The following is a 60,970-nucleotide window of genomic DNA, read 5'->3' as shown; positions in this document are numbered from 1 at the left end:
TCCTGTACAACACGGAGGTCGACGAGCCTCGTGAGGAGCACGACGAGGCTGGCTGCCGCAGCCATTATTCCCTCCTGTACAACACGGAGGTCGACGAGCCTCGCTCAGCGGGTCCTTCTGCCCCAGTGGTTTCTCGCTCCTCCCTGCTAGCAGTTAGAGCACTGCTCCAGGAGCTGCCCGCCATCATCTCCGCGGCTGCGACCCGCAGGTGGCTAGCCGTTCCAGAACCGGCTCCCCTGAGGCGGATGAATTGGCGGGAATTTTTGGGGCAACACAGACGCGCTGTCCAGACCCCGTCTGGCCGCACTTCCCCGCTGCCATGAGCTGCTGGTCCGCCGCCTTCTCCGAGCCTGCCAGGCTCGAGGCGCCAATTTCCACATATGCGCCCATTACCAAGGTCGAGGGCTTCTCCGACCAGGGCTGGCCATCCGTTCCTCCACTGGAGCCGGACTTGGCCTCGCTGTGTGGCGTCAAGAACCACCTCACTGGACCGCGAGCAGTTCCCACTAAGCATGACCAGCTGCTGAGGCGGCTCGCCGATCGCGCACACCAGTGCGCCTTCTAGACCAGCGCTGCAGGAAATAACATCGCCTTCTCGCCTTTGGCGTTTCCAAAATGGTGGAGGAGCTTGACTCTCCTGTCGAGTCAAAAACCATCATTACTAAAACTGCTGATGCCATCCTCAATCTGTGTGCTGCTGTACTCACCGGTTCTGCTCGCATTGCTGCCTGGCAGACCCTTATCCAGCGGGCCTTGTGGCTCATGGCCCTGCCCTCCATTCCTGAACACCTGCACAGAGAGATGCTGGAAGGCCACATCACCTCTGACGTTCTGTTTGGTCCCCATCTTACGAGCATCATCTAGAGGGCTCAGCAGCTGAACTTTCAGCCACGGTGCGAGACCTGGTCCACTCTCGGTCAGCCTGCACTCCGGCCGTTCCCCCAGAGGATGGGACGAACGGCGCGGAAACTCCATGCGCCCAGCTGCACGGCCCGCCCCACGGAGCCGGCCTCCCGCTGAGGCGGGACCAGGGAGTTGGCGGCCAACGGTTCCGAACGAGCCAGCAGACACAGCCTTGGCAGTCACAGGAACCTTGCCGAAAACAACCACGAAAACGACTCGTTGGGGGGAATATGTGTGCTTATGGCTGCAATGTTAACTCTGTGAATAATTTTGGTTTTGAAATAAAAACCCAAAAAACGTCACATCGAGAGCACAATCCTACAGTCCTCTGCAGAACCTTCTGCCGAATCCTCACACATGATGTTCCCCGTACCAAGCACTGCAGCACATCTGCATGTTCACACAGTCGGACTCGGTCATGTTACACGGGTAGCTGTAAGGGTGCGCTCCATTTGCGCACCGCCCCCAGCCTACGGCCAGGCCCGACTCATCCCGCTTCCCCCACAACTTTGGGTGGGACGGGATGTCATGGCGCTGTCGCGACCACGCGCAAAGCGCGCACATTGCGCAGCTCCATCCGCTGGCACTTTGACGTTCCCGTGCACGGGCCCGGCTCCCACTCGTCCTTCATGGACTCCACGCTCTGCGGTGCGGATCAGCCTCTTCCAGCTGTTTCACACTTGCTCTTTCGAGCACAGCCCTCCATGGGTCGTTCCCAGTTCTCTGGTACGAGCGACGGCGGTAAGGGCGCGAAACCAATCCTCAGACGTTGCTCACGTGACCTCGAGCACACGTCCGCTGTCGGAACGCGCGCACGAATGCCTCCCTTTCGGCTACTCGCTAGCCCAGCGCACTTTCTCCAAATGTCCGGAGACCGCGCTGCAGCCACTGCGCACGGCGGAAACGAGGGTTTTATTTTATCGGGACGATCTGCTCCGATGCGCCCGGTCCGAGGACGGGGCGTCAGTGCAAACCAGGAGGTTAACAGAGCATCTGTCAACCCTGGGGTTTTCTATAAACTGGGGGAAGAACTCTGTTCTTCCATCCCAGTCGATTATGTTTCTCGGGGGGGAGCTGAACGCCTCTCTAATGAGAGCACGTTCGTCGCCGGTGAGGGCGGCAGATCTCACCACGGTGATCTCCCGCGTGCAACCCCGCGAGATCGTGAGAGCCCTGTTAGTCATGAGACTTCTGGGCATGGTGGCTGCAGCCCACTCGGTGGTGCTGCTGGGGTTGTTGCACTCGAGGCGCCTGCAAAGTTGGTTCATCTGCCTCCGGGTACACCCGATACGTCAGAAGAGACGTATGTTGAGGGTTCCCCCCTCAGTGGGCGGGGACCTCGCTCACTGGGGGAATCCCTGCATCCCCTCACACGGGATTCCCATCGGACGTCCTGCGTCATACGTATCTGTGTTTACGGATGCGTCACTGTCTGGGGTGGAGGGCACGTGCTTGTTACGCGCCAGATCGCTGGCCCTCCCACACGCACGAGCACATAAATGTGTTGGAGCTTATGACAATGAGGAATGTGTTCATGCACTTCGCTGCCCTTCTCGATGGCCGTCATCTCGAAGTTCACACAGACAACCAGGTGGCGGCAGCCTGCATAAATCGCCAAGGGGGAGTTCGATCCCTCCCACTATTGCGCATAGCCACAGATTTACTGTGTTGGGCACATGTCCACCTGCTGTGCCACCTACATTCCGGGGATCCTGAATGTAGCGGCAGACATCCTGTCGAGAGGGGGTCCCCGCGACTCCGACTGGCGTCTGCATCCCGCGCTGATATCACAGATTTGGATAAGGTTCGGGGAACCGTGTGGATCTGTTCACGGCTCGCGAAAACGCTCAGTGTCGCATGTGGTTTTCCCTGAGTCTCCGGGACCAAACCTCGCTCGGAGCGGACGCCTTCTCACACCAGCCCGGGCTTCGAACGCTCCTTTATGCGTTTCCACCAGTCCCTCTGATTCCCCGTCTCCTGGACCGAGTTCGGTCAGAACAGCTCTCGGTAATTCTGGTGGCTCCCAGACGCTTGTCCGCGTCATGGCTTCCGGACCAGCAAGCGCTACTGTCCGGCTCCCCGTGGAGACTCCCGCGAAGGGAGGACGCCCCTCCCCGGGCGGATGGGATAATCAGACATCCTCCGGAAATAAGCCATCGGCTGTGGGTCTGGCCGATGAGCGGTTTAGATTAGGGGTTTCTGGGCTGCCGCATGATGTGGTCATCACGATTCAGAGTGCGCGGGCGCCCTCTACCATTGCATCTTACGCTGCTAAATGGGCAGCTTTCCAGAACTGGGGCACAGAGCGGAATGTTCAAGCGCTCTCCTGCCAGCTGGCGGATGTCCTATCGTTTCTGCAGATACGGACGGACAGGGGCCTCGTATTTAGCACTATTAAAACATATGCTGCAGCTATCTCATCCTGTCACCAGGGTTTTGGTGATAGATCTGTTTTCAATCATCCCCTCACAAAACGTTTTCTAAAAGGTGTCAGAAGGAACAGACCTGTGTCCCGTCCGCTAATTCCCCAGTGGGATCTAACGGTGGTTCTGCGTGGCTTATCTGAAGCCCCATTTGAGCCCTTGGACCAGGTCTCACTCAAGTTCCTGTCACTTACAACTGCCTTGCTGCTGGCACTGGCATCAGTCACGAGAGTGAGCGACCAAACCGCCCTCTCAGTGGCTCCCGCATGCCTCAGGATCCGGAAAGATGGCGGGTCTGCTGTTTTATGCCCCAACCCAGCCTTTGTGCCCAAAAAACATTAATACTTCCTTCAAATCCAGGTCAATTTCATTGGCTGGACTTTTTCCTCCTCCCCATAATTCTGAGGAGAAGGCGGCTTCCCATCTTCTCTGCCCAGTGTGCGCGCTCGCACGATATGTGTCACGCACTTCAGGGATTCGCCGCTCACAAATCATGTTTGTGCACTACAGGGAGTCTTCCCTTGGGCAAGCGCTGTTGGCCCAGCGCCTTTGACTCTGGCTATGTGACGCCATTTCACTCGCTTACACATCATTGGGGCTGGATCCTCCTGAGACACTCAGGGCTCACTCAGCCAGAGGGATTTCCTCTTCTGTGGCGCCCCACAGTGGTGGGTCAATGGAAGTCATTTGTCAGGCTGCTTCATGGGCTTCACCCTGTTCCTTTACTCGTTCTTATTTACGAGATGTGTCTTCAGGATCCATCACTCGTTCAGTGCTTGGACCTCAGCAGGCTGAGTGAACGCATTATGGCACCTCATTGTCCCTGCTTGAATGAATTTCATCCTCTTGTGGATGATATTTTTTAGTGGTGGCCCCACTCTTCTCTCTGGCTGCCTCAGCCTTTTAAGCCCTGGGCTGAGGCTGAGCGACCCCCCACTAAAAGGAGACATGTTGGGTGTGTCCATTGGTTGAGCTAACCAGTGTGGCGTAAACCCATCCAGCTGCGCTTTATTCCAATAGCAGCTCGCTTAAGGGCTAAGACTAGACGAAATAGAACTTTGGTTACGTATTGTAACCCCAGATTCTATGAGTCTAGTCGCAGCCCTTAAGCCACTTGGCCACACTGGTTCTGTTAGGACTAAGAGCCATCGGAGGCGAACATTGGAGTCGCTCCACTTATATAACCCACAAGGGGTGCCCACGTGGTGGGCGTACATTTAAGCTCTTCATGATTGGCTGATGCTGAGATCACCCTTCCAATAGCAGCTCGCTTAAGGGCTGCGACTAGACTCAGAATCTGGGGTTACAATACGTAACCAACGTTTTTATGTCTGCAGAGAGACAAAAACTAGCCTCACTTCACTCAGAGATTGTTCTTTAAAACTCGTATTACATCCGCTGTGCTGACACACTTTAACCACTTAGTCGCGCTGCTCTTTAGCTGATACGGGATTTATTTACTGGATGCTAACATCACATCACGGAGTAACACACACAGGCGCTCTGCTGATACAATCAGTGGAAGGTTATCATCTGGTGTAAAAAGGCGTTCATCACAATTCCCAGATCACGCTTTATTCCACGAAAATCATCCAAATCCACATTAATCTGGGTGCTAACTTTACTAGCATGTTGTGCTAGCGTTAGCAGGTCGGATGCTAATGCTACCACGCTGCTAATGCCCGTAAATGAACGTCTACAGTAAAGTTAGCCGACATTTTAGAGTGATATTAAGCTTACCGCTCTGCTGCTGTGTCGAGCTGGGTCCAGCCAGCCGCGGGGCCTTTCTGCTGGGCTAAACTAGTTCGTGTCGCACCGCCACGGCTCAACAAAAGGGTCCGTGTACATGATGGCCAACCATTTTCCTTTGGAAAAAAAAGAATAAAAAAGTGAAACGAGCCGTTCTATTTTGTCTAGTCTTAGCCCTTAAGCGAGCTGCTATTGGAAGAGTGATCTCAGCATCAGCCAATCATGAAGAGCTTAAATGTACGCCCACCACATGGGCACCCCTTGTGGATTATATAAGAGGAACGACCCCACTGCTCGCCTTCGTTTTCTCTTCACGCCAAGCTTAAGAGCTTCCTTTAGGAGCAATTATACAAGAAAAATCTACTCACCGACCATGTCCAGTGACGCCAGGACCTGCCCGGCCTGCCAGACGTGCTCCATCTCCAGCAGCGACCTGCGCGCCAAGTGTAAGGTCTGTCTCGGGGCTCACCACGCTGGCCTGGCCTTGACCCCCAGGCCTCGTGCCCATTTTGTACCGCTCTGCCCGTGGCTGAAAAGGTCCGCTGGGTCGAGTACTTCACCCCCACCACCGACGAGGAAATTCCGGTGGCTGGCACGTACTCGCTGGACAAGGCGCTACAGTTCTTCAACGTCGGCCAGGAGCCGACTGGCTCCTACCGACTGGACGATGTCATCGACAGCGAGGAGTACGACGAAGCTGGCTGCCATAGCCCTTCTTCCCTCCTGTACAGCATGGAGGTCGACCACAAGGCTGGCTGCCTTAGCCCTTTTCCCCTCCGGTACAACACGGAGGTTGACCACGAGGCTGGCTGCCATAGCCCTTCTTCCCTCCTGTGCAACACGGAGGTCGACCACGAGGCCGGCTGCCATGGCCCTTTTTCCCTCCTGTACAACACGGAGGTCGACGAGCCTCGTGAGGAGCACGACGAGGCTGGCTGCCGTAGCCCCTTTTCCCTCCTGTACAACACAGAGGTCGACGAGCCTCGCTCAGCGGGTCCTTCTGCCCCAGTGGCTTCCCGCTCCTCCCTGCCAGCAGTTAGAGCACTGCTCCAGGAGCTGCCCGCCATCATCTCCGCGGCTGCGGCCCGCAAGGGGCTAACCATTCCAGAACTGGCTCCGACTGAGGCAGATGAATTGGCAGGAATTTTCGCGGCAACACAGACGCGTTGTCCAGACCCCGTCTGGCCGCGCTTCCCCACTGCCATGAGCTACTGCTCCGCCGCCTTCTCCGAGCCTGCCAGGCTCAAGGCGCCAATTTCCACATATGTGCCCATTACGAAGGTCGAGGGCTTCTCCGACCTGGGCTGGCCATCCGTTTCCTCACTGGAGCCGGACTTGGCCTCGCTGTGTGGCGTCAAGAACCACCTCGCTGGACCGCAAGCCGTTCCCGCTTCTAAGCATGACCAGCTGCTGAAGCGGCTCGCCGATCACGCACACCAGTGCGCCTTCCAGACCGGTGCTGCAGGAATGTTACGACCCCAACCTGGTCTAGGAGCCAGGGAGGTCTAACACAGAAATGTGAGAAATAAAAGGAAACGTTCTGACACAAAGTCACAATTAAAGAAACCCCTTTTATTAACTAAAAGCGTCCCAACGGGAGAAAAACCTGTTTAATTAAAAAGGGGAGTTTAACTTAAGCTGCAGGAGACAAAACTGAGGACTAGGTAACTTAATAGAGATTAAATGAGAACTAAAACTCACTGGTTCCAAAAGTGAAATCAGGAACGACAGAAACTTGCCCGGAGGCCTTACCAAAAAGTCCACTGGTGACTAACTCACCCACACAACCGTCAGCTCTGTTAAGAGCAAAAGGAAAACGAACATCAGCCTGAAAGTTTTCCCAAGCAGGTGGAACTTAACCATCCGGGGGCAACTATGAGTTCCCAAAAGTTCTCAATCACAAGTCTCTCCTTTTAATCCTCTCCTCTCCAGTCCTCCCTCAGTCTCTCGCTCCTCTCAGTCTCTCAAGCAGTCTCTCTCTGCGTTCTCTCTCTGTGCGTTCTCCTCTCGCTTCTCCTCTCTCCGTCTCCGCTCGCTGTGCCTCTCTCTTCTCTGTGCATCTGTGCCTCCTCTTCTCTGAGCAGCGCTGATCTTTATCCGCTCCAGCTGGGTGATTTCTGATGAGCGTCAGCTGCGTGAGTGAAGCCAGGGAGCCGGGTGCTCTCCATGGTCCTGGAAACGGTGCAGAGTAGAAACTGAGTGCCGGGGAACTCAGGGTTCATAACACCCCCATGCCTAAAAGAAAGAAAAATGGGGTAGTAAAAACATAACAATAACACTGTTTTTCTCTAAATGTGTCTCTCTCTTTTTTTTTTTACATCATTTAACCTGGAGCATCAAACACCCATTACAGAGACTGAGTCCCCGCTATCTACCTAACCAAACACTAGCTAAAACTAAGCCTGGCTCTTCATGTGGATTTGGGCGGGCAGATTAAGCACTGTGCAAAAGACACAAAAAAACATAACCAGCAAAGAGAGAAATTTCTCTTTCTGGAGTGCTCCCGAGAAGGTGCGGTGCACCAACACTAACCCAAGTGCCACAACACTACCAAAACAACAAACAGATTATCTCCTAAAGAGGAAATAATCTCTTCACACTAGCCAGGGGCTCTCAGCCGTCTGAACACGGATCTTGGGTGCTGAAGGATCGTGATAAACAATCAGCAATGACATTCTCGGTTCCTTTCCGGTGGCGGCTTCATGTTTTTGCAGCCATCACAGGACGCTTGAGCACCAACATCCAATACAAACGGGACCTTTGGAGACAGTAAAATGTTAGTGTAGCTACCACAGCAGCAACTTTCTTATAAAAACAATGAGTTGCGAGGTTCGTGGTGAAGCTGGTCGGTTCCAGATGAGTAACAGGATTTTCCAAAGCCAACAGGTCATCCCAGGAGGAAGTGTGAGTAACTATGTTATCCAGATAAATGCTGCACAAAGGAAGTTCTGGTGCCACTAGATGGGTTTGGGTAACCTCATCCAGAACTGGAGTGATGGCAGCGGCTGCGCACACCGCGGCCTCACCGGGTGGTTGTGCAGTAGTCTGAGGAGACAGATATCTTTCTAACATGTTAACATTACAAACACAATTTTTCCTGCGACGGTCAGGGATGTTTTTAGCTACTGGTTTACACCAATTTCTCAGCAACACATCATTCTTAATAACATAACCAGTAGTTCCATTTACTTTCCCTCCAACATTCTCAAAGCAAATGGTCAGAGAGTCATCAGACCGTTGCTCCACCTCCAAAGAAGCAGGACTTAAGGGGAAAATGTTTGGCGACACATCTTTATTCGTGACCGGAAGAGTAGAAGATGGTGATTTACCGAGACTAGAAACGTCACACTGCGAACCATCAAACAAACTGGAGACATCCAAGATCTCATGTGCTCTTTTAGCTTGAGATCGTGTACACACACAAGTGGGCAGCACTCCTGCGGGAGCCTCCTCACACTCTCCAGGTGAAATGCTCTCCTTTACCACTGGGGGAGGAATGACCGCACCTCCAGCCAAGTCGTTCCCTAATAAAAGAGCCACACCTTCCACAGGCAAGGAAGGGCAGACTGCTACTTCACATGACCCAGTAAAAAGTCCACTCCGTAAGTAAATCCTGTGGAGGGGACGAGAAACAGGCACAGAATTTACTCCAGCCAACAACACGGAAGAGCCGGTAGAGCTCAGGTCATCAAATGGCAACACATTTTGTAAAATCAAAGTCTGAGAAGCCCCAGTATCTCTCAAAATCTGAACAGGAGTCAGTGTTTCACAACTGTCTGTAAGAGATACGTGTCCTTCTGACATAAAAGGACCAAAACCAAGATCACTGTAACTTTCTCTAGACTTAGAGACAAAACCCACGGGCTGCATAGCAGACCCTCTTTTTTTATTCTTTCGCTTGAGGACTACACAGTCTCTCGCGACATGCCCTACCAGGTGGCAATAATAACAGCGAGGTTTTTGCGGACGAGGAGGAGAAGGAGGAGATTTAAAAGGTTTACCTGACACAGGGCGAGCAGATTCGCCCCGGCAACCATCACTATTAACACAGTGTGTTAACACAAACTCATCCGCCAGGAGGGCGGCTGAGAAGAGAGAAGAGACTTTTCTTTCGTTTAAATATATTGCTAGCCTCTCTGGCAAACATTTCTTAAATTCCTCCATGAGAATTAGCTCTTTAAGATCCTGTAGGGTTTTAACCTTGGAAGCAAGGATCCATTTGTCGAACATCAGAGCTTTTTCTCTAGAGAACTCGACATAAGTTTGCGTGGAGAGTTTTTCATTCTGTGACCGGAACTTCTGACGGTAGGCTTCAGGAACCAACTCATAAGCGACAAGAACAGCAGCTTTTACTTTATCATAATCCATGCTGTCTGATAGGGAAAGAGAAGCAATTACCTCTTGAGCTTTTCCGGTTAACTTACACTGCAGCAAAGTGGACCACACCTCCCGAGGCCAGTCCAGAGCAGCAGCAAGACGCTCAAATGTAGCGAAGTAGCTGTCAACCTCGCTCTCCCGGAAAGTCGGCACCAGAACGAGGCACTTGCTAATGTCAAACTCGTTTCTCCCTTTGTCCATCGTTCTCTCGTGCTCAGAGTCTTTAAAAGAACCATCTCCTTTCGCTTGGTATTCCAACTCCATGCGCCTCAGCTTTGTCCTGGTTTCAGCCTCGATCTCACAGCGGCGGATCTCAAATTCGATTTGCTGCAATCGGGCTGTCTCCTCGGCCTGTCGGGCCTCTTCCTCAGCCGCATATTTCATGTGGGCTAGCCTGAGACGAAGACGGGCTTTCTCCATACCAGCAGCAGAGGAAGTGGAGGAAGAAAAACTCCCTCCAGTGAGCGGCGTCTGCGGCGGAAGAGCGTCCATATCTGGGACAGAAAGGCGCTCGGGTGCAGCACCCGCAGAAGCAGCAGCAGCTTTCACAGTCTTTACATCCCCAGAATCCTCAAAGTCCTGTGTCAGGGGTAAATCAGAAGTGTCACTTAAAGGAGGCTGTAACAAACCTTCCTTTTCCAACGCGGCCATCACAGAGTCTTTTAAGTCCCTTTTCAGCATGGTCTGGATGCCTTGGAGACCGAGGTGTACAGCTATCTCCACCAGTTCCGTCTTATTGCAGCTCTCGACCCGGTCCCGTGAAGGGGCAGCCAGAAACTCCTTCAAATTAAACATACTCACATTAACACACAACCAGAAACAAAACACGGGTTTCTCAAGGTAACTCTAATTAGAACGAAATAAATCCCGGACGACGAGTCACCAATAAAACAAACAAAACAAAATAATCTTGGATGAGGAGTTACTGTCTACAGTAACAGAATAAATCCCGGACGAGGAGTTACTGTCTACAGCAACAGAATAATATCCCGGACGAGGAGTTACTGTCTACAGCAACAGAATAAATCCCGGACGAGCCCCCAATATGTTACGACCCCAACCTGGTCTAGGAGCCAGGGAGGTCTAACAGAAATGTGAGAATAAAAGGAAACATTCTGACACAAAGTTACAATTAAAGAAACCCCTTTTATTAACTAAAAGCGTCCCAACGGGAGAAAACCCTGTTTAATTAAAAAGGGGAGTTTAAATTAAGCTGCAGGAGACAAAACTGAGGACTAAATAACTTAATAGAGAGATTAAATGAGAACTAAAACTCACTGGTTCCAAAAGTGAAATCAGGAACGACAGAAACTTGCCTGGAGGCCTTACCAAAAAGTCCACTGGTGACTAACACACCCACACAACCGTCAGCTCTGTTAAGAGCAAAAGGAAAACGAACATCAGCCTGAAAGTTTTCCCAAGCAGGTGGAACTTAACCATCCGGGGGCAACTATGAGTTCCCAAAAGTTCTCAATCACAAGTCTCTCCTTTTAATCCTCTCCTCTCCAGTCCTCTGTCAGTCTCTCGCTCCTCTCAGTCTCTCAAGCAGTCTCTCTCTCTGCGTTCTCTCTCTGTGCGTTCTCCTCTCGCTTCTCCTCTCTCCGTCTCCGCTCGCTGTGCCTCTCTCTTCTCTGTGCGTCTGTGCCTCCTCTTCTCTGAGCAGCGCTGATCTTTATCCGCTCCAGCTGGGTGATTTCTGATGAGCGTCAGCTGCGTGAGTGAAGCCAGGGAGCCGGGCGCTCTCCATGGTCCTGGAAACGGTGCAGGAAATGGTGCAGAGTAAAAACTGAGTGCCGGGGAACTCAGGGTTCGTAACAAGAAAATAACATCGCCTTCTCGCCTTTGGCATTTCCAAAATGGTGGAGGAGCTTGACGCTCCTGTCGAGTCAAAAACCATCATTACTAAAACTGCTGATGCCATCCTCAATCTGTGCGTTGCTGTACTCACCGGATCTGCTCGCATTGCTGCCTGGCAGACCCTTATCCAGCGGGCCTTGTGGCTCAAGGCCCTGCCCTCCATTCCTGAACACCTGCACAGGGAGATGCTGGAAGGCCCCATCACCTCTGACGTTCTGTTTGGTACCCATCTTACGAGCGTCATCGAGAGGGCTCAGACAGCGGCTGAACTTTTAGCCACAGTGCAAGACCTGGTCCACTCTTGGTCAGCCTTGCACTCCGGCCGTTCCCCCAGAAGATGGGACGAACGGCGCAGAAACTCCAGGCACCCAGCTGCACGGCCCGCCCCGCGGAGCCGGCCTCCCGCTGAGGTGGGACCAGGGAGTTGGTGGCCAACGGTTCCGAATGAGCCAGAAGACACAGCCTTGGCAGTCTCAGTCACAGGAACCTCGCCGAAAACAATCACGAAAACGACTCGTTGGGGGGAATGTGTGTGCTTATGGCTGTAATGTTAATTATGAATAATGTTGGTTTTGAAATAAAACCCAATAAACGTCACATCGAGAGCACAATCCTACAGTCCTCTGCGGAACCCTCTGCCGAATCCTCACACATGATGTTCCCCACACCAAGCACTGCAGCACATCTGCATGTTCACACAGTCGGACTCGGTCATGTTACACAGCTAGCTGTAAGGGTGCGCTCCATTTGTGCACCGCCCCCGGCCTACGGCCAGGCCCGACTCATCCCGCTTCCCCCACAACGTTGGGTGGGACGGGGTGTCATGGCGCTGTCGCGACCACGCGCAAAGCGCGCACATTGCGTGGCTCCATCTGCTGGCACTTTGTCGTTCCCGTGCACGGGCCCGGCTCCCACTCGTCCTTGGACTCCATGCTCTGCGGTGCGGATCAGCCTCTTCCAGCTGTTTCACACTCGCCCTTTCAAGCACAGCCCTCCATGGGTCGCTCCCAGTTCTCTGGTATGAGCGACGGCGGTAAGGGCGCGAACCCAATCCTCAGACGTTGCTCACGTGACCTCGAGCACACGTCCGCTGTAGGAACGCGCACACAAATGCCTCCCTTTCGGCTACTCGCCAGCCCAGCGCACTTTCTCCAAATGTCTGGAGACCGCGCTGCAGCCACTGCGCACGGCGGGAACGAGGGTTTTATTTTACCTGGACGATCTGCTCAGATGCGCCCGGTCCAAGGACGTGGCGTCAGAGCAAACCAGGAAGTTAACAGCATCTGTCAACCCTGGGGTTTTCTATAAACTGGGGGAAGAACTCCATCCTTCCATCCCAGTCGATTGTGTTTCTCGGGGTGGAGCTGAACGCCTCCCTAATGAGAGCACGTTCGTCACCGGTGAGAGCGGCAGATCTCACCACGGTGATCTCCCGCGTGCAACCCTGCAAGATCGTGAGAGCCCTGTTAGTCATGAGACTTCTGGGCATGATGGCTGCAGCCCACTTGGTGGTGCTGCTAGGGTTGTTGCACTCGAGGCACCTGCAACGTTGGTTCATCCGCCTCCGGGTACACCCGATACGTCAGAAGAGACGTATGTTGAGGGTTCCCCCTCAGTGGGCGGGGACCTTGCTCACTGGGGGAATCCCTGCATCCTCTCACACGGGATTCCCATCGGACGTCCTGCGTCACACGTATCTGTGTTTACGGATCCGTCACTGTCTGGGGTGGAGGGCACGTGCTTGTCCCATACGGCGGCAGATAGCTGGCCCTCCCACACGCACGAGCACATAAATGTGTTGGAGCTTATGACAGTGAGGAATGTGTTCAGACACTTTGCTGCCCTTCTCGATGGCCGTCATGCCGAAGTTCACACAGACAGCCAGGTGGCAGCAGCCTACATAAATCGCCAAGGGGGAGTTCGATCCCTCCCACTATTGCGCGTAGCCACAGATTTACTGTGTTGGGCACATGTCCACCTGCTGTGCCACCTACATTCCAAGGATCCTGAATGTAGCAGCAGACATCCTGTTGAGAGGGGGTCCCCGCGACTCCGACTGGCGTCTGCATCCCGCACTGATATCACAGATCTGGATAAGGTTCGGGGAACCGTCTGTGGATCTGTTCACGGCTTGCGAAAATGATATATATATATATAGCAGCATAACTACAGAGATAACTCTGGATAACCTAGCCTTTTTAGATGGAGGTATGTTTGAGGCAGGGCAAGGGACAGCCGTCTTTACCATCTGTACACTCCACCTCCCTCTACTCCTCCACTTGTCCAGATCCAAGCTAACATCAGATTTTAACCATAAGCCCTATCAAATAAAAATGTTTTGAGCCTATTCTTAAAAGTAGACAAGGTGTCTGCCTCACGGACTAAGACTGGGAGCTGGTTCCACAGGAGAGGAGCCTGATAACTAAAAGATCTGCCTCCCATCCTAATTTTAGATATTCTGGGAACCACCAGTAAACCTGCAGTCTGGGAGCGAAGTGCTCGGTTAGGAACGTGTGGAACAATCAGATCACTGATGTATGAAGAAGAAGAAGAAGAAAATATCATTTCTACAGCGCCTCTCAAGATAAAAATGTCAGAGTCCAAGCCCCCAGGCCGGGCTCTCCCAGCTGACCGGCTTCCGTCTTGGACCACATTACCCAGCATGCCCCTCGCGGGGATTCCCTCCACGTTCCACCTGCGTCAATCCATGTCTATATATGGAAGACGCTACACCGGCTCTTCACTCAGTCATCGTTCCACCGTGATCCATGATCAGAGTATTTCCAAAGCTACTACAGCTAAACCTCCACCTTTCCTCCTCAGACCTCATCTGTCAGCCTTTCCAGCACCGCTTTCAGCCCACCGTCTGTATAATAAACGCTCTTACTCCCGAACCTAGTCTTCGAGTCTGACAGGATGACTGAGTCTATTAATCCAGCGGAGTTCGAGCAGGTGAAGAGAAAGATGGAGCAACTGGTGAACGAGAACGTTCAGCTCCACGCCCAGGTCGACCGGCTTAACACCAGACTGAACTCCCAGACCGATCTCTCCATGCAGTTGTCTACTGCCGTCACGGCACTCCAGCAGCAGGTTCATGCTCTCCACCTGCAAGCCCTCACTCCACCGACGGGAGAGCCACACTTCAGTCTCCCGGAGAAGTGGAACGGAGAGACGGGGAGTCCAGACGGTCTGCTCGCTACCCTCGAGATGCAGTTCGAGTGCCACCCAGGACGCTTTTCCACTGCGCGTTCTCGAGTGGCACAGCTCACCTCCCTGCTCACCGGACGCGCTACAGAGTGGGCCGCTGCGCTCTATAATTCTAAATCACCGGACTGCAATGACTACGCTGCATTCGTGGCTGCCCTCAGAAAGACGTTTGTTCCACCCAGCAGCGAAATGGGGGCAGAGGCACGACTCCTAAAACTCCGCCAGAAGGAGCGCTCTGTGTGCGCTTATGCATCGGAGTTCCGCACCATCTCCGCCAAGCTGCGGTGGGATGACTCTGCCCTTCGAGCCGTCTTCTTGGAGGGACTGACAACCTACATCCGGGATGAAATGGCGGGAAAGGAGCTGCCCCAGAACCTGGATGAAGTGGTGGATCTGGCGTTGCGCATGGATCAGCGGGTTCTGGTTCGGCCCAAGCCCTTCACTCGCCCATCCAGGGCGCCTGGACCTCTTCCTCGTTCCCCCACGCCTGCTCCCGGACCCGCTTCTACTGATGAGCCCATGCAATTAGGCCACCTTCCTCCAGAGGTGAGACAGCGATGGTGGCGCGAGGGTCTCTATGCCTATTGTGGCTCCTCCCACCACAGACGCCTGAACTGTCCATTACGTTTGGGAAACGAAGGAACCCACTGAGTATCAGGGTCGCTCAGCCTGGGTCACCTTCAGCCCCCACCTCTTCAAATCGACTCCTTCTTTATGTTACCCTCCTTCATGGTGAGGCCTCACTCCAGATGCACGCGCTGGTGGACTCGGGGGCCGCTGACAATTTTATGGACATGGATCTGGCTAAGCGCCTACGGATCCCCATGACCCTCTTGGAGAGAGTTGTGCCAGTGACCTCGGTGGACGGTAGGCCCCTCCAACCCTATCCGGTCCAAAACCGAACCCAGCCACTCCAGATGATTGTCCAAGGCCACAGAGAGACCATCCAGTTCCTGATCATATGTGCTCCCTCCTCTCCTCTAATCCTGGGATTTCCCTGGCTCCGTCTCCATGACCCCCGGATTTCCTGGTCCCAGGGCCGCCTTTTGGAATGGGGGGCCCAGTGCCAGGCCCACCTCTCTCCTCCTCCATCCATGCCAGACTGCCCGGCCGGTGACCCTGGCCCTACACCGCCCAATCTGCCACTGCCCTACCGGGACCTGGCTGCGGTGTTCGACAAGCGGCGCGCCACCACACTGCCGCCTCACTGCCCGTACGACATGGAAATCAAGCTGCAACCAGGAACCAGTCCACCCCGGGGGCGCCGTTTTTCTCTCTCTCCCGCCGAGTCCAGAGCCATGGAGGAATATATTGACCAGGCCCTCCGGCAGGGTTTCATCCGACCCTCGTCGTCCCCAGGTGCCGCAGGCTTCTTCTTTGTGAGGAAAAAGGAGGGTGATCTCCGCCCCTGTATAGATTACAGAGGACTGAACAAGATCACAGTCAGAGATCGTCATCCTCTGCCGCTCTTCACGTCCGCCCTGGATGCCATCTCCCAGGCGCGGATTTTCACCAAGCTGGACCTCCGGAGCGCAGATGAGTGGAAGACGGCGTTCATCACCCCTACCGGTCACTGGGAGTACCAGGTCATGCCCTTCGGACTGTGCAATAGCCCCGCCGTTTTCCAACGCTTCATCAATGATGTCCTCTGTGACATGTTGGGACGGTGGGTGTTTGCCTACCTGGATGACATTCTGATCTACTCCAAGTCAGAGGCCGAACACTACCACCATGTTCGCGCTGTCCTGACCCGGCTCCTGGACAACAACCTGTTCTGTAAGCCCGAGAAGTGCTCCTTCCACCAGCGGTCCGTTTCATTCCTGGGCTACCTGATTTCGGATCAAGGTCTAACTATGGACCCTCAGAAAGTCCAGGCGGTGAAGGACTGGCCCCTACCAACCAGCCTGAAGCAACTGCAGAGTTTTCTGGGTTTCTGCAACTTTTACCGTCGATTTATCAAAGACTTTAGCACCATTGTGGCGTCTCTCACCTCTATCACCCAACCGAGCCCTCCTGGTCAACCGTTCCGGCTCACCCCAGATGCCGTTCGGGCCTTCCACTACCTAGTCGCTCGTTTCACATCGGCTCCTATCCTGCGCCATCCGGATCAGGCAGTCCCTTTTGTGGTCGAGGTCGACGCTTCGGATGTCGGCGCCGGCGCCATCCTGTCCCAAGGCGGCCCAGATGACAGGCTACATCCCTGCGCCTACTTCTCCAGGAAGTTTTCCACCACCCAGCAGAAGTACGGCGTAGGGGATCGCGAGCTGCTAGCCATAAAATGGGCGTTGGAGGAATGGAGGCAGTGGCTTCTGGGCACCACTCAGCCATTCACCATCTGGACTGACCACCAGAACCTAACCCACATCCGGTCCTCCAAGCAGCTAAATCCTCGCCAGTCTCGCTGGGCCCTCTTCTTCGAACCCTACGAGTTCCATCTCGCCTATCGCCCCGGGACTAAAAACCAGAAGGCGGACGCCCTCTCCCGCCAGTTCACACATTCAGCGCCCACGTCCGAGCCGGCGCCCATCCTCCCGGAGCACCGTTTCGTGGCCCACCTTGGGTGGCCGTTGGAGGAGGCCATCCAAAACGTCCTCCGGGATGACCCAGCGCCGCCAGAGACCCCTGCCAGTCGGCTCTACGTCCCGGCGGCCTGTCACAGTGAGGCGTTGGCCTGGGCCCACTCATCACGCCTGTCTGGTCACGCGGGCTTTTCTCAGACTCTCAAGTTCTTGAAACGGGCTCTCTGGTAGCCACGTATGGAGAGGGACGTTAAGGAATTCACGAGCGCCTGTGACGTCTGCGCCCGCTCTAAGGCATCCACCCAGGCTCCGGTTGGCACCCTCAGACCTCTTCCGGTGCCCAGCCGCCCCTGGTCCCATGTGGGGCTGGACTTTGTCACAGGTCTCCCGCCGGTCAATGACCTCGACACCATCCTAACGGTCACTGACCGGTTTTCCAAAGCTGTTCACTTCATCGCCCTCCCGGGCCTTCCCTCGGCCCGACGCACTGCAGAACTGTTTCTGGAGAATGTGGTGCGTCTCCACGGGTTCCCGGTCGACGTGGTCTCAGATCGTGGTCCCCAGTTCACGGCCCGTTTCTGGAAAGCCTTCTGCCATCTAGTGGGAGCTTCTGTCAGCCTGTCTTCGGGCTACCACCCACAGACCAACGGTCAATCGGAGCGGGCGTACCAACAGTTGGGCCGGTACCTCCGCTGCTTTGTCTCGGCCCAGCCCTCGCAGTGGCCTAAGTACCTCCTCTGGGCGGAGCTGTCTCACAATCTCCACACCTCCTCGGCCACTCAGATGTCCCCTTTCGAGGTCTGCTATGGCTACCAGCCCCCAGTCTTCGCCCACCAGGAACCCGAAGTCGCGGTGCCAGCCGCTCAATCCCTGGTGAGGCGCTGCAAGAACGCATGGATCAAGGCGCAGGCCTCCATTACCCGGGCCAACGCCCGTTACTCACACCATCACCTCCGCAGGCACCGCCCGGGTTCCTCCTATGCTCCAGGGGACAAGGTCTGGGTGTCCACAGCAGGCCTCCGGGTCCGCGCCGGTTCCAGGAAGCTCGCTCCCCGGTTCCTCGGGCCCTACCCCGTGCAGGAGGTCATCAACCCGGTCACGTACCGGCTGCGGCTGCCTACAAGCCTTCGCGTCCATCCTACCTTCCACACCTCCCGGCTCAAGCCTTACGTGGAATCCCCCCTCCTGCCACCTCAGGCTCCAGCACCTCCGCCGGCCCGCTTGCTCGACGGTGAGCCCATCTACACAGTCCGGCGCATTCTGGACGCTCGCCGCCGGGGTCGGGGCTGGCAGTACCTCGTAGATTGGGCGGACTACGGCCCCGAGGAACGCTCCTGGGAGCCGGCCCGCTCCATCTTGGACCCTGCCCTCATCTCGGACTTCTGGGCCCACCGAGGTGGCCCGGGGACTTCTGGAGCCGTCCCTGGACCGGGGGGTCCTGTCAGAGTCCAAGCCCCCAGGCCGGGCTCTCCCAGCTGACCGGCTTCCGTCTTGGACCACATTACCCAGCATGCCCCTCGCGGGGATTCCCTCCACGTTCCACCTGCGTCAATCCATGTCTATATATGGAAGACGCTACACCGGCTCTTCACTCAGTCATCGTTCCACCGTGATCCATGATCAGAGTATTTCCAAAGCTACTACAGCTAAACCTCCACCTTTCCTCCTCAGACCTCATCCGTCAGCCTTTCCAGCACCGCTTTCAGCCCACCGTCTGTATAATAAACGCTCTTACTCCCGAACCCAGTCTTCGAGTCTGACAAAAAATCACGAGGCGCTACACAAAAACAAAAAATATAAAAAATTGTAAAAATATAAAAAAGCACTTAGCAAATGTTTAAAAACACACCCAAAATGAGCAAGAATACACAATTACGGTTTAAAAGAAAAAATATTAAGAAAGAGAGAGAGTGAATAGGAAAGAGGGAAATCAATGGATCCTGAGGAAGGTGGAATAGGTGGGGAGAGCAGAATAAAGAGAGAGTGGTGAAGAAGGTCATACAAAAGCCAGCTTGAACAAGTGAGTCTTCAGCTGCTTTTTAAAGGAGACCACTGAGTCCACTGATCTCAGGCTCAGGGGGAGAGAGTTCCAGAGTCTGGGGGCCACAGCAGCAAATGATCTGTCACCTTTGGTCTTTAGCCTGGTGCGCTGCACAACCAGTAGGCTTTGATCACTGGACCTCAGGGACCTGCTGGGGGTGTAGGGACTAAGAAGATCACCAATGTAAGATGGTGTTTGTCCATGTAAGGCCCTATAGACCAGAACAAGGATCTTGAAATGAACCCTGGAGTTGACTGGCAACCAGTGAAGCTGGAGGAGAAACGGCATAGGCGTCATTTTAACCGGGGACGCCGGGAACATGTCCCCGGCAAAATTTGTGATTGGCAGCTGTGTCCCCCCACTTTAAAAAAAGCCTGCTGATGAGGATTTTTGTTTTACCAGCTCAGATCTTATACCAGGGGCCGGCAACCTGTTCCCATCAAAGAGCCATTATTACCCATTTCCCACAGTAAAGAAAACACTGGGAGCCACAGCGTTGTGGGCGGGGCCTACCCTCAGACAGCAGAGCGCTGCTCACAACCAGGTGACAGCAGACGGTACCGGTCGCTCGCATGGGCGTCGCACCCGTGGGGGATTCAACACCCACACTTTTCCTTCTGTTTTGCTCACCTCCACACCAGTCTGGTTTCTTTACGTCGCACTCACTCTGTTTGCCTCATCTCCTTCTTCACCTCCCGCTTCTGACAGCCGATGTCGGGTTTCCAGGAGAGCAGGAGAGGGAGGGACGGAAGAGCTCGACTGAATTCATAATTTTACATCTTGACATTAGCTGAACAAAGTCTGAGTTTGATAAAGTGAAGAACAACCATTTGCAGAGGTTTATAACTGGCGTGGCGCCAGGTTTTCATTTTTGGGTGGGCCACGGTAATTCTGGACGGACCTTAATAAGCAGTGCCTTAGTGAAGCAGGCAGGACGCGCTAGAAAATTTTGTTTAAATAGACGTCATAAATGTGTTCCTCCATCATTTTAATTTATAAAATATGAAGTAAAAACTCCCAATTTAATTTTCATTCATTTGTCATTAATATGAAGTCTACACCCGTGCGTTAAGTGGACCATCTTCCAGTAAAAGCAAAGTATCCAGCCCATCTCTCCAAATGCGTAAAATGTGCATCAGCCGCTAGTTAGGCGCGTCGCGCGCACCGTCAGCTACGTCAGCCCAGACAAGAGCAGAGCAAATAGAGAAAGAATAGAGGATAATTGTGTCTGGATGTGGATGGAGATCACATTTTACAGCAGCCTGATCATCATTTAAATACGTAAACCATCACCTGGCTTCTAGTCCACACTATCAGCATTATTTTAATTGGTGTGTGTGTGTGTGTGTGTGTGTGTGTGTGTGTGTGTGTGTGTGTGTGTGTGTGTGTGTGTGTGTGTGTGTGTGTGTGTGTGTGTGTGTGTGTGTGTTTTCCACTTCAAACACCGGTCTAACCAACCAGACCAGCGTGTCCAGTAACATATTAATGTTACAATTGAACCGTTTCACTTCATGTAAGCTAGGAACATTTCACCTGCCGTGGCCCGACCGCTTCTGCTCCACATAAACTTTGTGCGTAATCAAATGTCTCTACAGGTGCTTGCTGAGCTGAAGAGGCGATTCTGCCTCAGACTGGATGCGTAATGCGTCTCCATATTAGAGACGGGAACAAGCGCTGTTCAGCCAAAGTTTCATAATTTCATAAAAAGAACATTTTTCCAAGTGACACATCCCTCAGAGAGACCGGGTTTCCAGACCGCTTCAGTGGGAGGGAATCTTATTGCATGCACCGTGGTTCTGCACTGCGCTGCGAACCCCTGAGATCTTCAGCCCACTGCCCACCGTGGGCGCTCCGAGCCCCGCTGAACACAGTGTCCAGTATAAAGCTCTGATGTTCTGATGGGAATCAAGTTACCTCCGCGATGTGCGTTAACGATTAAAATGTCAGCTCATCCATGCGCATCAGTGAGCGTTGGGGTAATTCTTTCAAAACAACCAACATCTTTGAGTTTATCCGTCAATATGTGGCAAGGTGGAGAAACGAGGGCCCGGGCGGGATTCGATCCCCATATGAGAGTCATATGCACTAACCAGTCAGCCAAAGGGACTTCCCCTTGGCCAAGTAGCCAGGGCGCATTATCTATCGGGACACTGTGACAGGACACTCACACTGCCACACCTGATTATGAAACTTTGGCTGAATAGCGCTTGTTCCTGCCTCCAATGTGGTGACGCATCCAGGAACCAGTCTGAGGAGAAGCCCAGAATCTGACATCCTCCAGCTCAGGAAGCGCATATGATTACGCACAAGCGTGACACGTCAACCCGGTCTCACAGTAAGACTGGGTTGGAACTGTTCAGGTTTACGCAGACAATCTTTACATTTAGAATTGGCATACAGATGTAAAATTAATGCAGTAAAATACAAAGCTTTTTATTTAAATATCCATTCATTATTTTACAAACACAGAGAGCCGCATCAGATGGATGGAAGAGTCGCATGCGGCTCCAGAGCCGCCGACCCCTGTGCTAGCCTACTTTATTGTCCCCAGCAATTTTTAAACCCCACTCAAGTGTATGGTTATTGTCCCCAGCAATTCTGAAAACAAACTGACGCCCTTGAGAAACGGGGTGATGTGGGTGTATTTGGAGGACTTGGTCAGAAGCCGAGCACAGGCATTCTGAACCACCCGTAGACAGTTCAGGGAGCTTCTGCTCAGACACGTGAAAAGAGAGTTGCAGTAGTCTAAGCGTGAGGAGATGAAGTTGTGGATAACTGTCTCAAGTTCAGAGCGAGACAGAATGGGACGCAGCTTAGCAATGTTCCTGAGATGGAAGAAGGAAGAGCGAACAAGAGAACTGACATGAGAATCCAGGGTGAGAGCTGGATCAAAGGTCACGCCAGGATTCCTGATGGAAGGTTTGGTGTGGGAAGCAAACTGACCAAGAGAGTCTCTGACTTTGGGAACCAGCTTGTCTGGGGCACAGATGAGGATCTCAGTCTTATCTTCATTCAGCTGTAGAAAGCTCCCAGCCATCCAGGTTTTGATAGAGTCTAATGGGCCATTCCCATCTGTACCGGGTCGGCCCGGGCCGGGTAGCGTAGGTTGTTTACATATCTGGGTGGCCTGGTATTTTTCCGGGCCAACCAAGGCTCATTCTCAGCCCTCTTCTCGAGGGGGTCTGCTTCAGGCCGACCAGGGCCAACACACCCACTGCTGACAGCAAATTCACACCTTCCATTAGAGCAAGCCTCTGATTGGTGGGTAGAATCAGCCCACATGGGCTTAAGGCAAGGATGTGTGGAATCAACCGGGCCAGGCTGGGGCCGACCGGGGCTACCCGGCCCGGGCCGACCCGGTACAGATGGGAATGGCCCATAAGCATGTGTGTAACAGCTGCAGCTTAGACATCTCATGGGGCTTGAAGGAGATGTACAGTTGGATGTCATTTGCATAAAGATGGTAGGAGATTCCTTTGAAGGAGCTCAGGATGTGCTGAAGAGGAAGCAGATAGAGGAGGAAGAGTAGAGGCCCCAGCACAGAACCTTGTGGGACACCATGGGTAAGAGAGGTGGTGGAGGACCTAAACTTGGAGATGGCCACAGAAAAGGAGCGCTCAGAGAGATAAGAGGAGAACCACTCCAGAGCAGATCCTGATAGGCCTACCCAGTCTCTCAGCCTATCTAGTAGCAGGTGATGGTCAACAGTGTCAAAGGCTGCAGTCAGGTCCAACAGGACCAGAACAGAACAGTCCCCTGCATCACTGTGAGTCAGAAGGTCATTAGAGACCCTAAGAAGAGCTGTTTCAGTAGAATGAGCTCTACAAAAACCTGACTGGAAGCTATCATAGATGTTATGTTCATCAAGAGCAGCTGTGAGTTGTTTAGCCACAACCTTTTCCAAGATCTTGGAGATGAACGGAAGTTTAGAGATGGGTCTGAAGCTGCTATGGAGAGAGGGGTCGAGACTCGATTTTATAAGAAGCGGATGGATTACAGGGTTCTTAAAGCAAGCAGGGACCTGACCAGAAACCAGAGAAGCATTAATTATGGAGAGCACGATGGGACCGATGGACTGAATAGCACTTTTAAACAAAGATGAGGGTAAGATGTCGAGGGGGCAAGCAGAGGTCTTCATAGAGTTAACTAGTTTGGTTAACTCAGGCAAAGAAACAGGAGCAAAGCTATCTAGGATGATGGGCCTGGTTGGAGTCGGGAGAGGTGGCGGTAAGGCTGAAGGAGAGATGCTAGATCTAACCTTATTGACTTTGTCCACATAGAAAGACAGAAAATTCTCACAGTCTGCAACAGAGTGGATGGAGGCTGTAGGAGAGGCAGGAGAGACGATGCTGCTGATGGTGTTAAACAGCACCTTGGGGTTCCCTTTGCTCTGGGACACCAGGTTGGAGAAATAGGAAACCCTAGTGTCTCTGACTGCAGAGTTAAAGGATGTCAGAAGATCCTTTAGGTGCAGCAGATGGACGTGGAGATGGGTTTTCTTCCGCAAGCGCTCAATTTTTCTGCATTGGCGCTTCAGGCTGCGAAGGCTGTCATTAAACCAGGGAGTAGGGTTCACTGCAGGAACTGATCTGATTCTGACAGGACAGATGTTGTCCAGAATGGAGAGGCAGTGCTCGTTAAACTGAGAAGTTAAGGAATCTGGGTCATTATCAGAAGAACAGGGTGGATCAAAAGCAGCAGAAAAAGTGCTAGCTGTGCTCTCATTAAGAAAACGAGAACTAACCATACGGCAAGCAGGAGGTGGGGACGCAGAAGCTGACAAGTTAAAGAAAATGCAATGGTGGTCTGAAATATAAACGTCCTCAGGACAAACACTGTCAGCATTTAGACTCAGGGTAAAAACAAGGTCTAGAGTGTTGGAGTGTCTAGATGATGGAGCTTGATTATTAAGAGCTTTATATGTGAGAAGAAAGATCTTAAAATCTATTCTGAATTTAACAGGTAGCCAATGTAGGGAAGCTAAGACAGGAGAGAAATGATCTCTCTTTTTAATTCTCATCAGAATTCTAGCTGCAGCATTTTGGACAAGCTGAAGACTTTTAACTACATTCTGTGGACTTCCTGAGAGTAATGAATTACAGTAATCCAGTCTTGATGTAATAAATGCATGAACTAGTTTTTCACCATCACTCCTGGAAAGGATACTTCTAATCTTAGCAATATTCCGAAGGTTGAAAAAGGAAATCCTACAAACCTGATTAACCTGGGATTTGAATGACATGTCCTGGTCAAAAATAACACCAATGTTCCTTACTTTGTTCTCGGAGACTAATTTAATGCCATTCAGGTCAGGTGATTCACTAAGCAATTTCCTTTTCTGGATTTCTGGTCCAAAGATGAGAACTTCCGTCTTGTCTTGATTTAAAAGCAAAAAGTTTAGAGTCATCCAATTTTTTATGTCCTCAAGACAAGCCTGTAATCTAACTAACTGATTAGGTTCATCAGGGTTAATGGATAAATATAACTGAGTATCGTCAGGATAACAGTGAAAGTTTATCCCATGATGTCTAATGATTTTACCAATTGGGAGCATATATATATATATATATATATATATATATATATATATATATATATATATATATATATATATATATATATATATATATATATATATATATATATATATATATATATATATATATATATATATATATATATAGTAAAAAGAATTGGTCCAAGCACTGAACCCTGTGGTACTCCACAAGTAACCCTGGAGTATGAAGATTTGTCATGTACATTTACAAAATGAAATCTGTCAGACAGGTAGGACTTAAACCAGCCTAGCGCTGTTCCTTTGAACCCTACGACATGTTCAAGCCTTTCTACAAGAACATTGTGATTAACTGTGTCAAAGGCAGCACTGAGATCTAACAAGACTAGAACAGACACAAGATTCTTATCTGAGGCCATGAGAATATCATTTGTAACTCTCACTAACGCAGTTTCAGTGCTGTGAGACTCTCTAAAACCAGACTGAAATTCCTCAAACAGAGCATTAGTGTTTAAATGCTGACATACTTGGATGGCCACTATTTTCTCCAGGACTTTGGATAAAAATGGAAGGTTAGCTATTGGTCTATAATTCATTGGGTCATCTGGATCCAGAGAAGGCTTCTTAAGTGAAGGTTTGATTACAGCAACCTTAAAATCTTGTGGTACATATCCATTTACTAAGGATAGATTAATTGTATCTAGAATGGGGGCAGTAACCAAAGGAAATGCATCTTTAAATAATTTGGTTGGGATTGGATCCAAAATGCAAGTGGAAGGTTTAGATGAAGCTAATATTTTTGATAAATCTGAAAGCTCAACTGGATCTAAACGGTTCAGACACAGATAATGTCCAACAACTTTGCACAGCCATTGAAGAGGAGTGGACCAACATTCCACAGGCCACAACTGACAATCTGATAAACTCTATGCGAAGAAGATGTGTTGCACTGCATGAGGCAAATGGTGGTCACACCAGAAACTGACCGGTTCTGAGTCCCTAGATCCCTAATAAAGCAAAAAAAAAAAAAAAAAAAAACCTGCACATTACAGGGTGGCCTTTTATTGAGGGCAGTATAAGGTACACCTGTGCACTACTCATGTCAGATCAGCATCTTGATGTGGCACACCTGTGAGGTGGGATGAATTATCTCAGCCAAGCACAGGTGCTCACTATCACACATTTAGACTGATTTGTGAACAATGTTTGAGAGAAATGGTAATATTGTGTATCTGGAATGGATTTTAGATCTTGAAGTCCATCTCATTAAAAATTGGAGCAGAAACAAAGGTGTTGCGTTTACATTTTTGTTAAGTGTATATATTCTCCTGCCGAAAGTCTAAGGAAAAAATTTGAAGTTTGAAGTTAATAAATGCATTTTTTGTATGACAGAAAGCGAAACTATTGAACACCTTTTCTTTTTATGTTCAGCCACAATTGGCTTTTGGAAAGATGTTTATCAATTGTTAAATACTGGGATAAATGATGTATGGCTTAACAAATCTAAAGTGTTAATATACATGGATGCACTACCAAAAACGATATCCAAAATGGTGAACATTATTATCATCATAGGTAAATACCATGTACATTAGAATAAGTGGAAAAACAGCAAGCCTAACATTAACCATTTTAAAAATGAAATTAAACAATTTAAAACATCTCTAAAAGTATTATCAGAAAATAACCAATATGTAACCGAGCTGTACAAAACAATGTCGGAGTTACTCACTCTTTAAATGACAATCAATGTATCAAACATGCTTGAAATATGCTGAGCTATTAACCCCTGTAAACTTATTTTATTATTTAAATTTTCTTTTTTTTAGTTAAAATACTATTATTTTCTATCAGTTTATTTCATGTATTGTCATGCTGTAATTGTTGCCAGTTCTGAATGATATTTTTTTTCCTCAAATGAGTTCATTTATACATTTAAATTTTCAGTTGTGCCTTCTCTCATGCAGCCCCAAAACTCCATGCGTTTTGATCCCTCTGTCAGCAGATTCTAGTCGGCCCTTAAAACACACTTTTTCAGTATTGCCTTCCCTCTGTGACACCTTACATGAAAATCCAGCACCGGGTTTATTTTTCTTAATTTAGTTTTTATGATTCAGTAGCTCACTTAACACCTCGCACCATGTTGTAGCTTTTTTTGGTTTTATTTGTGCCATTTCAAATGGTTTTTATCATTCTTCGCATTATTTTTATTTTTGATGGTGCTGTTAACTGTTCTCTATTCTACTGTTTTTAGTAGGAATTTTTATCCTTGATTATTTATGCTATGTTTTTATGTATTTTACCTTATTTTCATGCTTTCATTGTGTTTTGTCGATTTGTTCAAGCATTTGGCTCTTTTATGTACAGCACTTTGGTTAGCTGCCATGCTATTTTGAAATGGTGCTTTATAAATAAATTGGTATGGTATGGTGTGGTGTGGTATTTTTGAACCTAAATGTATGTAAAATGTAAATGAAAAATAAAGCATTAAAAAATACTTCTACCCGGAACCGATGTGAACAATGAGTTCTTTCTTACCGAACAAGCGACATGTTGCACTTACTTCCGGTGCTGGTTTCAGCTTCCTTATTGTTTATGTAAGCTATTTCAAGGGTTAAATCGTGACAAAGATGGAGAAACGTGGTAGAACAAGAAGCTAAAGTGCGCCATGATTAAGTCAAGTGGCTCCTGTAGTGTAATATGTTCAAAAAGATGACTGAATTCGGTCCAGATTCCGGGGGGCGCGTTAAGGTAACGTTCCGCTGTAAATCCGTATTTTTGCCAAACCGTAAACCTGTCATGTGGATTGACTTATAAATATCATTAGAGCAAGTCAAATGTACTTCATCTTCCTGGTATTTTCTCCCGGGTTTGTTGTGTTTAAAAGCGTTGTGTTGCTGCAGGGAGTGACCATAGTGAAACCCATTGTGTTTGGGAATGTTGCCCGCTACTTTGGGAAGAAGAGAGAGGAAGATGGACATACCCATCAGTGGTCTGTTTATGTGAAGCCTTACAGAAATGAGGTAAGACGAGCTGTAAGTAAAGCGCGTGCTTCTCTGCAAAATAACATTTATTCCTTTTGTATAATAAAACACAAATATGTCTCCCAGGACATGTCTGCCTACGTGAAGAAAATCCAGTTCAAGCTACATGAAAGCTACGTCAACCCACTAAGAGGTGAGGAGACCTTCAGGTAGAAAATGTTCGTTTACAATTATCACCTTTTCTGATTCTTAATTTTTTTTTTATCTTTCCCCCTTTTCCAAGTCGTAACAAAGCCTCCGTATGAGATTACAGAGACAGGCTGGGGAGAGTTTGAGATCATCGTCAAGATATTTTTTATGGATCCTAATGAAAGACCTGTACGTTTTGCCTCAAATAGACACATTTCTAGTGTCACATGGAATGATAAAGTATTACCGGAAAACATTTTTTTGTATCTCAAATTGTATTGATTTGTGTTCAAGGTAACTTTGTATCATCTCCTGAAGCTGTTTCAGTCAGATTCCAGCGCCATGCCCAAGAAAACTGTTGTCTCTGAGTTTTACGATGAAATGGTAGGGATTATTTTATTCTTTGCTTTCATGGTGCTGCTTTTTTTATCAAATAAGTCATTTATGTGGAGTTCATTAATTGTTTAAAATATTTAAAAGAAAAAAATGTTTTATATTTTTTAGATATTTCAGGATCCTACCGCCATGATGCAACAGCTGTTGACCACATCAAGACAACTCACTCTTGGACCCTATAAGCATGAGACAGAGTGTATGCATTAACGTATTGAACTGTGAAAGTCATGTGGTTTTTGTTGCAAGTTCTATGATGGTGGGGGGAAAACAACACATGTTTACTGAAATAATTGTGGACTTTGTTTCCTTGATTTTGATGTTTGTTTTTATCACTGCAGTCAGTGAGCTGGAGCAGAGGACAAAGGAAAAACTGGAAGCGGCAAAGAAAAGAACCAGCCAAGAGATCACGGAGCTAAAAGACAAACTGAAAGCCAGCAGAGAAAACATTAACCACCTGAAGGCTGAGATCCGGAAGCTGGAGGAGGATGGCGATCACAAAGACCACTAAGATGCTGAAAAGTTGATTGATTTGCATCTTTAGTGCCTCCGCTTTCTTCGTTGAATCCAAAATGGTACTTTAGGTTTGGCTCTTGGGTAGCAACTGTTTAACATTTTTAAGTTTTTGTTTATTTTTTAAGGTGTGATTTGGGCTTAGTTTATCCATTTGTTATGAAACAAAGACAAACACAAGCAATCTAAAAGCTGTCATATTGAAGTGTTAATATGAGGTCCTCTGTCAGCACTGGAAATTTGTGGAAACGGTGTGTCCTTTTTAAAGAAAAGGCCTGTGTTATAAACGTTTGTGAATTATTTGTCGTTTTCATTCTGATGTGTTCATTTTTATACAAAATAAACATTTTACAGTATTGGTTCATGTTTGTGTAAGTTAGGAATGTAATGAAATGCTTTATTTTGAATTTACCAGCTAGATATGTGCTTAATGTTGAACAAAGATTAATTATATTGTTTATCAGAAATCAAGGAGAATATTCCTTTATTGTCCCTAAGTGGGGGAGATTTTGATGTAACGAGGTATATCAAGCTGAAATTGGGTTTTCAGGATGGAAACTAAATTGTCAAAATCCTGGGAGGTTCTTAATGTACCATCAAGTCATATCTATCTATCTCTATATATATCTATCTCTCTCTCTCTCTCTCTCTCTATATATATATATATATATATATATATATATACACACACACACACACACACAATTGTTTCAAGCTTCATATAGTAATTCTGTGAAAATATTAAGTTTCGAGTCCTGGTTGAAATGGAAGTAAATTACACTGTATTTTAGTTTCAGAATAACATTTCTTGTTTGTTTAACTGCATTTGCACTGAACGTTCTTTTAGGCCTTTCAGATGAATTAAAGTTATATGGGTCTTAATCTCGTTCATCCGAGTTAAACTTTTATGTGGGAAGTTTTAATATTTCCGAAGGTCCCTGAACGCATCCAACCGGAACTTTAATGCGTTTTCCTTTCCAAAGTTCCGCGTGTTCGTGGTTAATATTCCTACTTTAGTTAGCCATATAAACATGTTACCATTGGGTAAACTGGAATGGAAATTGCGCTGTTTAAACCTCTACAATGTTTTGTTGGTAGGTATAAATGTGACCGAGCCAGAGTGCAACTGACTTTAGTGACTTTCCTTGGATGTAATTCGCCCCAGGTGTGTTTCTTCAGGTGGAAGAACACAAGGTAAGAAGCTAAGTTAGTGTATGAGTATAACGCTGTTAAACATGTGGGTTGGTTGGAAATGTTGATCCAACAAAAACGGGTGTTTAAAATATTAATGTCACAGCTGCCGCCTTCTGTCCTGGGATCAGCGTTCACGAGCCCTTCCTCCTGCAGCTCTACGTCAGTATGGGCTGCCATTTGTAAAGTCAAGAGTCGTAATTTAAAAGCAGTATTGGGTTTAGTAATCCAAAGGGGGGGGGGAAATGGGAGTAAGTTTTTCAAAATCTGATTTTCACCATGTTATTCATATATAAATTCATACATTATAAATAAAAACATACATTTCACAAAATAAAAATTATGGTCAGAACTAAATATTTAGTTTGTAAAATAAATATTTAATTTACTTACTAAATATTCAATTTGGAGCAAAATATTTAGTTTACTAACTAAATATTTGGCTTAAAACGAAATAATTGTTTTCCTAAACTCATTTGCGCCAAGTAAAATATTAATTTTCCTAAATAAATTTTTTAAACATTTATTTAGAAAATCCAATATTTAAGTTTCGCCCCATTATGAATGTTCAATGTGCCCTGGGGTCTCATTTATCAAACATTGTGTAGCCAAGCAGGTTTGTGATCTATCAAACATGGAGTACGCACAGCTGCACGCAATCTCCGCTTTATAAATCGGAGACTAACTAGAATGTTTCTCAGCTGCATTTTAGTCACATCCCGCCCTCACCACACCCACTTACTGCCTAAGTAGTCAATGCAAATTGCCTTGTGGATCTCATGCATATACATAAGCCTGCTGTTGCAGCACTCCGTCAATGACAGTGGTGTCCGTAGATCAAGGCAGATCAAGGAAGCGGAATTTCACAGAAGCAGAAATGGAGGTACTTGTGGGTGAGGTGGAGAAATGAAAGGAAGTGCATTTGCAAAACAAATAAGAGAAAACGGAGTGGCACAGCGTTGCTGAAGCCGTCAATGTTGTGAATTCTTCAGAGATCTGTGGCGGATGTAAAAAAAAATTGTCCATTTGGGATTCGATCCCCAGACTCCCAGGTGAAAGTCACGCATGCTAACCAGTCAGCCAAACGGAGATCTCCCCTGTACAAGTAGCCAGGGCGTATGATTAGTCGGGTCACAGTGACTGGACACACACACTGTCACAGACGCATTACATTCTGTCTCAATCTGTCCCCCTGCTGATATTCTGCATTCCGTATTCTGCGCTTCAGGCTGTGTGTGTGTGCGCGCGTGTGTGTGTATGCCCGTGTGTGGGGGGGGCTTGTTCTGTGTGAAAACGAAGCAGTACAAGTGATAATGCTGCAGGATTTCATAATTTTATCCTTCTCAGCAGCAGCACTGCAGGTGCTCTCAGGGTTTCCCTTACATAGGCGTAGCCGTGGCGGGCCGCCACGGCTGAAATCCCACCACCACACCTACAAAATCCCAAGTTGTTTTTTTTTTTGCGCTGTTTCCCGAAGAAGCAGCGGGAACTACTATGTTGTCGTTTGTGATCACAGCCGGCGGGCAGCAATGAGCAGGCAGGGCAAGGTGAAGTTACAGCATAAGTTACTGAGTATAAAATTAGAAAGGTAGCAGTGGATATAATGCTTTTTGGTTTACATGTTTCAATAGCATTAAGATAAATGAGTGTTGACGATCTTGACAGGGTTTCCTCCAGTGCTTATTAGGCCAGGTTCTCCTCCCCCCACAAGGCTAAGCATCACTTATTCATGTAAAATTTATTTATTTTATCATGTCTGACTTTAACCGCATCTAATACTGTATTACGGCGTGAGCGCAACAGCGACAACTTAAGATCGATGTGTGAGCAGCCTGAGAGTTCGGGTGTTTTCATCTGAACCCTTAAAACCTCCAGCAGGCTACGCTGCACTATTGACGTGTTAGCACGCGGCGCTAACAACTTAGCGACGTGACATGTCTCGGAGAAAGCGTAAAAACACATTGGACGCTTCTGAAGCGGGAAAATAACACTTCTTCTTAAGCAGAGCACGACGTCACCTCGGCTCGTTCACGGCCGAGCCGGACTGAGCTCGATAACATTGACCCAGCACAGCCACTGGGTCGTTGGAGCTGCCCCGTGACTGCCTGATGGAAAACCAGCGGGTTTCATCAGACTCATAGTTTCTTGTTTTTGCTGGGCACCCCCTGTATTTTACCGCTCCCTCCTGCAGTCTTCCCCTATTAAAATTTAAAATGATTCTGTAAATTCCGTGTATCAACAGAAAAAATCGCTGCCTCTGCCAGCTGCAGTAAATGTAGTTTCCAAATAATAAATAAGAGGTGCATTCATCTGTGCATCTCCTTTGATCCGCATAAGTGATATTTTCAGCACCAGAACAGTGAAGCAAAGAAAGATTCCTGAGTTTGTTAGTAATTTTATTTATTAGGTGCATCTAACCTGTTCTATTTTTCTCTGAAATGAGATCAAATCAGTGCTTCTATGGGTTGTCTCCACTCTGCACTGGAAAATTTTACTTTATTTAGAGACTTGTCATAATTTCTCAAAAAAGGGCCCAAAGAAAAAAGGCTTAGGGCCTAAAGGGTTAAACGAAAAGAAGACTGAGTCTATTGTTTTTGACCCCGCAACCACCATGACTTTTACTCTGTTTGTGACCTTTTAACCTTCAACCCCAAACAGTGCATGACAAGTTTCGGGGTAAAGCTAGATGCTGAACTCTCAATAGCCTCACAGATTAACTCCGTAGTGAGGTCTTGCTTTTACCAGCTTCGTCGCCTTACTTGCCTCAGACCAATCTTTAAGTGGAGGCATTTGGAGTCAGTCATCCATGCTTTCATTACCTCTTGCCTGAACTATGTGAATGCCCTCCTAGTTGGTCTTCCGGTCTCCGGTCAATGCTCGACGTAGCCATTGTACCCCTGTCCTGGAACATCTTCACTGGCTCCCTGTCATTTTCCGAATACAGTTTGTTATTGACTTTTGTCTTTAAAGCACTTAATGACTTGGCACCTCCCTATCTTTCTGACCTGCTCACTCCCTATGTACCCACAGGCATGTTGAGGTCGGCTGACCTCCTGCTGCTTTGCACTCCCCGGATGTGTTACAAATGACGGGGTAAACGAGCATTTGTACATGCTGCCCCAAAGCTGTGGAAATCTCTACCTATTACAGTTCGACAGGCTCCATCCTTGGCGGGTTTTAAATCTCGTTTAAAGACCCACTTTTACAATTTGGCTTTTAGACCGTGACTTGTTTTAGTATTTTATTGTGTTCTTAGTATTCCTCATTTTTTTATTTGCTTTCATTGATTGGTATTTATTTTTATCTTCTGTTTTTGTTGCTGTGATTGGCCGTGTTTTGGTCCAGCCTGTGCAGCACCTTGGGCAGCTCCCATGCTGCGTTTTAAATGTCGTCGTCTTCCTCCACTTATCCGGGTCGCGGGGGCAGCATCCCAACTAGGGAGCTCCAGACCGTCCTCTCCCCGGCCACCTCCACCAGCTCCTCCGGCAGGACCCCAAGGCGTTCCCGGACCAGATTGGAGATGTAACCTCTCCAACGTGTCCAGGGTCGACCCGGGGCCTCCTGCCAGCAGGACATGCCCGAAACACTTCCCCAGCGAGGCGTCCAGGGGGCATCCTGACCAGATGCCCAAACCACCTCAACTGACTCCTTTCGATCCGGAGGAGCAGCGGTTCTACTCCGAGTCCCTCCCAAATGTCCGAGCTCCTCACCCTATCTCTAAGGCTGAGCCCGGCCACCCTACGGAGGAAACTCATTTCGGCCGCTTGTATCCGCAATCTCGTTCTTTCGGTCATTACCCAAAGCTCATGACCATAGGTGAGGATTGGGACGTAGATCGACCGGTAAATCGAGAGCTTGGCTTTCTGGCTTAGCTCCCTCTTCACCACGACAGATCGGCTCAGCGTCCGCATCACTGCAGATGCCGAACCATTCCGCCTGTCGATCTCCCGATCCCTCCTACCCTCACTCGTGAACAAGACCCCGAGATACTTAAACTCCTCCACTTGAGGTTGGACCTCTCTCCCGACCCGAAGGCGCAGGGAAGCTACCCTCTCGTCCCCCGGGGTAAACCCCAACACACAGACAGAGAGTCTTGGGGCTAACAAAAAGCCAACCCCAGCCCTCCGCCTCTCACCCGGAGCAACTCCAGCAAAGGAGAGCGCCCAACCCCTCACAAGGACTTGGGTTCCAGAGCCGATGCTATGTGCCGAGGTGAGTCCGACTGTATCTAGCCGGTACCACTCAACCTTTGCCACAAGCTCCTGCTCCTTCCCCGCCAGCGAGGTGACGTTCCATGTCCCAAAAACCAGTTTCCTTGTCCGGGGATCAGACCGCCAAGGCTCCCGCCTCGGTCTGCCACCCGATCCACATTGCACCGGACCTTTCATGTTCCTCCTGCGGGTGGTGGGTCCACAGTTGGATGAGCCCATGTATCCGGTTCGGGCTGGGCCCGGCCGGGCCCCATGGATGAAAGCCCCGCCACCAGGCGCTCGCTCACGGGCCCCAACCCCAGGCCTGGCTCCAGGGTGGGACAACGGTAACCCTCTGGGCCGGGTACTCCCGACTCCTTGATAGTTCATCCATAAAAGATCCTCTGAACCGTTCTTTGTCTCACTCTTCACCTAAGATCAAATTTGTCATGGGAGACCCTACCAGGGGCACAAAGTGCCCCAGACAACATAGCTCGTAGGATCATTAGGGCACTCAAACTCCTCCACCACGATAAGGTGACTGTTCAAGGAGGAGCGTTTTAAATGTGCTATATAAATAAACTATGGTATGGTATGGTATGGTACAGTGTGGTATGGTATGGTACAGTATGGTATGGTATGGTGTGGGATCTAAATATTTATTTAGAAAAATAAATATTTAATTTGAAGCTAAATATTAGGTTTGTAAATTAAATATTTAGCTCCAAATTTAATATTTAGCAAATCAAATAAACATTTATTTTATGAACTAAATATTTAGGTCTCTTAATAAAATATTTAGTTTGCTAACTAAATATGTTTTGTATATTTGTTCTGTTTTTCTTCTGCATGCATTTTTAAGTTCTTTTTTCAAACACAGGAAAGGTTTTATTACCTTGCTGACAGTTTCGATCACTCCTGCGATCTTCATCACAGCTAGCCGCTAATAGAGGCGTCACTTCCTTCTCTGTTTATCCGTGGGCAACAGAGGACGGTGTCGCCCTCTGTCAGCAAGGCATAAAAACCTTTCCTGTGTTTAAAAAAAGAACTTAAAAATGCATTGCTAAGTGCTAACTAAATATTTAGGTGAGATCTGTAACATTTATAATATATCAGGATATATCCTAATATATCCTAACCCTTTACAAATGGCACCCATACATCAGCTCGTCAGTGGCCAGAGATCACAAAAGAATGAAGCTGTCAAGTCTTCAGTGAGAGTGGGGGATCCTGGATCTGTGACATGGTCATCTCCCTCTCCAGGGTTTTCTCTGCTTATGAGAGTGTGATTTACTAGGTTGTAGTATTTGACAGATCTCTGACTCTATTCGCAGGAGGGAGAAAGTAAATGGTGTAAAAGTGTTAACTTGGTGTAATAGTCTTGGAGTGCTCAGAAAAGCTATTTTGTGCTTGCCCTCGTGGTAAAGAAGTTGAAACCCCCAGTTTGATTATTTGAGTTGGGTCATTTTTAACCCGGGAATCTATTTTGGTATTTTGACCTTAGTTGTTCATTTTGGGTAAACATCTTTCAGCTCGCTTTTTGCTTGTTCCTGGTTGAGCCAGTGTTGTTTATTACTTCTGTAAATAAAATACTATTTTTGTTTCCACTGATGCATGCCTACTTTATGTTATGCCAGTCCTTCACCTTTTCTTTAACAAGGCGTAACATTAAAATGAATCTATTTTACGCATTTCGATTAAAAGGCTTTTTATATTGTAAAATATGAAATAGGCCAATATGTAGGCTACTTAGTTGCTGACAGGTTTAAATATGATTAGAAATGTTCTTTAAAAGGCAAAAGCAGTTTGTAAATTGCCAATATTTGCTGAAGAAGTGTTCTTAATTCAAATTCTCTAAGAAATAAAATGTTCAAATCACTGTGTAACCAGATAATATGTGCAATAGACCACGTGATATTATCAAGATCTGGTGTAAATGCTGCTGGTATGTTTCTATATTTTTCCTTTGTTTCATATATGTTGTACATTTTTCTTATATTGGTTTGATTCTCTTCGTTTTATTATTGTTGCATTTACATTTTTTTCTTGTTAAAACCGTTTTTTTCCCCTTTTCTGTCAGTGGAGTCTGCTGGAAACAGGAATTCCCAGAGGAAGGTTTCAGAGGGAATTATAAAGTACAAATTATACCGTTTATCTTAATCTATTTGACGTTTTAAACCATCATTTCAATTAGACAGTAATAATTTCAGTCCAGGATTTTAATTATTTGGTCACCTTTATAGGGCATGTACACACTAGTGGCGTTTTCACATGTTGTGTAATAAATTAATAATAATTAAAGCTGCAAGCAGCGTCGTTCGGCCCTCGCAGCTCCGCGCCGCTCCGGCCTGGCCGGCAGCCCTGGGCACCAGGGCACGTCCGCAGAACACAAACGTCGACCACCCCAACACCAGAAACGGCTAACGGCCACCTTGTCCGCACCTCACCCTGACTCAGCATCCCCTTTGAGCTCACCATTACATTTTATGTCTCACCACTAGGGAATCCTCTATCTTTACCACACTGGTGGTGTGATGACAGTGACCAACTTTAATGCTATTCTGACCATGTTTTTTAAAGTTATCGAAGGATAACGTTATCTAGGTGGCGCTGTGACCAACTACAGAAAAGTCCCATTGAGGTCAGCTTTGGTGACATTATATAACATTCACCAACCGTTTGTGCCTCATTGGCTAAAGGGCATGATTGTTCATTGCCATATTCAGTTTCGGGCAAATCGGAGGCCGTTTGTGGAAGTTACAGTCAAATGTAAGGTCATGGCGTCACGCCAGCATTCACCATGGCATCAAAGCCCCTCCCTTTCTGGAAAGCTATCAGATCTGAATGGTCATTAAAACATCATGAAGACAATGTATGACCTGAGTGTCATTTTCACTAAATTAGAGGGGACAAATATGGCCATTTCACCATAAAACAATAGACTTCCTGTTGTCAGGGGGCGGGGCTTAGGTGATGTCAGCTGTCCACATTGTCGTTGTCTTGAGATGTGGTCAGTGATCACACAGACAAAGTTTGAATTAGATCTGATCATGCACATGGGAGTTATTAAGTCAAGTAATGTCATGGCGAAAGGTCAAAGTTTGAGGCTTAGCCACGCCCACACCTTTATACTTATTTAAAATCCGACGGTTGAATTTTTTCCCCTTTGACTTAAAAGTACATAGCATAAGTTTGAAGGTGATCTGTGTAAAGGGCGACGGGCCATCAATGTCCAAACAACGTGTGCGAAAACCACTAAATCGAGTACTTGGACCAAAATGGCCGACCTCCTGTGCGAAATTTCGCTTGGCTCCAAGAGACTTTTTTGTAGGTCCAGAGACCCTACATGAGTGTACCAATTTTCGTAATCCTCAGTCAAACCTTGTCTTGGGGCTGACAGTTTTAAAGGTCCTAGGGGGCGATATTTCAGAATATAGGCCACGCCCACAAATCTCAGCTGCCCAATTCTATTGGGGGTCAGACTAGGATCACTCACCAGACATTTTGTGGCGATGTCACGATAATTGAAGAAATGAGAGGCAAACGTATTGCCATGGCGTGATGGCGAATTTCGCCATGCTCCCAAAGCCCCGCCTTTTTTCAAAACCTGCCAGTACTGTAGACCAAGTGACCTCAACTTGTCAGCTTTTATTTGCCAGAGATTGCTGGTGATTGCGTAAAAGGAGTCCAATAGGGAGCTGTGAAAAAAAGAGTGGCGTGGCGACAGGTCAAAGTTTGAGGCTTAGCCACGCCCACACCTTTATACTTATTTAAAATCCGACGGTTGAATTTTTTACTTTATGTCTTAAGAGTATATAGCAGATGTTTGAAGGCGATTGGTGAAAAGGGCGATGGAGCATCACTCTCCAAACAACGTGTGCGAAAACCAGTAAATCACGTACTTGGACCAAAATGGCTGACTTCCTGTGCAACTTTGCACTTGGCTCCAAGAGACTTTTTTGTAGGTCCTGAGACACCACATTAGTGTACCAAATTTCGAAATCCTCAGTCAAAGCATGGCTTGGGGCTGACAGTTTTAATGGTCCTAGGGGGCGCTATTTCATAAAATAGGCCACGCCCACCGGATGTTCACATCAAATTTTTTGGGGGGCTGGACTAGGATCACTCACAAGAGGTTTTGTGGCGATATCTTTAGAAATGACGAAATGGGAGGCAAACGTAAGGCCACGTCGGTACGCCTGACTTCGCCGCGCCGCCACAGCCCCGCCTTCTGGAGAAAACTCCCATAAAGTGACGCCAAGCAATCCCAACTTGTCTACAGTTACCTGCTACAAATATGGGGTGATTAGTTGAAAGGGCGAATTTTGGACAATTTCCCAGTAAAACTTGACCTTTTAAGGCCTGAGGGGGCGGGGCTTATGTGACATCATCAATCAACCATTCATTTGTCTTCGGGGGGCGATGACGATTGTCCATAGAAAATTACTTTAAATGTAATTCTTTTATTTATGAAATTAAAGATATTTGAATTTTTTTGGCGAGTGCTCGAACTTTGAGGCCTGGTCCCGCCCCTTCAGTATTTACGAAAAGTCAGTTTTATTTTCTCATTTTAATCGTCCATCGCTTCTGTTCGATCGCACACTATTTTTGAGACAATCGTGCGAAAAATGACCAAACTGTTCAACCAAATATAGAGCCTAGAAATGGCCAAAACGGGGTAAAAATGGCCACTTTAGTCCAAAATGGCCGACTTCCTGTTTGATATTGACCATGGGTGCAAGAGGCTTTTCTGTGCGTATTGTTGAGTTCTACAGGTGTACCAAATTTCATCACTCTACTATGAAAAAAGGTCAATGCGGAGGGGTATTTTTAATTTTCCAGGGGGCGCTGTTGAAACATTTTTATACCAACTTTCATGTTGACAGTGAAATACGTAAATTTCACGCACTTTCTATATTGGGCCAGAATTTGGTGACTTTTTGGATATGCTAAGACCCCCTAAAGGCCACCCAAAGACGCGGAAGAAAAAAAAAGAAAAATAAACGGAGCAGATACAATAGGCCTTCGCAGCGCTTCGCTGCTCGGGCCTAATAATAATTTAATGGTCCGCTTTTACCCACAGTCTTTAGTTTTCTGGGTGATCGCGTGATGTTTTTTTCCACGTCGACGTCAGCCTCACCAAGCAGATGCTGAGTGGCGAATCTGCCGCTGCGGGACAAAACCTCCCCCTCTCAGCAACAACAAACCTGCTAGCCGCAGCTTTTACTTTTACTGCCACCGAATAGAAGTTTCCCGTCGCCCGATTCCACCGGATACCGAGCTGAAATGTAAACGGTGTTGTAGATGTTCCATGGACCGTGAGGCAGTAAAGCTGACACAACAGACATGGCTTCTCGCTAAGAGACAACTGGTGTTCGTGTGACTTCTCAGGTATGTTTACGGGGACAGGTAGTGTTTAGTTTAGCCTGCGTTAACGGCAGTGGCGGTTTAATGCGGTGTTTGAGCTCCTTACACTGTAATCCAACAAAATTGATCTGCTTTCTTTCTTTGTTCATTGTTTAAAAGTTATGTTTGATTGTTTATGATGAACGTTTCAAGACTCCTAATGGTCACGTGTTGGACTTCTAACCCAAAGGCAATTTTTTTCCTGAGCTCAATGATACCAGAAGTAAGATTGTTTATGCTTGTGTTTATAAGACCACATCTGGCTGGTCTTTGTCATCCACAACAGCGCTTTTGTTTTTCTGGTGTCTGTGTGTAAAGTCCATTCATGAGGCTGAGTGCATCATCAGCATACTGCAGCTTTCATGTGTGGAGATCTACAAAGAGGGAAAGTCTGCAGAAGCAGACCTGAATAGTTTGAGATGGCATCCTCTGCAGGACATGGCAGAGAGCAATCCTCTGGAGAGGTTTTGAGTAAATCATACGTGTGTGTGTGTGTGTGTGTGTGTGTGTGGTGGTGGTGGTGGTGGGGGGGGGGGGTCACAAGTTGTTATTCAAGTTAATAACAGGATGAGGAAGGGCTGTGATTGGGCTCGCAGGAGTGTGTGTGTGCGTGCGTGACACATTAGGTGTTGCCTCCTGTTAAACTGTAAAATTATTTCAGTACATGGTGTTGTGTACATTCTTCTTGAAGGAGGACATAATTACGCATTAAACCCATGATTATATGACAGTTTATGGTTTTAATTTTAAAAAGAGGGGTATGATTACAGTTTTCTGTTTTTGAGTACCATCTCTTTCACTCTGCCATTTATGAATTAGCACACAAGTTCCTTCCCAGTCAACATTACACAAGAACAACAACACCCAGAGCCCTTGGGCAACCTACAGCTGCATGTTTTTATCATCGACATATACATATCAGGTTTTTATCAGACCGATCACAGAGGAGTAAATGCTGTTCTGTAAGGGAAAGGGTAAAACATCACCAATGATAAGAGTTTAATTTGAATAGTGTCAAGTTGCTCTGATAATCATGCAAGTTGGTTAAACGGTCATTTGTTATCAGTTCAGTAGCTGTTGTGGCCTGTTGGTGTGTAGTACTGTGGGTATCTGTTTGCATGTTACTGAGACGCGTGTGTGTGTGTGTGTGTGTGTCAGGTGTGCAGGTGGTGACCACATGGAGAAGCCTTCATCTTCAGAAAGAGCAGCGCCTGAGGAGAAGACTGGTCTGGTGGAGGTAACTCAATTCAGTTTATTTGTTTGGCGCCAAATCAGAACAAGAGTCGTCTCAAGGCACTTCACAAAGTAAACATTCCTGTGGAAACTACTTATCAGTGCTCTGAGTTCAGTTCATTATTCCAGTTAGTTAAAGGTTTTCTATATAAGGAAACCCAGCAGATTGCAAGGAGTCACTGACTTGTTGTGTCAGAGTCTTTACAGCAATCCTCATACTAAGCAAGCATGTAGCAATAGTGGAGAGGAAAACTGCCCTTTAACAGGAAGAAACCTCCAACAGATCCTGGCTCAGTATGAGCAGCCATCACGTGGGGGTTTGAGAAGATGGAGCAGATACACAAAAGAACAATCAGATGAACTTGTAGTCGTAGCTTTTATGCATCATGAGAGGGAGAATGTTCAGTAGTTGTCAGTAGTGTGCCAGCAGATGCCCTCCTCCAGGGGGCTATTGCAGTTCAGCAGAACACAAGACCTGCTCCTTAACATATAGTATAAAGTACTTAATTTAACACATTTATTATGAAACGTTAAATCCTCACTTTGTGTGAGACAGTCATTCTGTTCAAAGTGGTGCACCATTGGTCCAAAGACAGATTGTCTTAAGATTTGAAGCAACCCCAGCAATGTTTTAGTATTTTTAAATAATTTTCTCAAGCCAGTATGTGTTAAAAAGGGCTGCATGGTGGCACAGTTGTTAGCACTGTTGCCTCGCAGCACAAAGGTCGCAGGTTCAAAACTCGGCTGCAGCCTTTCTGCGTGGAGTTGCGTGTTCTCCCCATGCATGCGTGGGTTTCCTCCAGGTACTCTGGTTTCCCCCACAGATCACAACATGCCCTGTAGGTTATAAATTGTAAGTCGCTTTGGATAAAAGCGTCTGCCAAATAAATAATCATAAACAAAATGACCACCCAGCCACTACCGCCCTCTGTGGCCAGAATGTTACACTTGCAACTTCAAACTGGCTGGATGCTCTGTTGGGTCTTTTAAATTGAGCTGACATGCGTAGTTCAGCAGTCTGCTTCCAGCATGTTTTAGATCATGAACAGAGCTGATTTGTTTAATTTAGTGATGAACCCCTGCTGTAGAAACTAAAAAGTCTAGGAGACGTTTCTTGTCAGATTAAGGTGTTTTCTGGCTCTTCTCAAGATAATTTTTCCTGTGTCAATGATTTTGATACTAAAAAAATTAAAAGATGTGTGTATGTTGACAACATTCATGTCTCTTAAGAAGTTGTACCACCCTGAGTCGTGTAAAAATGTGACTCAATACGTGTGGACAACTTTTGTTTCTGCGCATACCTGTAGTTATCATTCAGTTATTGTTATCGAGGTGAAATCCTCAATATATCATGATATTGATTTTAGGCCATATCGCCCAGCCCTATTCTGATGTGTGAGTGTCGTAGACGGTCACCTGCCACACTTCTTCACATATTCTGGACTTGCCCAACACTCTCTAAGATTTGTGGCTAACAGACTCCACCAGGTGCCCGAGCCACCTCAACTGGCTCCTATCGATGTGGAGGAGCAGCGAATCTACTCCGAGCCCCTCACGGATGACCGAGCTTCTCACCCTATCTCTAAGGGAGATCTATATTATTATATATATATATATATATATATATATATATATATATATATATATATATATATATATATATATATTGTGAAAGACAACTGAACACTCACTGTGTACAATATGAATTTAAAAAGTCAATAAATCTCCTAATATTTATTGAACTTCAAATATAAAACAAACTCAAAACATTAACAATGTGCAAACTGTTTCAGAACAATAGAAAATAAAACTGATTCAAGTCTTTTCCTCAACTGTTTAAAATTAACAAAATCAAACAAAATAGTGGCCTGTCGCAGTAGAATCTTCAAGTAAAAAAAAAAATCACACTTCCGCGTTATAGTAAAACATTAAACTAAAATATACATAAAAAATAGTGCAAACATTAAACACCAAACTTAAAGGGATATTCGACTCAGAAGTAAAATTGTGTAAGGAATGTTCTAGCCTCTAGGTTCTAGAACCTTCCTTTTACTTACATTGTTTTATGCTAAGCTAAAACAAAACTTACTGCTTCCAGATGAGCTTGTTAGCTACAAAATCCTTTTTCTCACATATCCAACTCTGGGAAATCTAACAACAGACAAAGCTTTACTTAGAGGTGGAATATTCCCTTAAGTAAACAATGAAAAAGATGCCAGATTTTTATTAATTTTTTTATCGAGCTTTAAAAATAATTTCGACCGATGGCAGATATAGAAAACATCAGCCCGATATATTGGTCGGCCTCTAGTTTTTTGTATATTTTTAAATTTTATTTTAAAAAACATTGTTTAGATCATAAAATAGAGAATTCAGAAGAACAGGGGAAACATTGGGGAAGTAAAAATAAAACAGAGCATTTTTAAAATCGGTTCCACATTCACAAGTACTAGCCTTGAATTGCATATTATATTAAGACCAGGATTTATTTTAAGCTGTTCATATGTTAGGATCCCAACTGAGCCGAACGTTTCTTTGGTAGGGAATGTGTAAGTGATTCTCAGTTATCCAGGGCGTGGTAATCCTGATGGGTTCAAATGCAACCTAAAGGTGTGGTTCACTGAAAAAACATTTAAAATTGGCCCTTGCAGCTCCGCTCCGCTCCGGCCTGGCCGGCAGTCTGGTGCACCCGGGAACGTCTGCTGAACATAAACATCAACCACCCCGACACCAAAAACTGCGAACTGTCTCCTCGTCTGCACCCCACCCTGACTCAGCATCTTCTGAGCCCACCATTAAGTTACACATCTAACCATCTTTACCACACTGGTGGTGTCATGACACAGACCAAGTTTAATGTTATTCTGACCACGTTTTTTGAAGTCATTGAAGGTTAAAGTTATCTAGGGGGTGCTGTGACCAACTACAGAAAAATCCCATTGAGGTCAGCTTTGGTTGACAAAGATGGTTTTCTGTTATTTTGGCATCAATCGGACGTTGTGTGTGTTATCTAGAGCCAGAGAGCCGAAAGGGGTTGGAGCTACAGGGGTTTGAACCAACAACCACATCAATGTGTTTGGTGCAGTCATATGATAACACAAGCCAAGTATAATGCCATTCTGACCTTGCCTTTAGAAGTTGATAAAGTTTGAACCCATCTAGGGGGCGCTGTGACCATTTAAAACTAAATCCCATAGAGGTCATCTTTGGTCATCAAAGATGGTTTTCTGTTAATTTGGCATCAATCCAACGTTGCATGGGTCATCTAGAGCCAAAAGGCTGTAAGTGGGCGGAGTTAAAGGGATTTGAACAAGTGAGCACATACATGTTTTGATTGCAGTTGTGTGATGACTCCCACCATGTTTGATATAGTTTGGAGCTTTTGTTGCAGAAGTTACAAAGGTTTTATTGTATCTAGGGGGCACTGTCCCAAATTTAGGAAATACTCCATGAAGCAGTTTGTAGGTTGATAATAGTCATTTGTGTGCAGTTTGGTGTGAATTGCATCATGCATGTGTTACTCAGGGACTAATATCTGTCAGGGGGCGGAGGTAAAGCGATATCAACCAATGACCACAGGATTGTGTTGGGTGCCTTTGTGTGATGACATATAGCAAGTTGGTTGCAGTTATGACCTCGTCTGTAGAAGTTATTACAGTTTTAAAGGTATGTAGGTGGCACTGTGGTGATATTATACAACGTTCACCAACCGTTTGCGCCGCATTGGCTAAAGGGCATGATTGTTGATTGCCATGTTCAGTCTCGTGCAGATTGGAGGCTGTTTGCAGAAGTTACAGTCAAACGTAAGGTCACGGCGTCACGCCAGAATTCGCCATGGCATCAAAGCCCCTCCCTTTCTGGAAAGCTATCAGAACTGAATGGTCTTTACAGCATCATGAAGATAGTGCATGACCTTAGTGTCATGTTGACTAAATTAGAGGGGACAAATATGAGCATTTCACTATAAAACAATCAACTTCCTGTTGTCAGGGGGCGGGGCTTAGGTGATGTCAGCTGTCCACATTGTCATTGGCTGTGTCTCAATTCAGGGTCTGCATCCTTCGAAGGACCCAGCCTACTCGGCCGACGTGGGCTGGGTCCTCCGCCGACCGAGTAGACCGGATATTAACGGCTGTGAATTTGGACAGGCCTAGCCTTCATGAATTCCCGCCCCTCCCTCGGCGAACGTTCCGTCGCCTAGCAACCGTGGAACTGCTGAGCAGAAGAGAGAAGGAACTTTAAACGGAGCTCGAAGTTTCATTTAGCTTTTTAATCATTTCCTTGACTGTTGGAGAGCTAATTCAGAGAAAATACTTTCGACAAGCTGAGCCTGAGCAAAGATGTGATAATAGTTTTTAATACTTTCTAAGGGTCTTCATTTGACCAAAACCGATTTATCACCTTTTAAGACTTTTCAAGACCCAGCGGATACCCTCTAGTAAACAATTCTCATTTGTAAACAAAAATAAAATTCAAGAGTTTAATGCAGAACTGATTTTATTTAGATATTTCATTTATATGTACATGTTTAATCTTTATTAACCATTTTTTTCTAGCAAAGTAAAAAGCTGTCAAAGTTCTCCCTTCTCTCTGTGCCCTCTGCAGCCTCATGTCCTCCCTGATCAGCTCCAGAAGCTGGTCATCGCTGGCACCTTCCCCTGGATGCCCATTTTCTCCAGAATAGTCTTAACAAACATGTAAGGAAAGAAACAGGAAGAGAAAAGAGGACGACGGGTTATTCCTTTCATGTTTTCGCAGAAAAAAATAAACTGAAACCAGTTTTTAAAATATGAGTTGTTATTGTACCTCCATGCCACAGCCGCCGAATACTTTGCTCCAGTGATCATGTGGTCCATCTCCGCCCTAAAAGCTTAATAAATTCCCTGGTTTTCTCTTTTGTTTCTAAAATATAAACTTCTATTAAAATCAGGGGGAAAACGTAGCGGGAGAAGTACGACACTGAGCGGCCGAACATACGAGCCAAGACCGCAATACAAGCACTTTTACTGTAACATTTCTAACTAAAATAATGTTCATGTGTCACAAAAAGCCCTTAACCTAACAGTTTTCAAGCTTATACTGACATTTATGTGCGCAATCCTCTCCAACAGCTCCTGCTTCGCTGTCCGCCATTGTTTTTAAGTTTTTCTGCCGGCCGGCCCGCAAGGCATCTTGGGAAATGCTACCTATTGAAGGATACACCGGACCCATCCTTCATTCAGGCGAAAAGAAGGCCGCATTCGTCGACCGCATTTGAAGGAGTCTTCGAATTGGGACAGGCCGAGTCGCGGCGCTGTGACGTAACCGGCCGACAAATCCGGCCGACGTAGGATGCAGACCCTGAATTGAGACACAGCCATTGTCTTGAGATGTGGTCAGTGATCACACAGACAAAGTTTGATATGGATCTGATCATGCACATGGGAGTTATGTGGTTGTTGATTCAAACCCCTTTAGCTCCACCCCCTGTCGGCTCTCTGGCTCTAGATAACACACACAATGTCTGATTGATGCCAAAATAACAGAAAACCACCTTTGTCAACCAAAGCTGACCGCAATAGGATTTTTCTGTAATTGGTCGCAGCGCCCCCTAGATAACTTTAACCTTCAATAACTTCAAAAAACGTGGTCAGAATAGCATTAAACTTGGTCTGTGTCATCACACCACCAGTGTGGTAAAGATAAAGTATCCCCTAGTGGTGAGATGTGTAATTTAATGGTGGGCTCAGAGGAGATGCTGAGTCGGGGTGAGGTGCGAACGAGGACACCGTTTGCGGTTTCTGGTGTCAGGGTGGTCGACGTTTATGTTCCGCTGACTGACGTGACCGGGTGCACCGGGCTGCCGGCCAGGCCGGAGTGGCACGGAACTGCGAGGGCCGAACGACGCTGCTTGCAGCTTTAATTACGAATTATGGTTGGTCACTGAACATGAAAATAGTCTCCTACACCTATCTCCTGGATTAGCTTCTGTTAGAAAATTGACAGGGAAACTCCAGGATTAGAAAAGCCTGGCAGCTCTACGTCACACTATCACTTAACATTCATGTTAACATCCATCTTGACTCACAGCGGGGAAGGCTGTTGTTGGTTTAGCGTCCAGGAAACCCCAGAGAACGTCTCAGCTAGTGTAAGCTAACCGTTAGCATTAGCAACACCCCAACATGGCTTCTGTTATTAGTAGAGATAAAACATCAAAGTTGTAGAGCAAACAGTAAGTGGTAGAGTCACATTGATGTTAGTTAATCGGTGTAGAAATATCCAAATATCAGGAAAGACTCCAATCCTGTTGTCTGAAGCTCAACTCTCATGTGGCTCAATTCTGGTTCTGGAAACTGGAGCACCAGAGCTTTTTTTCCCTACAAGGGACCCCAAGTACAACCCACAAGGCATTAATTCCTACCAGAGACCACTACTAATGTACTGATTAAATGAGTGAACCACCTTCAAACTGGCTCTAGATAACACACACATATATATATATATATATATATATATATATATATATATATATATATATATATATATATATATATATATATATATAATATGTATGTATGTATGTATATATATATATAACTTGGGCGGGGTAGTAAAATGTCATAATGTCTGTTAGTTTTACAGGTAATGGTGTTTGTATCTGAGCCTTAGATTGGGAATTAACTGCCTTGTTGTGTTTTTAATCACCAGGATAATGCCGATCCCAAAGGTGCTGAAGGTGGACAGGCTGATGCTCAGACCTCGAGGAAGAGCAGCTCCCGCTCTTCCCGCAAGAGCTTCCGTCTGGACTACCGGCTGGAGGTTAAACAACAACAGTCACTTCAAAAAGAGCTTCGGGCTGCTACTGAGTGGCTTAAATTGTTTATCTTTGAGTTCAGGAGGAAGTGACAAAATCTTGTCTGGACAAAAATGGCCGCTGGACCAACCCCTGGCCCACATGGCGGTTCCCGTCCTACACCATGCTGCTCCGGTTCCTGCTGTTGGAGAAGAACCACAGCAATGTACCAACCAGTAAAGAGGTGGGGGTTCCCTTAAACCTCGACTCGGCCCAGTAATCTCACTCAAGTAGAAATCTTCTTAAATATGTATTTAGTAACATTAATGTCATCATGTCATAAACACAAACCAACTTTACGGCGGCCAGTTTAGTTGTAATAATTAGCATCAAAGCTCATCTTTCACAGCTCTTTAAACTGTTACCTTGTGTCAACTGTGTATTTATACCTTCTGGAAGCATTTCAGAGTTCAGGGAGGGATTATGTGCTTTCACACAGCAGCACACACTCATTTAACCCTTTACTAGCAGACTGTTGTCGTATTCAGTCTCCAAAACATGGATTTACTCGTCAGATGTCAGCTGAGTTTGATGCAGTGGCTGAAAGATTAGCCTGTGGAACTCAGAGATGCTAAATTTAATGTAAACACATTCTGGATAAGTTCTTTGTAAATCCCCGTCTCGTCTTCTTCAGACTTTGGACAGCGAGCTCCCGGTGATGGAACCGTACTTTGTCCGAAGTCCAGACCTTTCAGACTCTCGTCCAGGCTTGAGGGTCACCTGGCTGGGCCACGCTACGGTCCTGGTTGAGATGGAGGGTGTTAATATTCTGACAGACCCGATTTTTAGCCAGAGAGCCTCACCGTTTCAGTTTATGGGACCTAAAAGGTACAGAGGACCCCCCTGCTCTGTGGAACAGGTCTGTAGGACTTTACTTTGTGTTTTGTTTTAGTTTTTTTGAAGGGGGGGGGGGGGGGGGGGGGGGGGGCTAAAAAAGTAATTTCACATCTGTTTGCTTCTTTCCTGTCTTCCCGACAGCTGCCAAGGATTGACGCGGTTCTCATCAGTCACTCTCACTTCGATCATCTGGATGCTGGATCTGTTGCCAGTCTAAACGCTCGGTTTGGGGGGGAGTTACGTTGGTACGCGTGAGGAGTTTCTTACCCACAGATGGATTCATTTTTGTATTCTGCAGAACGAGTCTTTAAAAGCACCATTAATCTGACTGGAGCCTTCTCTAATTAGAGTTGAACATGTCTGACAGGTTCGTGCCTCTGGGGCTGATGGACTGGCTCGTGAAGATGGGCTGTGAGAATGTGATGGAGCTGGACTGGTGGGAGGAGAATTGCGTCCCGGGTCATGACAATGTCACGTTTGTCTGCACACCATCTCAACACTGGAGCAAACGCACAGGGTGGGACGACAACAAGGTAGGATTACTGCAAACGCAGTCATAGCATCTGTGGTTTCACCATTACTGACCAGCGGTTAACTGGTGTAGATCATCTGTTTTACTGCAGCCTAGCATTCCTGAAGAACTCAAAGCTAATTTTACATCAAGTGTCAGTAGAGCTGGAGGAAAATGTGTTAAATGTAAGAAACGTGTTTGTGATCCAGCTTCTCCTCTGCTGCTGTTTCAGTCTTTATGGGGCAGCTGGTCTGTTTTGGGTCCAAGCTTTCGATTCTTCTTCGCTGGCGATACCGGCTACTGCTCCTCCTTCCAGGAGATTGGACGACGCTTTGGACCTTTTGACCTTGCAGCAATTCCTATAGGAGCGTACCAGCCCAGGTTGGTATGCAACCCTTTAAAAGAAACACAAACTTTATCCACAGTGAGCGTGACCTGAAGCGTTGTGTGGGTTTCCAGATACGTGATGCGGGGCCAGCATGTGGATCCAGAGGAGGCAGTTCAGATCCATCAGGACCTTCAGGCCAAGCAGTCTGTGGCCATACACTGGGGGACCTTCGCCCTGGCCTATGAGGTAGGACATACAGATAATCGGATTAGTTACATCAGAATGAAACGGGGTCGGTACCAGTTCAGCTCGGGGTCCTGCGCTTGTCTATGATGTCACACAATGGCAAATCCACTCAGCTTTTACACTTACGTTTTGGAAAGAGTTTAGCAGTTTTGTTATACATTCTTGTGTCTTACAGCCTACATCTTTTCTTTATAACTGTAATTTGGCAATAAAACACCATATTGTCTTCGTTTTTGTAAGGAATGTTCAACAACATAAAACCAACATCAGACTGTTAAAAAGCACAACAGGTCTTAAACGTGACATTTTTTAAATTAATTTATATAATTAGCAGCCATGTCTGTTTTTATTAATTTAGGATTCATCTGTATATTTTATAAGTTCTTATGTAAACAAATCCATTCATTAATTAAAAATGTTGCTTGCTATTTGTTCAGGTTTTTTTTTTTTTTGCCTCATTTCATCAAAATCAGTTTTCTATGGCATCCATCCATTTTCATTCGCTTATACGGAGTCGGGTCGCGGGGGCAGTAGCCTAAGGCGAGAGGCCCAGACTTCCCTCCACCGTGTCCTGGGTCTACCTTTAGGTCTCCTCCTGGTTGGACGTGCCCGGAAAACCTCACCAGGGAGGCGTCCAGGAGCCATCCTGACCAGATGCCCGAGCCACCTCAACTGGCTCCTCTCAGTGTGGAGGAGCAGCGGGTCTACTCCGAGCCCCTTCCGGATGACCGAGCTTCTCACCCTATCTCTAAGGGAGAGCCCAACCACTCTTTGGAGAAAACTCATTTCGGCCTCTTGTATCCGTGATCTCGTTCTTTCGGTCACTACCCAAAGCTCATGACCATAGGTGAGGGTAGGAACGTAGATCGACCGGTAAATCGAGAGCTTCACCTACTGACTCAGCTCTCTTCACCACGACAGACCGGTTCAACGCCGGCATCACTGCAGATGCAGCACCAATCCGCCTATCGATCTCATGCTCCAGTTTTCCCTCACTCGTGAACAAGACCCCGAGATACTTAAACTGCTCCACTTGGGGCAGGACCTCATCCCTGACCCGGAGAAGGCATTCTACCCTTTTCCGAATCAAGTCTCAGATTTAGAGGAGATTATTCTCATCCCAGCTGCTTCACACTCTGCTGCGAGGGGGCTGTCGTTGCCCACGTGAATGTTAAAGTCCCCCAGCAGAAAGAGGGAGTCACCGGAAGGAGCGCTTTCCAGCACCCCCTCCAGGGTCTCCAAAAAGGGTGGGTAGTCTGAACTGTAGTTTGGTGCATAAGCACAGACCACAGTCAGAACCTGTCCCCCCCACACGTAGGCGGAGGGAGGCTACTCTCATTCACTGGGGTAAACCCTAAAGTACAGGCAACGAGATGGGGGGCAACAAGTATGCCCACCCCTGCTCGGCGCCTCTCAGTGGGAGCAACTCCAGAGTGGTAGAAAGTCCAACCCCTCTCAAGGAAACTGGTTCCAGAGCCAGAGCCATGCGTTGAGGTGAGTCCGACTATATCTAGTTGTAACCTCTCAACCTCACACACCAACTCAGGCTCCTTTCCTACCAGAGAGGTGACATTCCATGTGTCAAGAGCCAGCTTCTGTAGCCGAGGATCAGACCGACAAGGTCCCCGCCCTCAACTACCACCCGTCACACACTGCACCCGACCCCTTTGGCCTCTCCCACGACTTGTGAGCCCATGGGAAGGGGGACACACGTTTTCTCTTCGGGTTGTGTCCGGCCGGGCTCCGTGGGTGAATGCCCGGCCACCAGGCGCTCGCCAACGTGCCCCACCTCCAGGCCTGGCTCCAGAGGGGGGCCCCGGTGACCCACGTCCGGGCGAGGGAACACGGTTTCCATTTATATAATTCATCATAAGAGGTCTTCGGGCTGCTCTTTGTCTGATCCCTCACCTAGGACTTGTTTGCCATGGGTGACCCTACCAGAGGCAGAAAGCCTCAGACAACTTAGCTCCTAGGATCATTGAGACACTCAAACCCCTCCAACACGGTAAGGTGACAGCCCAGGGAATAAAACTTATTTTCTATGAAAGTGTTGGTTTTTGGACTACAGGACTACAACCGCTAGTTTGTTCGGACCAATCAAAATCTTCAGTGTCAACATGCTAACGTAATTTTTACGACTGTGGTAGTACGAACTTTAGAAAGTCCTGTCTTCAGCCAATCATGTAGTGTGACGTCATCGGCAGGTGCAGGTCCCCGAGCCGATCTGGTACCTACACCGGCTTAAGTCATTTCATGCTATAAACGTGTCATCAGTGTTGTTGTCTCTAATAAGTTTAGATGAGAGGAAACGCATTCTGATATGTCCCTAGTATCTATACTTCTACTCAAGTAGTGAATGAACACTTCCTCCCAACCAAACAAATGTCATGCTGCTTGTCTCAGTTAACCTTTTTGACTTCCATGTAGTTTTATAGTTTTTTCTTAAACCATTGCTTATCCATCTAAAATGCCTCTTTAATCATAATTACAGGCAGTTTTATAAGCTGGGTGGTAAGAAACTCCAAATGTTCATAAGGTTACAGCAACAGACTTCTCAGGATGCTTCTAAGTGACACAGAAATGAAGCAGTTTAATCGTGAAGGACAAAGCGCCTTTTTACTTTTAAAGGTGCAATTTGTAAGAATTCTAGTGAAATAATCACAAATCAGGCTCAATCATGTTGGAGCAAAGTTGTACTGAAGCAGAATTCTTTCTCAGATGGCTGGGGGTTGTCAGTCGGACATAGTTACTGTTTACACTGAGTTTAAGTTGCCAAATCTGCAGTGAGCTAACGCAGCAGCGCATCAACTTACCAAAGAAAATAAACTCAGAGAATGAACAGCGTTCAGTGGTGGAACTATTGGGAGCTCCATGGCAGACGTTACTTCCGTATTCCGTTCTTTCAGTTGAGACCTATAGGAGTGTCCGAACTCTGCATCTCAATGACACTGGCTATAAATATATTGTGGAGATTTTTTAAAAAATGATAAAAGTGGTTCTCCCACATTTGCATTAAAAAACCTCCACTAATAACACGACTTGGACCAAAAGCAGCTATTGAAGTTCAGCATGTGCCTCAGTCCTCCACTTGCGTATTTAGCAACAGAACACCTCTGCTGTGAGGTTCTCCGCTCAATAATATCAGAGGAGAAATAGCCGGCTGCTACCATTTCAACTTTAGAGTCCCAAAAAGAAAAACACTGTTTGAAGTCATGAACAAGAAAAGACGTTTGGGCATAGAAAACGGCGACTGGTGTTTAGCGCTCACTCGTTTCCTCTGGCAAAGCAGGTTTCCGGTTCTGGCAAACGTAGCCTGGGATATAAACCAGCAGGAAGAGTGAGTGCTCCGTGTTTGTGTTTAAAGAGCCGGCTTGTTTGCAGATTCGCTATTGCAGCTTTAATGAGTCGTTCAGAACTATAACAGCAAGCTAACAGCAAGATGATAAACAACTACACTTCCTGAAATGCCGGAGACAAACTACCGTAATAACTGTAGTAAGTGTTCTCTACTGTAAATCACCCATGAGTGCTAACACCAGATATGACAATGTATTATTTACTTATCGTGTGTCTGACTCGTCTTTGCTTGTCATCTAGAATCTTATGGGAATGATCTGTAACTGGCAACGGCCATGAAACTCAGAACGGCAGTGAGAAAGTACATTTTTGCTTAAAAAAAGGGCCGCAGTACCCACATTTGACCACAGGATGTCATTCTTACAAATTGCTCCTTTAACTTGATCTCACTGGTCACGGTCGTAAGTGGAATACCTTTGGGAGGCAAACAACTCGGAGTTAAACATAGCCTCACTGGTCCTGCTCAAGGCTTTACTAGTGTGCAAAAATCATTAGTAATTGTTAAAATCAGATATGAATAACCATTTTATTCATTGATGATGGTCTTGATCTTTGGTTTTAAAGCTACAGTTCTATAACCAACCTCTCTTCTGCTCTCGTCTCTGTGTAGAACTATCTGGAACCACCAGTTCGTCTCAGAGAGGCTCTGGAACAAAAAGGACTGAAACCAGAATCTTTCTTCACTTTGCATCACGGAGAGTCTCGGCTCATAGCCACGCGTGACCCTGATGTGTTTGACTGACGTGGCGGGGGCTGTCTGTGGCCGCCTCACTCCAGATTTATGCCTGTAAAAAGAAAATGTGCACTTTGCCTTAGAGTGAATAAAGTATTAAATGTAGTTTTACCTGCAGGAGCTGTGAATCTACTGAAAATACCCAGTTACTAGCATCCATTCATAAGTGGACTGGGCTCAATGGGGAACATCTCAGATTAATTTGAAAATATCATCAGCCGGAAATGATTCTGAGCTGAACAAATAGTTTAGAAATGTCATTTTAAACATTTTAAACATTTTGATTATTTTCAGTTGAAGTCTAGGGTCTGCACACTGAGGGTTCATGTAAGTGGTTTCATGCTCACGGGTAAATCTGACTAGTCAGTGTGATGCAACAAAGCTTATAAAAGTAATGGTGCCGGCACTTAGAAAATAGTTTCTGATTGTACCGAGGGCAATCAAACCCACACGACACACAAATGCATCTGTTGAATGTCTGCGGTGATGTGAGAAATGTGCCGAGTTGAGCTGGTTTCAACTGTTTTCATGCAACCTCACACATCTGATCAGTTTTATTTCTTAGCAGTTTAGTTGCTTAAATCTTGTCTGAATCAGAATAGTTGTAATTTTGTGCCAGATTTGGACAGAGGGTTTAGCTCATTCCTGCAGTAATCTCGTTAAGGCCAAGCAGATCATTGTGGTTTACGTTTTAAAATTACTTTGAAATATGAATGTTTGCTTTTGTATTAACTAGTATCTGGATGACAGGAAAAATACAATAAATAATCCTTTAATCCTTTTCTGAAGTTGACGTTTTCTGACTAAAGTACTTTTTTTTCAATTTCAGTTGAAACTTTTCATTTACTGGAGAAACAAAGTTTGATGCCCTCTAATGATCATATATAAAACAGCAGCTGTTTGATTGCAGAGTATTAAACCCTTCAAAGCTGATAAATAATCCAAAATTCATATTAAAATCTGTTAATGTAACAATTATCTTTCATTTCTCTTTGTAATCAGACACGTTTCATTAGGCACGTCACCTGCAGTACTTACATCCTCCACTAGAGGGTGGACATTCTAAATCCATAGCTTTAAAGAGCAAGTCACCCCAAATCAACGTTTTTCTGATAAACTATTTAAATGTGTGTCTAATCGTGCTGCAGACTCGTGTAGTAATAGTTTTGCACTTTAGTGCATTTTGGTAAAAAAAATAATTTTCTGCCTAAAACTGTCAGTGTGCCTTTGTCAGGTAAAAACTGAAGAAGAAAATATCATTTCTATAACGCCTCTCAAGATAGAAATCACGAGGCGCTTCACAAAAACAAAAAAAAGTAAAAATATAAAAAACATTTAGAAAATGTTTAAAAATATATTTAAAATGAGCAAAAGATAGGCAATTGTGATATAAAAAATGTTAAAACAGAGAGAGTGAATAGGAAAGAGGGAAATCAGTGGATCCTGAGGAAGGTGGAATAGATGGGGAGAGCAGAATAAAGAGAGAGTGGTGAAGAAGGTCATACAAAAGCCAGCTTGAACAAGTGCTCTGCATTTGAATTTAAATCTGACATCGCTATTGGCTAAGAGGTACCCTAGAGCGTTAGCTGGTACCATATGATGTCACAATGTCGTACATCACTAAAGTCAGTCGGTTGCAAGTTTTTAGGAACCATGACTCGATCTGGACTGGGGCAACCTACATAAACCCTAAATAAATGCATGAGAGGAATTATTAAGAATGAAGCTCATCTTCCTCTGAACACAAGTTATGGAAGTGCTTGTCCATCGTTTGTGTTAGAGGCGCCGTTCCCTCTCGTCTGCCTGATTGCAGGGGCGGGCCCCTCCCAAGCCCTGGCCGGGGGCTCGCTGCCCTGAAGCTCCACCCCTGACGTGAAGAAGGAAAGTCTGCCTACTTTGACGGTCGAGGTTTCGTGAACAGAGCCGAAATTCACATATAAACTTTAAATCACACCAAGAATCTCAAGTCTCCTCAAACCCTCTAGATGGTATTCTTTGTTTTCCTACAAGATTTACAGACAAAAAATAAAGGGGTAAAATATACACATATAAAAAAGAGAGAATGGAGAAGGGGAAGAAAGGATGAAAAAAGAGAAAGATAGTTAAAGGTTCATTACTGTTGTTTTCTGATACACATTACTGCTAGCTTCACAAATGTATCTCTGTTGTTAACTAAATGTTTATTGTTAAATAGATAAAGATTTGTTTTGAAATACACTCTAGTCAAGGTCCTGGTTCAGTTTATGGTGGTTTGGCGCCATCATAATGACATAGTGGTTATTTTATTATTATTATTTGTTTTATTTTGCAGTTTACTTGCAAAATCTAAACAATTAAGAGGTAAGAAATTCTTTATTCACAGTTTACCTTCTTTATAAGTCTTAATGCATGTTTACACAGAAACAATAGTTAAAGGACCAAAAACGAGCTCAAATTGTGAAGCAATTATGCCTAAAAGCCACACAATACCCAGCTGGAGGCTGAATGAAACTGGCCTTGAATCAGAGTCTTTTCAAAACTGTCAGAGACCTTTCAAGGACTTCTCTGGTTCTCAAAGACGTCCCACGAATATAATCTATTATAAAACACATGATTCACTAATTTTGTGTTTGCAAGGCTGAAACTCTGTGGATTAAAACTGAAGTTGAGGCATCATGTTTGCAGGTAATATCATTGTAAAACATTAACCCTGAACTAAATCCAACATGTGGACTCGAGCTGACACGTCATTTTCAGGAATAAGAGTCAGCTTTAAGAGCCTGCTTGCTGCAGGCTCAGATTATCTGAATCGTCTCTTAGCTATGGCTGCCAGGGGGAACTCCCTTAATAAAACTCAAGCCTATTCAGATCTACTCTTATTCATTGTTTGCAGATGTCACAAATTGCATATTTAGGTTCAAGCTACAATGATGTTCTGCTGAGCTGTGGTGGCCTCATGGAGGGGGCCATCGTCTAGCACACTGCTGCTAACCACTTAAACATTCTCCCTCTCCTGATAATAACTTTTTGCTTTCCTTGACGTTGGATGCGCTACTACTAGTTTACCTGTTTCATTATAGATCCACTAGGATAAATACAATAACGTTTATCTCTCGCCAAATAGAATATTTACTTAGAAATCACAATGTAACCATAGACACATTGCTTGGTGTGTGTGTGTGTGTGTGCGTTCGTGCGTGCGTGCGTGCGTGTGTGTGTGTGTGTTCTCGATCCCCAGTGAGCCATGGTGGATGGCTGCTTATACTGAGGCGGGATTCTCTGGAGGTTTCTTCCTGTTAGAGTGTTTTCCTCTCCACTGTCGCTACATGCTTGCTTAGTATGAGGATTGCTGATGCAATTTGCTGGGTTCCTTATATAGGAAACTTTTTTCTGATTGGCTTAATGGACTGACCTGGATTGGAATGTTTATTATGTGAAGTGCCTTGAGACGACTCTTGTCGTGATTTGGCGCTATATAAATAAAATTAAATTGAATTATTACCGGTATATGACCACCTTTTGATGTGTCTGATTTAATAACTTATTAAAACTTTGATTTAGAAAAATATTCATCATATAATTATTTAATTCAATAACTGGAAAATAATCTCAAATGTCTGACAGCCTATTAGAGATACGCAGAAGAGCATCCAGCTGCAACACTGAGAAATAAAGTTAAAATAAAACCCTGACTTATTTTCAGATGTAAACACTGTTTTATGAAAACACAACTTGTGTGTGACCTCACTTGTAATTTCACAAACACGAAAACTCATCAGTGAACATTTACTAAAGAAGTTCATCCTCATTTTCTCCTACATTTTTCATTTTCCTTCTCTATAGATCTTTTTCTTTCACATTTGTCCAGATGATTCCTCATGATCATTCATGTAAATGAAAATAAAGATAACTGATGTCAGGTTGAACTGCACCGTGGATCTAGTGGGAGAGTCTGCACCCCTGGCTTTACCGTGAGGTCCGAACCGAACCAGACAGAGCCAACATCCGGACCGCTTTAATAGAGCAGGTCTTCGTCATCCTCTCCATTATTAATTCTCATAGTATTCCCTCAGTGAGTGAGTGATCCTACCTGCTGATGCTGCTGGGACTTGCTGCTGACTCCGAAAACAGCATGTTTTAGTGAAAAATGCCCGTTTTGCACATTTAGTGGCGTCTGTTTCTAGTTTTCCTCCTGAGTCCTGCTTCTCCCACCCGGAGTCGCCTGAAGTGTTCCGTCTGGAAGCGCCTGCAGAAAAAAGGCAGAGGCGGCCCGGGGACAGAGCGGTAGCGGCGTCTGATCAAAGCCATGACTGAACCCTAACCCCAACACAAAAAGAGAAGAAGACAAGAACTGACGAGTTACAAAACACATGTTTTTGTTTTTGTACCTGACATGAGAGGCCCTTTCAGCAGGTAGGCGGTCTTAGGGATCAGCCCAGTGACATGATGACTGAGCACCGGTCCAAAACAAACAAACACACAAACAAACGCACAAACAAAAACAACACTAGGCCCTGCGGTCCAGACCCCGATTAGCCACTCCGGGCCTGTTTAAGGTTATCAGTAGTAAACGCTACATGTAACAGTTCAGTAAACAAATGTCTGACAAAGGGACTTGTTAACAACTGTCGTGATCCGGTGGGGAAAATCAGAATAATTAAAATAACAATAACTGACATTTTCATACCTGCTTTGTCAGGCTTATGTTGAATAAACAAATGCACATTTTATTAACTTAAACAACCCGCTTTAATTTTTACACCCACTTTATGCTCACGAGGAAGTTATAAGATCTAATAAAAAAAGCTACATTAATTTTGTTTATTCTAAAAATCTACAAGGTAATAATGCTCTATAGTAACGTGTACATGGAACCAGCAGTCATTCCGTTGTTTAAGGTAAAAAAAAAATCCATGAAACAATCTGAGATTACCACGTGATTCCTTAAAAGAAATGGCGTCACCTGTATGATGATCTCACAAACGCTGAAAACGCACGTGGCGCTGCCTATTTAGCTTGTTGACAGCGTTTGCGTCCTCCTCTCACTCTACGCTTTGACGTTATTATGTCGCTCTGTGACGTCATCCTGCCAGCCTATAAATAGGGTGCTAGAACCCACTTCGTCAGTCAGTCGAGCCGAGCTTAGCTGGAAGGATGCGTGGATTCGGGAATCTCTTATCAACTCGTACGGCCATGTTTGCCGTTACTGGGTTGGTAGCAGGTGCTTTGATTACTAAAGCGATTAGAAACGCTTATAAATACTTTTATGGAGACGCAGAAAAGGAGGATTTATCCGCTTTAGAACAACCGGAGTCTGATTTTAATAGCCTTGGACCCGGAAAATCAACATGTCTTTACAGAGACGTCGAAGCATGGGTTACAGACGATGAAGGGCCGAATCGTCTCTCTCTGCAAGCGAACAGAACTGATGTTGAACATTCTTACGGAGAAACAGAAGACAGTTTATCCACTTTGGGAAAACCAGAATATGAAAGCAGCGGTGGTTTTGGCCTGGAGATAGCAACTAGTCTTCTCGGAGACATCGAACCATCGGTTTTCCATGAAGAGAAGGATTCTGGATCCCAAACAAGCCTTTCTGTGGCCCATGAAGATGCAGAACCACTGACTGAAAAATACTTTTCTGATTTTAAGTCAGATCAAGTAACTACATCAGATTTGGATATGTTTGAGTTAAGAGACTCTGGCTCTGAAGCTCCCAGTGAGCTGACAGGATTAGAGGCTTTTATGGAAGGAGAAGGGAAAACATCTCCGGTTTCCGAGAATCAGGCTGATCTTTCCACAATTATAGAGGAGAACTTTGAGTAGAATGATGAAATATCACTTTCTTTAGAAGAAAAGGAGGAAATGTCTCCTATTGATGAAGAATTAGAAGAAATAGACAGTGAAACATCCGTTTTTTCAGAGGAAGAACTGAGTCAGGGTGACACATCTTCAGATTCAGAGAAAAACTATGATTTTCTGTCTGACAGCGTTGAAAGTCTCAGTGAAGATGAAACTAGTTTCTCTGATGAAGAAGACGAAGATTCATTGCCTGAAGACGAAAGTCACACTGAATACTTGACGTCTATGAGCCCTGCAGCTGAAACGATGTTAGTTTCAGAGCAGAAATTAGATGATAATTCTTCTCCTTGCTGGTCGTCCAGCTCTAGTTACTCTGACTCTGTTTTAGAGGTCGATGTGGATTTATTATCTGAAGACACAAGCGACCCCACAGATTGGGAGGCTGATATAAAGAGTCTAGATGAAATGGAAGCCAAACTACAATATTCGGACTGTGAGGACGTGGCTCCTGGTAGCTTGTCCTCCAGCTCGTCTTCTCCTCACGATGAGTCACTGGGATTCTTAGAGGATGGGGCTGAAGCATCTTTTGCTTCGCAAGTGAGCATTAAGTCCACGTCTGTCACTTCTGATGTAGAAGACGTGAATTTATTGGACCCAGAAGATAATGCATCTGCCATATCTAGTGGACGTAATTTAGAAGAAAATAAACTTTTTTTCACTTAGGAAGTAAAAACAATAAAATCTGTAGTAGAAAGTAGATGTACACATACTCTATATGTCTATAAGTTTAGGCCCACTTGGTGACTTAGAACCAAGCCCCCACAATGCGGCTCAAAAATTGAGTCCAACCCGGAAGTACCAAAAATTGCAGTTCCATCCTCAACATCCGCTGGGTGCTGGTGTCAGAAGCGAGCAAATCCTCATTGACTCCCATCTTAAAAATACCAATTTCACAGCAGAAATAAACATGTTTACAGCCTGGTACCAAAACATTTTTTTGGTTTAAATTATCTAGTTTACACTCATGACAACTCTGAGGGGGGTGGATATTTTTCTCACTCTTCTGTTTAAGTGTATTAAAAGCCTAAAATTCTGTATAATTAATGAGCATCAGACCACGTGACCACAGAGCTAGCTCCGTGGAAAGGTCTCAGTAGAGCCTCGGTCTGGCTTGGAAACTGCTCCGGGATTTTGAGTCTCTGTGTTTGTGTATTCTTTTGTGGATATTATTTGTGCAATTGTTGGACAAAATGACTTGCTGTGGCATTAATTGCACAAATAGAGCGTCCAAGGAGTCTCCACTTCATTTTTTTCGGTAAGTAAAATTATATTTATGTATTTCAGGTCACTGCCGAGCTGAGCTTAGATTTTAACATGTACTGTTTAACCATGAAATTTAAATGTAATAGGGTAAAACCCAGTGCATTTAACATAATGCTGCACTTTAGAAAATGGGTTGAAATATAATATGTTGGTGGAGCTGGGTTCAGACTATCGGCTTGTGGAGCTCTCGGGAGACCGATGTTTTCCACCCGTTTCTCCCCTCCCCGCAGCTCGGCGTATCTCTGTCTGATCGCGGCTTCTGTCTGCTGCACGGGTTGCCGGCTTTCAGCAGCTTTCGGGAGACCTCTGTGTTCCACTCGGTTTTACCCAGC

At 46.3% G+C, this 60,970-nt stretch overlaps 2 protein-coding genes across 5 annotated transcripts; both read left to right on the top strand.

The window, feature by feature from the left end:
* Window positions 1-27,143: 27,143 nt before the first annotated feature.
* Window positions 27,144-29,026, top strand: yeats4 (YEATS domain containing 4). Its single transcript, XM_015958883.3, has 7 exons — window positions 27,144-27,342; window positions 27,495-27,614; window positions 27,702-27,768; window positions 27,859-27,953; window positions 28,059-28,148; window positions 28,269-28,356; window positions 28,499-29,026. The coding sequence occupies exons 1-7, from the start codon at window positions 27,292-27,294 to the stop codon at window positions 28,666-28,668; spliced, it is 681 nt and encodes a 226-aa protein (XP_015814369.1). The 5' UTR covers window positions 27,144-27,291; the 3' UTR covers window positions 28,669-29,026.
* A 519-nt stretch (window positions 29,027-29,545) lies between these two features.
* napepld (N-acyl phosphatidylethanolamine phospholipase D) lies at window positions 29,546-54,315 on the top strand. 4 transcript variants are annotated; one of them, XM_054739704.2, is made up of 11 exons: window positions 29,643-29,764; window positions 29,836-29,864; window positions 40,616-40,694; window positions 47,378-47,488; window positions 47,566-47,706; window positions 48,157-48,381; window positions 48,501-48,604; window positions 48,727-48,892; window positions 49,103-49,251; window positions 49,330-49,444; window positions 53,412-54,315. In XM_054739704.2, exons 1-11 carry the CDS (start codon window positions 29,702-29,704, stop codon window positions 53,541-53,543), a joined length of 1,314 nt encoding a protein of 437 aa, XP_054595679.2. In that variant the 5' UTR covers window positions 29,643-29,701; the 3' UTR covers window positions 53,544-54,315. The 4 variants fall into 4 exon arrangements, with proteins under 4 accessions (XP_015814347.3, XP_054595680.2, XP_054595679.2 ...); XM_015958861.3 differs by having other exon boundaries at window positions 29,546-29,864; XM_054739705.2 differs by lacking the exon at window positions 29,836-29,864 and having other exon boundaries at window positions 29,634-29,764.
* Window positions 54,316-60,970: the final 6,655 nt, after the last annotated feature.

This window comes from Nothobranchius furzeri, chromosome 1 (assembly GCF_043380555.1).
Source record: "Nothobranchius furzeri strain GRZ-AD chromosome 1, NfurGRZ-RIMD1, whole genome shotgun sequence".
Classification (NCBI taxonomy): Eukaryota; Metazoa; Chordata; class Actinopteri; order Cyprinodontiformes; family Nothobranchiidae; genus Nothobranchius; species Nothobranchius furzeri.
The sequence above is the reverse complement of the archived record's forward strand: the minus strand, read 5'-3'. Positions and strand labels throughout refer to the sequence as shown.

What these genes read in the sequence shown, in the direction of transcription:
- yeats4 (XM_015958883.3), top strand. Translation starts at nt 27,292, where the DNA reads ATGTTCAAAAAGATGACTGAATTCGGTCCAGATTCCGGGGGGCGCGTT. An exon ending in TGGATCCTAATGAAAGACCT is followed by an intron (nt 27,954 to 28,058) that starts GTACGTTTTGCC and finishes TTTGTGTTCAAG; the next exon opens with GTAACTTTGTATCATCTCCT. An exon ending in CTATAAGCATGAGACAGAGT is followed by an intron (nt 28,357 to 28,498) that starts GTATGCATTAAC and finishes TTATCACTGCAG; the next exon opens with TCAGTGAGCTGGAGCAGAGG.
- napepld (XM_015958861.3), top strand. Translation starts at nt 29,725, where the DNA reads ATGGAAATTGCGCTGTTTAAACCTCTACAATGTTTTGTTGGTAGGTAT. An exon ending in CCCCCTGCTCTGTGGAACAG is followed by an intron (nt 48,382 to 48,500) that starts GTCTGTAGGACT and finishes TCTTCCCGACAG; the next exon opens with CTGCCAAGGATTGACGCGGT. An exon ending in CCTTCGCCCTGGCCTATGAG is followed by an intron (nt 49,445 to 53,411) that starts GTAGGACATACA and finishes GTCTCTGTGTAG; the next exon opens with AACTATCTGGAACCACCAGT.